The following is a 71,894-nucleotide window of genomic DNA, read 5'->3' as shown; positions in this document are numbered from 1 at the left end:
CAAGTGGGGAGCAAGAAACAGAGGGATGTTCTAGGTGGTAAGAGGAAGGATGAGAGAGAGAGGGAGAAGAATTTTCCATTTTGAATAGGCATCTTTTACTTCAGATTGATTTCTCTGTGGCTGTACTGGGTGTCTTTCAGCTGGTCAGTGTGAGGGGTGGGGAAAGGACACAGCTGTCTTCAGGCTGAGGGGAGAGACCCAGTTCCTCCTCCTAGGGCCCTCTGGGGGTCTGGCATGGTGACTTACTCTCTGCTAGAATGTGGTTCTAATTAAACTCCGGAGCTTGACAAAGAAAAAATAATTAGATAAAATGGAGAGGGCCTGAGGGTGAGGATTGGAGGATTCTGCGGGGCCCTGGGGGACAACACCATTTAAAACCACTGTGAGGGCTTCCCTGGTGGCGCAGTTGTTGAGAGTCCGCCTGCCGATGCACGGGTTCGTGTTCTGGTCCGGGAAGATCCCACATGCCGTGAAGCGGCTGGGCCCATGAGCCATGGCCGCTGAGCCTGTGCGTCCAGAGCCTGTGCTCCGCAACGGGAGAGGCCACAACGGTGAGAGGCCCGCGTACCGCAAAAAAAAAAAAAAAAAAACCACTGTGGAGCTATGTGTGGGGAGCAAGGAGGAAGAGGAAGAGTGGGGCAGTGTGTAAATGACAACAGAACCCTGAGAGCAGCCGAGTAGCTTCTTGAGAACCAGATGTGTTGCAGGAGACTCCAAAGTTTCTTAGCTTATCTCTACACCCCTATTAGGGTTCTGCCCAGAACCATCCCTGGTACCAGAACAAGGTAGGCTCTGAATGCCCACCTCATGTTAGTTCTGGTGAATCAATGGCAGGACTGTTCCCCTGCTAAGGTAAGACCCGCACAAGGACACTGGCCAAAGACCCGGTGGTCCCTGGCGAGGAAGACTGATTTGGTCAATGACAAAATGAGGTCTACCAAGAGGAGCTAGGGAGATGGTGATGGCGGAGGAGGGTAATATATGGAATTACACGTTTAGGAAAGTCTGCCTAGGGAATCCCGTCAGCTTGTCCTGTAAAGCTCAACAACCTGGAATACAAGAAGTGCCAGCTGCTCCCGGCTCTGCTTCTTTACCTGCTGCTGGTCGCCTGGAGTGACTTGTGCAAGAAGAGGCTGCCCTCAGCACATGGGTTTCAGGGCCATCAGAGAAGAGCCCACAGCTGCCCCAGGGACCTCCTTGGTCGTATATAGCCTGGCTCTCACACTCTTCAGTGACCTCGAGGACTTTATCCTTGTGTGTCTCTGTTTAGGATTTCTAGAGTCAGGATCCCTGTATGATTAACGGTAAGAGCATCCCCTCATCATTTTGTGCCTCAGATTCCTCATCTCCAAAATAGAGGGAATAAAACTTTTTACCTCAGAGTGTTGTTGAAAGGTTAAAATGAAATGTCATTAGTTAAGATGTTACTTGAATGAGTAATTAGTTTAGAACAGAAAATGGCCCATGATAAGCACTGAATAAATATTGTCAGCATTTGTTCTTTTATTTCGATGGATTCTTTTCAGAAGCTGGAGATCACAGATTGTCTAGAGATGGGCCATGGTGGAGAATTGAGGATGGGATTGGATGGGGAAGTGATATAAGCTGCAGTAAGAAAGGGAGAGTGACTGAGGAAACTGGCAATGGATCATGGTGGCAAAATGTCAGAGGTTGACCAGCCGTTTGAAATGGAGTCTAGACGAGGATAAAAGTAACTAGGAGCAGGAAAAAATGTGGCTGGGACCAAGATGGAGTAGAACACAGATTTGGCTACTATGCCAAAGGCCAAAATAATGGTGTCTCTAACATCGTATATTTCTCTTACGTAAAGATTAGGATAGATGGTGATTTAAGGCTAGGGGGGTGATTCTGTGTTGTTGGAGATACAGGCTTCTTCTATCTTCTTGGAGAGCCAGGTTTCTTCTATATTGCTGCTTGCAATTCTACCTCCTGGTCTAAGATGGCTGCTTCAGCTCCTGCCATAACTTCTACCTTCCAGCCAGTGGGAAGGGGAGAAGAGGTGATGATGGGCACATCTTTTTCCTAAAGGAATGATTTGGAAGGTGCACATATCATTTCTGCTTACATCTCACTGGCCAAGACTCAGTCATACATCCACACTGAGCTGCAAAAGAGCTGGAAATGTGGTCTTTAGCTACGTAATAATGTGCCCAGATAAATCTTGGTGATTCTATACTAAAGAAGGGAAGGGAAAATGGATATTGGGGGCAAACCAATATGCTATAGGACTAATGCATATTTTAGGAACTAAGTGGAATTTTTATTCCTGATGATTTCTGAAAATACCTGGCAAAGTTGTACCATGTTGTTTGTGACTACTATTCAAAAAGCCAAACTGTACACAGAGTTGGAAGCTGGAAACTTCCTACAGTGACCCCACAACTACCTAAGTACCAAAGCCACTTCTCACTGTTACTGACAGAAAAAGTCTTGAATTGTCCGATTCCTTTCCAGGAAAATATTTTGAAGACTAATTAAGTCAAATGACTGTTAAATAAACTTTCTTCCTCCTGACTGATTCCATCCATTACCACTGAGATTTATTAAGTAGCTTACCTTTTCTGAGAAGGGATTATTAAAGGACAGAACATGCTAAGCTTTTTAAGTTTGACAAAAATACTCACGTAGATTATTATTAGATTCTGAGATATGCTCTAAAGGTGGGGAAGGAGCTTTTTGGAATAGAGCCAAATGCTAATGCTGATTTCAACCGCTGAGCAAGGTCTCTGCCAGCATTCCAGGATCACTCCTGTGTTCTCTATCCTGCTGTCTGATACCTAAGACATAGGTTTGCATATGTTGAAATATTTTTATTTGCCGCAAGCCCTTTCTGGGGGGAGCTGGGATACAAATAAACCATTGGATGGATACCTTCCCCACTAGAAAGTGAGAGTGGGGTCAGCGCCTTTGTTTTTCCCCATTCTCTCCTGATAGGGATGTTTCATTTTTAAACAAACACATCAGAAGTATGTTATGAGGCCTTCCCTGGTGGTCCAGTGGTTAAGACTCTGCACTTCCACTGCAGGGGGCACAGGTTCCATCCCTGGTTGGGGAAGTTCCGCATGCCACGCAGTGTGGCCAAAAAATAATGAAAAAAAGTCTTATTAATTTAAAAAAAGTGTGCTATGAGAAGGGGTCGGTATTAACATCAAAGGGCATTTTTTGCCTTGCAGTTGCCCTGCTAAGAAAACTGAGAAAGGAGATAGAGAGGAGAGAAAAGGAAAGAAAGGAGAGAGGAGAGAGAGGCCCTGGGTTCTTAACCTTTTTTTGGTACCACAGACCACTTTGACAAACTAGTGAAGCCTCCAGACCTCTTCTCCAAATAGTGTTTTCAAATATATAAAATAGGGCTTCCCTGGTGGCACAGTGGTTGAGAGCCCACCTGCCGATGGACGGTACATGGGTTCGTGCCCCGGTCCAGGAAGATCCCACATGCCGCGGAGTGGCTGGGCCCGTGAGCCATGGCCGCTGGGCCTGTGCATCCAGAGCCTGTGCTCTGCAACGGGAGAGGCCACGACAGTGAGAGGCCCGCGTACTGCAAAAAAAAAAAAAAAAAAAAATATAATTATATATATATATATATATAAAATACATGGGATTACCTGGGAAACCAATTGTATTGAGATAAAGCTCTACTCATGGACTCCTTTGGAGGTCTCTGGACCCCAGATGAAAAACTCTCTTGGTTGCTTCCTATGTTTAGATTATCATCTCCCTTAAAATCACGCCCAGTTTCCAACTATTCAGGCTGCTTTAGCTGAGCGTTTGACAAACACAGTCCCTCATGTGAAATTGCTACAAAATATGCCCAAACTCTTTGTCAGGTGCATAGTCACTTGTGTTCTGAAGACAGGTACCTAGCATTTGAAGGCTGTTGCTATAAAGCTCAAATGCACAGGCATATGACTTTCTGATTCTTGCCATCCTAGCAGGTGATTTTGATTTTGTACTTCCCTAATGACTAATGATGTCAAGCAACATTCCATGTACTTATTGACCGTTTGTTTATCTTCCTTGGAGAAATGTCTATTCAGATCCTTTCCCCATTTTTTTAAAAAATAAATTTATTTATTTTTGGCTGTGTTGGGTCTTCGTTGCTGCACGTGGGTTTTCTCTAGTTGCGGTGAGCAGGGGCTACTCTTCGTTGCCGTGCGCAGGCTTCTCATTGTGGTGGCTTCTCTTGTTGCAGAGCACGGGCTGTAGGCACACGGGCTTCAGTAGTTGCAGCACGCGAGCTCTAGAGCGCAGGATCAGTAGTTGTGGCGCACGGGCTTAGTTGCCCCGCAGCATGTGGGATCTTCCCGGACCAGGGCTGGAACCCGTGTCCCCTGCATTGGCAGGCGGATTCTCAACCACTGCACCACCAGGGAAGTCCCCCCTTTCTGCATTTTTAACTTGGGTTACTTGTTGTGTTATTATTGAGCTGTAAGCATTCTTTATATATTCTGGATACAGTCCCTTTATATATATGTGATTTGCAAATATTTTTTCCTATTCTGTGGGTTGTCTTTTCACTTTTTTGATGGTGTCATTTGAAGCAGACGAGTTTTTCATTTTGATGAAGTCCAAATTATCTAATTTTTCTTTTGTTGCTGGGGCTTTTGGTGTCATATCTAAGAATCCTTTGCCAAATCCAAGGTTATAAATATTTACTCCTATGTTTTTTTTTTAAGAGCTTTATAGTTTTAGGTCTTACATACATATCTTTGGTCCACTTTGAGTTAATTTTTGTATATGGTGTGAAGTAAGGATCCAACCTCATTCTTTTGCATGTGGCTATTCACATTTCAACTATTTGAAATGTGATTATATGTCTTTCCTGTGCCAGTACCATAATGTTTGTTTACTGTTGCTTTATAGTAAGTTTTTTAATTGGTATGTATGAGTCCTACTTTATTTTCTTTTTTCTTCAAGATTTTTCTGAGTTCCTTGCAAATCCATAAGAATTTTAGAATCAGCCTGTCAAAGAAACTTTCTACAAAGAAGTAGTGTTTTAAATACCACAGACTATCACTTTTCTCACCAAATATTTGTCCATTTTTCTTTAGTAGAAATTTCTTTATTTGCTAGATGCCATTATGGTCATTTCCAGAGCCTTTAAATGTTGTTGTTGTTTTTAAAGAATTGTTACCAATTTCACTGGGGAGTGGTCCTGCAGAGCTCCCCACTCTCTCATGTCAGAAGTCAATCTCCTGAACAAAACTCCTACAACCCAGTAGCAAAGAGAAAAAACAACCGAACGTTGATGAGGCTATCAAACAACCAGAACTCTCATCCATTGCTGGTGGGAGTGTAAAATAGTACAAACACTTTGGAAAATAGTTTGGCGATTTCCTATAAAGTTAAACATTCCACTTACCCTATCACCCAGCAATTCCACTCCTACATATTTAGTGAAGAGAAATTAGAGCTTATGTCCACAAAAAGACTTGTGTAAGAAGGCTCAGAGTGGCTTTATTCATAGCAGCCTGGAAACAGCACAGATGTCCATCAGTGAAAAACATGAATAAGAAAACAGTGATATATACATTCAGTGGAATAGAAAGGAGTAAACTGCTGATACAAGCAGCGACATGGATAAATCCCCAAAACATTATGCTGAGCCAAAGAAACCGGACAAACATGAACATATACTCTATGTTCCTTTAATATGAAGTTCTAGAACAGGAACAACTAATCAATAGTGAAAGGAAGATTGAGACAGTGGTCAGGGTATCTGAGGGTTGAATAGGCTATAGAGAACTCCAAAGAATCTTCTGGGAAAAGTACTAGGCATCGAGGAGCTGTGAGTGATTCTTTCTCTCCCAAGAAATATGTTTAGCCCAATCAAACCCTGGTTTACTTACCTCAGTGACTACAATTGCCCTGAATTTGCCCTGTGGCCACTGCAGACCTACCACCTGGTGGTCACTTGGGCTTCATAGGGCAGGGTACTTCCCCGTGGGGCTATGGTTAAATGGTCCTAGGAAGGTCCTCTTCTGTCTCAGGGCTATTTCTCTTGGGACCTGGTGCCTTTTCTTAGGCCCTTAGGATGAAATCTCTACCCCTGGGAAGATGCTTTATTGGGAAGAAGGAGAAGGAGGGAATGAGAGAGAGAGGAAGAGGAGGAAAACAGTGGTGGTTGCAATGAGCTCCAGGACAATTCCTAACATGGGGGTGTTGGTGCGGGAGGATAGCTTCTTTCTCTTGAAAGTGACCATATTTCTAGTATTGGAAAGGGCCACGATGGTGTTGGATTATTACTTTAAGGGTTCTCCATAGAGAAGCCTTCAGTCATAAAGCTCTATGAAACTACTATCTCTGACTTTCAAAATGCTGTGGTTTTTCCATGACGAAAAAGCTACCTTCAAGAGATTAAGAACATGGGCTTTGGAGTAAGGTATTCAAACTTCTGTGTGACCTTGGGCAGATTACCTGGCCCCTCAGAGTCTCTGTTATCTTTCTGTAGATGGGGATTGTTGTGGGCTGAGTCGTAAGCCCCCTCCCCACCGCCCCTGAAATTCACGTGTTGGAGTCCTGACCCTAGTACATCAGAATGTGAGTATTTGGAGATAGGACCTTTAAAGAGGTAATCAAGGTAAAATGAAGTCATGTGGGTGGGCCCTAATCCAATATAACCAGTGTCCTTATAAGAAGAGGAGACTAGGACAGGAACAGGCACAAAGAGACAACTATGTGAAGACACAGGGAGAAAGCGACCATCTACAAGCCAAGGAGAGAGGGCTTACAAGAAACCAACCCTGCCAACACCTTGGTCTTGCACTTCTAGCCTCCAGAACTGTGAGAAAAATAAATAAATTTCTATTGTTTAAGCCACCCAGTCTGTGGTACTTGGGTTATGGTAGCCCTAGCAAACTAACACAGGGACCCTAACTTCTATTGATGGAATCGTTAGGAGGACGAATTGAGATAATATATGAAAAGCACTGAGCACGGTGCCTGGCACACAATGAATGCCCAGTAACAGCCTGCTTAATACTATAGTTGACCCTTGAACAACTCGGGAGTTAGGGGCACCCACCCTCCGAGCAGTGGAAAATCCACATACAACTTTACAGTCAACCTCCATATCCACAGTTCCACATCCTTGGTTTCAACCAGCCATGGATCGTGTAGGACCGTAGTATGTATTTAGTGGAAAAAATCCACGTATAAGTGGACTCAGGCAGTTCACAGCCATGTTGTTCAAGGGTCAACTGTACCTCATCTGGAAATATAAACTGCCAAACAACATGTAAAAGGGAGCTTAGCTAGTGTAAATGGACATAAGGCTGGGGAACACTGTGTGTGTGTGTGTGTGTGTGTGTGTGTGTGTGTGTGTGTCCACAGATGTATGTAGTTTGCATGTTAACAGATGGAATCTGTCAGTCACCGCATGCATCCCATGACAAAGCTTGGAGCAGAGTGTAAGCTTTCTGAGAGCAGGGCCCCTGCATGCGTAATCAGATTTCTTATAGAGCAACCTGGCCAAAGGGCCAAATCCAGCCCTCTTCTTATTTGGTTAAATTCTGTTGAAGCGCTGCTGTGCTCATTGACTCACACATTGTCTATCGCTGCTTTCACACTATGAAAAGTAGAGTTGAGTAGTTGTGACAACAGACGACAAAGATTGCACAGACCTCAAGGTCTAAAATATTTATTGTCTGGCTCTTTACACAAGCGTTTACCGACTCTGTTACAGAACCCCATGTAGTAAGGACTTAATTCTTCTTTCTCCTTCCTTTTCCTCCTTCTTGTTGTTAAAAGAGACCAACAAAAAGAAAAAAAAATATTGGTGTTGAAATGTACCTTAGCTTTATCTCATCTAACCTCTCTTTATAGTTATGAGGAAACGGCAGTTCAAAACAGGGATGTGTCGATGTCCTGAAGTTCATACAGGTCTGCCTGTTTCCTCATGTGTAAAATAGGGATATTTTGAGAACTAAGTGTGCCAATGTATATAAAGCAATTAAACTAGTGCCTAGAACACAGTTTTGCTATTATTACCATCATTGTTAATTTCTCTTCTCCTGTGAACATCTGAAACGCCATATCTTTCTTAGTTCAAATATACTTAACCCACATCCTTCCCTGCTGAGAGCTTGAGAGATGGGGGCAGAGGGGGAGTGGAACCTGGAGAAACAGAGACAAGCAACTGAAGGCCCTACTTGGCACCAAAAGCTGCTGGATGCCCCCCCTCCCCTTTATAGCGCTACCGGCCCTCATCCCCGCCCCAGCCAGCCTGTGCTAATAGAATTCAGAAGGTAATACAATCCCCAGGCTCTGAATTCCTCGGGACTCCTGGCTGGGGGCGACTGGGAGCTGGCAGGAGGCCGGGAGGCAGAGAGGGCTCTGATATAGATCAAGTACCCACAGCCCTCCCATTTCACCGGGGGCTGCCTCCTGAAGCCTGGCCTCAGCGCAGGTTTACAGATTTTCTCCAATTGGCTGCCTGGAGAGAAAGTGTTCAAGCCCAGAATCTCAGGAATGGGAGTCTAATGAGACCCAGGTGTAGAGAAAGCCTCTCTTCCCTTCCCGTTGTTCTTGATGCTTCCACCCGACCTGGGAGGAGACAAGAGTGGCCCGATCTGGGAGAGTCTTCCTCTGGGGGAAAGCTGGTGGCCAGGGTCCCTCCCGCCCTCTCCACCGGTCCTGCCCCAGGGCTGGAGCTTAGAGATGTCCTCACCCGGCCAGGAAACCTGGATACCCACAAGACTTTTGTTCCTCTTTTTCTTCCCTCCAGGAAGAACAATCAAAGTGGAAGCAACAAACAGAAGATAGTTGGGACTGAGAGGGAAGGAGGGCAGAAAACACACACAGGGCAAGAGTCACGGCCCCCTTCACATCCCCAGGCTGTGAGGAGATGTAGCACGTGCCTAGAGCTCCTTGTCTGAGGACAGAAATGTGAGGCATCCAATGGCTAGAAAAGGAATAAGAGAGCAACGTATTTACAAGAACAAAATTTGTAGCAGCGGGATGGAGCTATAAGGGGTGGTTATACCCCATTGTTGTATTACTGATTCTGCCAGGAGAGAATGGTGTGGGGACATGCAAAAAGAATTTTTTTGACTCTTTTAGGAACCAAATTCCTGTCAAAGCATGAACAATTATGGCAATAAACTGGTTGGAGGGCTTCCTGCCTTCTTCTCACTGAGATTCAGAGTCAACACTTCTGAACGCTTATCTACACCAGGTGCTGTGTAGGTGCTTCCACATCGTCCGTTCTCATTGTTTATGGTGGTTTTATTTGTAAAGTCGCTGTGAACCCTGAATTAGCAAACCATTGCTGAACCATTGCTTTTGGGGAAAATATGGGGTTAGGCTCCTGTGAGTCTCTGGTCACAACGTTTTCATCAACCAGTCAACGCACAACCTTGTTTTACGTGTTTATTTAATATATATTTTTGATTCATTAACATTGAACTCACAGCACTATAACTCACGGCTGAATGAAGTACATCTAACCCATGTATTGTCTCCATAAGGCACATCACTGCCTTCCTGTGCTTGGGAACAATAGATAGCACATCAGCACTGTGCTGGGGGGGCCATTTTAAACAGCGAAATTGCCAACAAGAAGCACAAAAATGCCGAAAACGTGGCACTAAATAAACCATAAAGTGGACACTTGTTTATAGTATGAGGGCTGAAACAAGAAGGCAGAGCGTGTCTTATTTGACCTCAGCTGGAAACGTGCATACCAGGTGACTCAAACTTTCTGCATTCTTCGTGCATGTCCAGGAATGATCCTGAATGCACAGCAAATATTGATTTCAGATTTACAAATACATTTGAGTTAGTAGGTGAATTTGCAAAAACAGAACCCCACAAATAATGAGGGCTGACTGTGCATTATCTCACTCACTTTTTCTAGCAACCTCATGTGGTGGGAATTGTTATTCCCATTTTAAAGATTGGAAAACTGAGGCTCAGAGAGGTTATGCAATTTGCACAATGTGATACAGCTAGCAAGTGATGCTTTGTATTTCTCCCACATCAAATTTAAGACATTTCACTTGGAAAAAATACTACCTCTCTGGACCACCCTGCCTCAGTCAATTCTTTATTTTGTATTTATTCACTGTACCTAAATGGACTTGCTCAGCTGTTGCTGTGAATTCATATATTCTACCTGATTTAGGAATGCTGCTGGGGATGGGGAACCATATCCTCTTTCCCCTGTCCCCATATGGAAACTTCCTGAGTATAGAAGGGTCTCTTCTTCTGTTTATTCCCCAGGAGCAAGCAGATTCTTGAAAAATCATCCCCATCCCTCTCCTGGATTCAGCTATTGCTACAAGCTCAAAGGACATGTAGTCTGGGCAGGTGTGGGAGGCCACAGGGAGGCTCTATGCTGATTCATTCAATGGATGCAACAAATATTGGTCTCCTGCTGTTTGCTTAGCTCAATGCTGAGCTCTGCTCAGGGTAACTGTGAAGACATAGGAAACACCTTAATCCTGCTCCTCTTTCAAGGAGGTTGCATGGGGTCTGGGGAGACTAAATAGGACGGACAGGTCATGGGCTGGTCAGAACCACACCAGGTGCAGGATCAAGCTTGGGGCAGTGTTTAAGGGGATCCATGAAGGCTGGAGTGGGTGTTTCTTCACAGAGAAGGAGTCTTGAACTGGGCCTCAAGTGGTGAGTGGAATGGAAGAAAGGAAGGGAGGGAGGGAGGGAGGGAGGAGTCCAGGCATCAAGAGGGTGGGACCAGGTGTAGCCTGTGAGGAAACCAATGTGGCTGGAGTCTGGGCTGCAGGTTCAGGATGGAGCTGGGCAGTAACCAAAAGCCATTCAGGGAAAAATCCATGACAGGAAGGGAGGCAACAGAGCTGTTGGCTAAGGTTTGGAGGAGGAGCTGCAGAAGGCAGCACATTCTCTCAGTTCCCTCCCGAACAACACCGTGTGGAGCCCGAGAAAAATTCATCCAGGTTTCTTTCCAGTTTCAATGGGGCTTCAACTCCTCCCAACTTCTGTGTTCCTGGGCTTGAAGAGCCAACACAGATGTCCAGACTGAAAACAGGACATGCTGTAGAGGGGATGCAATGCCCAGGCGGGGATTCTATGGTGGCCATCTTTATCACCAGAAGGCCAGAGCTATCTTTACCTCCCCAATCCATTTATTACGTTCGTTCCTCAACCAGCCCCAATCTGGCTTCCAAATAAAGCCGTTTTTATAACAGTCACCACTGACCTTCATGTCACTACATCCAGGCACATTTATTTTTGGTCCTCACCTAACTAGATATTTTTCTCCTAGAATATAACCATCATGAAGTCAGGGAATTTTGCATTTACTACTATAGTCCCAGTACCTAGAACAGGCTGGCATAGACGATCCTTGATAAATTTTGGTGAATGAATGAATGAACTGTCTTCCAATGGCTTCTGTGATGCCATACTCTCCAGTTTGCTCCTCTCTCCTTGCTTGATCCTTCTCTGTCTCCCTGGTAGACCCATCTCCTTCATCCTGCCATGTGGGATGACTCCAAGCCTCCATTCTAGGCTCTTTTCTCATCTAGATTCTCTTTCCTTGGGAGATCTCATCCATTACCTTCAATTACCATCTGTGACGGATTGTATTGCCCAAGGATAGCCACATCTATATATTTATTCCATCCCACATACTCTTCTTACAATGTAACTGACACTCTTCCACCAAAAAGTGGGGTCTGAGTTCCCTCCTCTTGACTCTGGGTTGCAGCTTATGCCTTCCTTGGCCAATAAAGTATGGTGAAAGTGACACTATATGACTTCTGATGTTAGGTCATGTAAAGGATACAGTTTCCACCTGGCTCTCTCTCTTGGGATTTTTCCTTTGGGGACCAATCCATCCAATTGTGAGGAAGCCCAGGCCACATGGAGAGGCCACATGTGGGTGTTGCATCCAACAGCTAAGCAGTTAAGCTAAGGTCTCAGCCAACGGCCAACATAAACATCAGATAATTCCAGCTCCCAGCCATTGAGTCTTCCAGCTGAGACCTCAGACATTGTAGAGCAGAGTTAAGTCATCCCCTCTGTACCCTGTCCAAAGTCCCAACAGACCCAAACCATGAGAGATAATAAATGATTGCTGTTGTTCTAAGTCACTAAGCGTCGAGGTAATTTGTTACTTGGCAATAGACAGCCACTACCCTATCTGTATGCTGATATCTCCTACATTTATATTTCCACGCCAGTCTTCTCCTTTGATCTCTAGAGCCATATTCCAAATGCCTACTCATCGTCTCCACTTGGAGGTCTCAAAAGAACTGCCATCTCACCATGTCCAAAGCTAAACTCTAATTTTCCCACAAGTCTGCTCCTTTTCCAGTGTTTTCTTTCTCAGAAATGGCTCCACCTTCCTCCCATTTTCACAATCCAGAAACTTAGAACTCAGGCTTACTCATCTGTAACCCTTTCTTCTTTCCCCTGGTCCACAACAAATTCTGTCAGTTTTCTCTCTTAAGTATCTCTCTAATCTAAGAGCCTCTCTTCATTCTCACTACCAGCCTGGTTCAAACCACCATGGCTCCTCACAGGCCTCTAGCCCTGCCATTCCCCATCTTCCCAAATCTCACCTGATTCCCTCCAATGTGTTCTTCACACTGCCATCAACGTGATCTGTGTAGAACACTTGAATGACTTTTCCATGCTCTTAAGATCAAGATTAGAATCCTTAGCATGTGCTACAAGGCCATAGGAGATCCAGCCCTTGCCTAACTTCTCAAAATCTGGGCCACCCTCTGGATCTCTGCTCTGCACTCCACTGCCATTTGCCAATTCCTGGATTGAGCTGTGGTCCACCCTTCAGAGGGATGTGTACAAGTGCCCATCCTCCCAGGAAAATCTCCTCTGTTCCCCACCTTTTACCTAATTAATTTTTATTCATTCTTCAGATCTGACTCTCTTCCATCCTCCCTGTAAGATTTTGTCATATGCTGTCACAGCTCCAGGTACTTTTAAGCCACAGCATATCTCTGTCTATAATTGCATATCATCCATGAGACTGTTTGAATGATATCTCCCCTACAAGAGCAAAAGCTTCAGGCCGGCAGTAGCCATGTCTGTTTCACCCCTAGCACAGGGAGGAGGCTTTCTGTAATAGCTGTTGCTCATGAAATGAATGACTTAAGGAGCGCTGGATCCAAGTGGATAGGTGAGTGGCAAGCTCCAGTCTTGAGGGCCAGGAGCATATCTCTCAGTTTTATGAGCCCAGTAAGCCAGAGAGGTTTTGTTATGAACTACACAGTGCACTTTCTCCTCTCTGGAAGGCACATATTTTTCTAACAAAATATAAATTGCCTTCAGGTTTCAGGCCCCAGGGGGGTGGGGGAGATGAGGAATCACAATTAATTTAAAACCAGTCATGGGACTCCCCTTGCCCAGGACTGATTTAGGAGTCGGCACGTGATACAAGGCTTGTGACACAGGAAGGGAAGTTGAGCTTTAAAAAGGGACAGGAAGATGCTCTTGGGTTAAGATGTAGCATTGGAGTCATTGTAGTCTCTTGTGGCCCTGAGAGAACACAGGCCCCATAAATGGCAGAGGCAAAGCCTACGGATGGAGAGAACCTAGCTCTTCAATTAGCAAACAGAATAACCAACCATAGAACTGCTTGTGGTACGGGACAATAAATTGTTCCTTATTGGTTTAAGCCAGAGTTTGTCAACAACATCACTACTGACATCTTGGACTACATAATCCTTCATTGTGGGCTACATAATCTTTTATCGTGGGTAGCCACCCTATACATCATAGGATATTGAGCAGCATCCCTGGCCTCTAACCACTAGATAATAATAGTAGAGATCCCCCATCCCAATTGTGAAAACCAAAAATGTCTCCAAATATTGCCAAATGTCCCCTACGGGGATCAGATCATCCCCCATTGAGAACCACTAGTGTAAGCCAACCGAACTAAACTGTTTGCTACTTGTTGTCAAAAGCATCTTAAACAAACAAACAAAAAAAAGCATCCGCTGAACTTTGTTTACTCAAAACAGACTAATCTGGGTTTTTTTAAACATCTTTATTGGAGTCTAATTGCTTTACAATGGTGTGTTAGTTTCTGCTTTATAACAAAGTGTATCAGTTATACATATATATATGTTCCCATATCTCCTCCCTCTTGTGTCTCCCTCCCTCCCACCCTCCCTATCCCGCCCCTCTAGGTGGTCACAAAGCACCGAGCTGATCTCCCTGTGCCATGCGGCTGCTTCCCACTAGCTACTGATTTTACGTTTGGTAGTGTATATATGTCCATGCCACTCTCTCACGGGAATAAAGGCACAGACCTACTAGAGAATGGACTTGAGGATATGGGGAGGGGGAAGGGTGAGCTGGGACAAAGTGACTAATCTGTTTTTATCTTTGCCCACCCACATCGTCGTCCAGCGCCAGACCTGCTCACAGATCCATTAACGTGATTACACTGTCCCACCAGTCACCTTCCATTCTAGCCTTCCTTACCTGGGCTTCACCGGAACTCTCGAAACTGACTCGCTGTTGCAGCCACATCCCCAGACATCTCTCCTTTGCCATCTCCTGACACATGCTGATGGGGATGCTCTCAGTTACAAGCTGTGGCTCTGACGCAGACCTCTGCCCCCTCTCCACACGTCAGGTGAGGTCGCTGAAAGCTTCCTTCCGACCTCCCCCTACCGAGACTCTTTCCGCGTGCCCCCATTCCTACCTCATTCATCTTATGAACCTATCCCTCCCTCCACTATTCAACACATAGTTTGCACACTTAGTAGGAGCTACAACAGACACCGGTTAGCAAATGGATAAGATGCGGAACTTGTCCTTAAAGAGCGTACAGCCTGGCTAAGAAGACAGTTTGCTAAGCCAATGAGAAGTGCTACTAATGTTGAAAGTATCTGACCTATTATGAAATAATGTATTTTCACACGCTGAGGAGCTCTCACATTTAACTAGGTATTCAAGAGGTTGCTAATGACAAACTTCATCTATACATGAAGCAGACCTGGCAGGACCACATCTGCCAGTGCGGTTAGTCCATTTCCAGTAACTCGATGAACTTGGGGGCAATAAGAAGGCCTACATTTCAACGTATTCTGTTAAGTCGGATTTTTTCTTCCCCTCCGGACTGTTCTCCAACTGGTCTGAATTAGTGAGGTCCAACTGTTTCTATTTAAAGAAAAAGGCAACAAAATCTTCAGGGTGTGCCTCCAAAAATCATGCCAGAAGACACACACACACACACACACACACACACACACACACACACACACCGCCACCACAGCCACCAACTCCATCATTCACACACTCTGCCCTAGGGACTGGGATGCACACTGACATACACTGTCAGGCAGTTGAGGAAAAAACAGAAGTTGGGCATCAGCTCAAACAGCTTGAAGCTAAAGAGATGGAAGGACGGCAGCGGGAGGGGCAGAGCAAGAGGGGGTTTGGTGAAGAAACGGTTCCAAGCACAACAGCAAAGGTCTCGCCTGAAGATTCTGGATTTCCTCTTTGGTTCTTTCAAAGAATAAGTCTCTGGTTCTATTTGGCTGGGGGACCAGCACTTGTGGGGTGTGGCCTTGGGCTCTCTCTTCCCCTTCACAGTAACTCTATTGTTCAGAAACTGCGGCCAATTTATGGAAAGAGGTGGAATGTTTATGTAACTGACTCTGCTTTAGACAAGACGTTTGAAAGGGGAAAAAAATGACAGATGGAAGGAGGCCAGTCCAAACAGGGTTTTTCTTCCTTTCTGGACACAGATGTTGGAAAATGGAGGAGAGGGAAGGAGGGAGGGAGAGAAGAAAGTCAGGGACTGAGAAGGAATGCCAAAGTCCAAGCTGGCCGGAGACGGCCAGAGTCTGTCTCTGTGGACAGGGGCAGAGCCTTGGGAGCAGAACCTCCATTTTTGGAAGCTGCTGTTTTAATTAAATAGGTCAAGCCAGTCAGAGCAGCTCCGGTGTGGGGTCTGGATCTCATTAGCCTAAAATGGGTGGGGCAGGGCTGGCCGTGAGGGAGTGGATCCCCTGATGTGTACTTGAGGGGCGGGGGCCAGGGATGAGGGAACTTCTTTACTGCTTCCCCCAAAGCTAGGCCCCCGGCAGCTGGGGCTGCCAGGAGGGCCAGACCACAGATGGAGAATGCGCTTCATTAAGCAAGGAGTCCACTCTGCAGCCTGGAGGCCCAGGCAGACTGGAAAAATCAGAATTGCTCTGAGGGGGAGCAACAGGGACAAATCTCACCCCTTCACTCAGCCCAAGTGGGTGAGGAGTTAGGAGAATGCGCCTCACGCCTGTAACTTCCCTTGAACCTTGGGAGCTAAGTTCGGACACAGAAGGCAAAGACAGTACCAGGATGAGTTGAAATATTTGTCTTCCAGATTACAGGATTCCCGTCTTTGGGAGCCCCCATCTGATAGAAGAGACAGTTCTCTGCCCTTAGAGAACCCCAGTTTCATGGGGGAAATCCAATTCCTGCATTTAGGGATCCCCGATAGACATCTCCTGACCCTGGGTTCTCCAGTCTGATAGGGAAGGCAGGACTGTAGTAGATGAAACAGGTACGAAACTCATACCAAATTAGCATGAAAACAGGCTCCACTGAATTTCATGCAAAGTGAGGACATAGCTCACCAAAGAATTATATTTACAGTGGGATGGGTTAGGGATGTTTCCAATAAAAGGGCAGTTTTGAGCAGCTGGATGGCCATGGCTTGGCAAGGACAATAGGACAACAGGCTGAGTATGAGAGTCTATGAGCTGCACATTCTTAGCTCTTAGAGAGCAGGAGTTAGAAGCCCACACCCCCAGAGGTCTCAGCTTGACTAATCCAGGGTGGTGAGGCAGGGCCTGGATCTCCAACATCTGACAGTAGGAGCATAAAGACGAATTGACGGACTGCTAAGTTTTCCCCAAGGGATTCAAACCCAGCCACTGGGATTGCTGGGTCAGGCTGCAATGATATCTCTGCCAGCACATCCAAGAGGCCAAAGACCTGTCAGGTGTCCCCCAAGAATAAAACGACCATACCATTTCTCATCAAAATGGGGACATTTGGGAGAGGGAAAGGGATGTTATTAATAATTATGCCGGCCCACAAGCATAAACCAGGACTGTTCCAGATAAACCTGGACATTTTGCTATCCTCCCTTCCTAAAATCTTTCAGGGCCTAGGTGTGTGTGCAGCTGAGGTTTTAGGCAACCAGAAAATTAGCTTCAAATATCTCCCTCAGCATCTCAATTCTATTTGAAGATTTTAGGAGAAATATGATTACTATGCTAAATAAAACATATATATATACACATATATATATACATATAGAGTACGTGTGTGTGTGTGTACTTATGAGTAGTATATGTGTGTGCTGTGGTAGACATATATACATACCTATGTCTATATAGGTAGATAGATTGAGATATATTCACATATAATACAGAATTTTCATGAATTTTCAAAAAATATTTAAATTAAAATGAGAGACCTCAAAAAACTTAATTCTTGTAGCAAACCTCTTGGGACTATGTCCCCAGCATCCCAAGGGGCACTATCATAGATATATGTTATTTGTGGTTGCTCAAATCTTTTAGACACCCTCTTGATATTTTAATAGTTCTTCAGAGCATACATCCTACTTTCCCAAGAAAAGTAACACAAAATGAAACTGCCCAGGTTTTCCAGTTTCCCTTGCTGTGAGGGGGCAGGTAAGGGCTTTAAGTTCTACCCATCAGATGCACTTTTGACTGAGAACAGAGTTACCTAAAGACAGGGATGTAGCAGGGGTCATACTTTTTTGCTGGCATCAGATTGCAGCAGGCACAGTATGGGTCGGAGCTAGCAGCTTCCTGCTCCTGACAGAGGCAGCAGCTCCCGTGGCAGCCAGGTCTGCAGTGTGGCTCTGGGAGTTGTCCTAGAAATTCAGCTGGAGTCTATTTTTTCAGTCCTCCCAATATCCTTAAAAAATCTCATTATACTTAACCAGATGGAGGAGATTCTCGCTTTTTTGTTTTGTTTTGTTTTACAAAGAAGGACTCCGATAATACAGATGATTCAGGGGCAAAGTTTGAGGAGAATTTTGCTACACAGTGCAAGGGAAGGGGCTCATCCCAGGGGAAATTTAGTCCCAGGGAATGAAGTGGGACTCTAAAACAAACCTATCTCATTTATCGAGTGCCCAGCCCTGGCCTCTTCAACCGGGGTCCACATCCACTTGCTTCCCTCTGTTCTTCCCTCCACTGTCCTGCATCTCTGGAGTTCCATTGTGTTTCCTACCTTTGTATCCTCACACTGATCCTCAGAAGTAAGGAAGGAGTCAGGGGATACCTCTCTCTATGGTTCAGGAAGGGAAAATGAGGTCCAGAGAGGGCAGAGTCGTGGCCATGGTTGTGCAGTGGCAAAGTGTAGAGCTGAGACGGCACATCCATTCTTAGTCTCTATCTTGCTTCCGAAGCCGTGATTCCCTGGATCCATGAGCAGCTAGCTCAGGCCCCTGCAGACCTCATTAGCTTGGTGAACAGTGAAAGGAGCAGCCTGACTCAGATGTCCCACCTCTGCCCTGAGGCCAAGTAATGCTGTGTACATCACTAGCCCTCTTTGAGCTTCAGTTTCCTTATCTGTTCAATGAAGGCATTGGAACAGCTCTCTAATTCTTAACCTTTTGGATGTCATAGACTTTGTTAAAAATCTGATCCTCTTTCTTCTTGTCTCTACTCCCCACCCCTAAAAATGGACATATAATATGTTCTCTAAAATTTCAAGGGGGTTGTAGACCATTTGAAGTCCAGGTTTTCAGTGAGGGGATTCAAAGTTTTAACAAGACTCCCCCAAAAAACTAAACCCCCCCAATTTTAAGAACTTTGCTCTCAGGTCTCTGTGGGCAATGATTTTGGAGAATTGGATGCTGGAAAGGCCTGTCTGCCTGTTTATCTTGGTGCTGCCCCTTGAAGGAGTCTTTTGCTTCATTGAGCCACACAGTTTTCTCACCTGTAAAACAAAGATAATAATACCGGCCCTGGCAACGTTATAGGATTGTTAGGAGAATTATACCACAATCGAGGTAAAAGGTTTTATAAGCCAAAAAGTATTTTATAATATGAGAGCTCAATTAGCCGGCTTACTTTTTCCTTTTCTAACATCTGGGGGCTGGTGGTGACATCCAGCCAGAGCTCACCAAATTCCTGGTATGAGAACTGAACCCCACTTGTGTTCTCTCACTGACAGATGGTCCTCTCCCCACTCCCAGGGCCTCACTGAGGCTGCACCACGTTCCACAGTCCAGGCCTGTGAACATCATTTCCATCAAAGCTCTCTGCTCCTTGTAACCCCCGTCTCCCTCTACTCAACATACTGATGGTGGGGACAGTCACGTGGTCACCCACCCACTTCTATTCCACAAGGTGGCAACGAGCAGTCCGGGAGGAAGGATGGACTTAATGGGTACAGTGCCATCTGTCCCAGTCCTGTGGTCCTCTCCATCACACTCCCATTTCTCATGTCTAAATTTGGGGGTCAACATATGAACCCAGGACTCATTACCCCGGGATACTCTCAGACTGGAGAGATGCAGAGACAGGCAGGGGCACCCTGATTAGAGGCTGGGACACACACTCACACACCCAGTCACACTCACCCGGGGTGGGCTGTGTCTGTCACAGGCTTGACCTGGCCTGCATGGCACCAAGGCACGACATCAAAGGAGGGGCGTGGTGGACTTGGCAGTTCCCCGGGCATGTGGCTCACCTTCCTGCCAGTATTTTCCCCGACAAGACTTTACTTGCCGCCTCTCTGGTAGCACAGAGGATTAAAGACTGCTCTGCTTCTAACAGAGGCCTTTGCCAGCCTGGGAACACTGCTGTCTGCAGCCCCTTCCCACCCCCTCCTGGGGAGTGGGGATGATGTGAGGAGAGAATGGACCAGAGCCAGGCCAGCCCAAGATGTTAACCCCCTGGTGCTGGAAGTTTTCATTGGAAATCACTGGGAGAGGCAGAGCTTTTGATGCCTTTCTCTGGTCCCATGGCCTTGAACTAGAGGGCTGGGCCTGAGGGTCTCCAAGAAGCATGAACATGGTGCCCGGACAGCAGGGAGGAGAAGGGATGTGATTGTGAGCCAGGTGGGAGCTTCATGTCTCCCTGTACAAGGGATCATGGGGATCCAGGCTTAGACCCACAGCCAGGCCTTGGCCCAAAGGGTCCAGAACTACACTGTCTGGTATGGTAGCCCCTAGACACATCTGGCTATTGAGTACTTGAAATGTATCTTGTCCTAAGTGGTATGTGTTGTATAAAATACACACCAGACTTCAAAGACTTAATATACAACAAAAAAGAATATGAAATATCTCATTCATTATTTTTATATGGATTACACGTTGAAGTGATAATGTTTTGTACATTTTGGGTTAAATAAACTATATTATTAAAATTAATGTCACTCGTTTCTTTGAAATTAAAAGATGTGGCTACTAGAAAATTTAAAATCACATACCTGGTTTGCACTATATTTCTACTGAACAGTACTGGTCCTGCAAAAGTGAAGCAAAGAGCCCATCCAGGGTGGTCAGCTTTGGAGAGAGGACCAGCAAGGAAGGGCCTGCTACGCCCTCCTCACAGGCCTCACTATGAAGTTCATCTGGGGTTAGGAGCCTCTGCAGAGCTTATCTGAGAATGGGCCAGACCTGGAACTAAAACCAGAACTCCTGGCGCCCATTCCTATGCTGGATTCCCTCAAGACAAGCCCCCATCATTCCCTTACTCTCAGGGCTGGGTTGAGGAACTTGTGGCTTGCAGTGGAGGGGATGGAGGAGATGCCCCCTGGGATGTTGCGGCCTCTGTCTAGGGGAACATACCTGCTGGACCCACTGAGGTTTCAGGGACCAAGGGAGGAGGTAGTGGTGGGGATGGTACCCATTTCTTCCTGTGGGGAGGGCTTGTCACAGCCTCTGAGCTCAGAGAAGAGAGAGACCCCTTCCAACACAGGGCATGTTCTATTATTTATTAACCCCGAGGAGGGCTGCCCACACCGGCCTTCCAGCTGGTTAATTGGATTTCATGACAACTTTTTTAAAGGGAATTTTCTGAGGAGCAGTGTTGTGTCCTGCCCCAGGGGTCCTGTGAGGTTTCCTCTATCTCCTTGAAAACACAGCCGCTGCTGTATAACACGGAGCTTTAATCATATATGTCAGGCTAGTCCCAGCCCCATCGGAAGCTGTGGTGAGGCTCACACAGCCCTTGATGCTCAGGGTTGGGAAATGAGTCCCTTTCTTGGCTGAGATGAAGAAAATATACACTGTGTCTGATATGTGGGGGACTGCTGGTTAATTTGTGTGCCACTTCTGTTTTGATTACAGCCCCTGGTAGGTGAAAGCGTGCTGCTTATCAGAATCAGAATGCCATATGTTTGCATTTCCTTCTGATGAGAAGACTCTAATAAACATAAGGTCTTGTGATAATAGTTATTATCAAGGCAGAGGCCCTATTTAAACAATTACTTGGAGAATAGGCAGCTAAACACTAGTGCCTTGTGATCTGTTCATTGTCCTTCCTCTGTGGTCAGTTCTGCCATGGTTAAGACTTCATCTAAAGGATGCTCAGGGGTGAACAGCAGGGAAGGCTCCTGCTCATTCACGGCCACTCACTGTCTCATGGCCTAAGCGACAGATAAGGAGAGGTGCAAGGTCTGCTATGCAAAATCCTCAGATGTCCCAAGCTATGTTTTCAAGCACAGGCAAGAATGCTCAGTGTTATGGTAGGATTTACTGGAGAGCTCTTTTTAACTGTTAGATCCCTGCCAGAATGTGTTCATTTACAGGAAGGGTTGCTGTCTTTCTTCTGCTGAGTTCTGACAGTAGACGCTTGTAGTAAGTATGTGCCCATAAACCACTGCCCTGTGGTCCCCAGAGAAGAGTCCTATCCCAGGGTTTTGGAGAAACCCTGGAGAGAAGAGATGAAGGGGAGGCACTGAGGCACTGAAACCCCTAGAGATGCGTCTAGCAGGAGTTCAGGTAGCCAGGGAATCCCTTTGACTGTGGGCTCTCTCTTCTTGGTGTACTTGTTCATACCCCCTGAATGGTGCGCCACATCAACAATGACAATGAGCACAGAGCTATTAGCATCATATGCCTGCACTGCGTAAAATGACTTACATGCATTATCTATTTACACATCCTAATAACTTAGTGATGTAGGTATTAACATTAGCCTCACTTACTCATGAGGAAACCAGAGCTCAGGGAAGTCAAGCCATTTACTAGACATGAGATATTTAGAGCAAGGATGTGCCCATAAATCACTTCACAAATTTATGGAAAGCCAAGATTGTAACTAAGGTCTCTGATGCAAAACCCATGTTTAATTCCGACTTTATAATTATATATATATATATATATATATATATATATATATATATATATAAAGATTCTAGCTGAAAAGCATTATAGATGGGGGGGGATATTACATTTTATAAGTCATGGACCAGCCTATAATAGCTTGGGAAGGGTTCGTACAAAATGTGGACCTTGGCTGCAAGCTAGGAAGGGTGCTCTCGCTAGAGACCAATCAGCCGGCATCTTGATCTTGGACTTCCCAGGCTTCGGAACTTCCCAACTGGCCCAGAAAGCTGTTTTCTTGGTTTTCCGCCAGCTCATCAGCCACAGGATCCAATCCGTTGCCAGCACAGGCTGTTACAACTCCAACCTGCGTCCAGAGATGGGCTTTGGACTGTGCAGGCATAAAGGATAATAGTTTAAAAAAACAAATATACCAGAGGGCAGACAGCAGAAGCAAGAAGAACTACAATCCTGCAGCCTGTGGAACAAAAACCACATTCACAGAATGAAAGATGAAAAGGCAGAGGGCTATGTACCAGATGAGGAGCAAGATAAAACCCCAGAAAAATAACTAAATGAAGTGGAGATAGGCTAACTTCCAGAAAAAGAATTCCGAATAATGATAGTGAAGATGATCCAGGACCTCGGAAAAAGAATGGAGGCAAAGATAGAGACAATGTAAGAAATGTTTAACAAAGACCTAGAAGAATTAAATAACAAACAAACAGAGATGAACAATACAATAACTCAAATGAAAACTACACTAGAAGGAATCAATAGCAGAATAACTGAGGCAGAAGAACGGATACGTGACCTGGAAGACATAATGGTGGAATTCACAGCTGCGGAACAGAATAAAGAATAAAGAATGAAAAGAAATGAAGACAGCCTAAGAGACCTCTGGGACAACATTAAATGCAACAACATTTGCATTATAGGGGTCCCAGAAGGAGAAGAGAGAGAGAAAAGACCAGAGAAAATATTTGAAGAGATTATAGTCGAAAACTTCCCTAACATGGGAAAGGAAATAGCCACCCAAGTCCAGGAAGCGCAGAGAGTCCCATACAGGATAAACCCAAGGAGAAACACGCTGAGACACATAGTAACCAAACTGACAAAATTTAAAGACAAAGAAAAATTATTGAAAGCAGCAAGGGAAAAATGACAAATAACATACAAGGGAACTATGATAAGGTTAATAGCTGATTTCTCAGCAGAAACTCTACAGGCCAGAAAGGAGTGGCATGATCTACTTAAAGTGATGAAAGGGAAGAACCTACAACCAAGATTACTCTACCACGCAAGGATCTCATTCAGATTCAATGGAGAAATCAAAAGCTTTACAGACAAGCAAAAGCCAAGCTAAATCAGCACCACCAAACCAGCTCTACAACAAATGTTAAAGGAACTTCTCTAAGTGGTAAACACAAGAGAAGAAAAGGACCTACAAAAACAAACCCAAAACAATTAAGAAAATGGTCATAGGAACATACATATCGATAATTACCTTAAACGTGAACGGATTAAATGCTCCAACCAAAAGACACAGGCTTGCTGAATGGATACAAAAATAAGACCCATATATATCCTGTCTACAAGTGTCCCACTTCAGACCTAGGGACACATACAGACTGAAAGTGAGGGGATGAAACAAGATATTCCATGCAAATGGAAATCAAAAGAAAGCTGGAATAGCAATACTCGTATCAGATAAAACAGACTTTAAAATAAAGAATGTTACAAGAGAGAAGGAAGGACACTACAGAATGATCAAGGGATCAATCCAAGAAGAAGATATAACAATTATAAATATATATGCACCCAACATAGGAGCACCTCAATACATCAGGCAACTGCCAACAGCTATAAGAGAGGAAATTGACAGTAACACAATAATAGTGGGGGACTTTAACACCTCACTTACACCAATGGACAGATCATCCAAAATGAAAATTAATAAGGAAACAGAAGTTTTAAATGACACAATAGACCAGATAGATTTAATTGATATTTATAGGACATTCCATCCAAAACAGCAGATTACACTTTCTTCTCAAGTGTGCACAAAACATTCTCCAGGATAGATCACATCTTGGGTCACAAATCAAGCCACAGTAAATTTAAGAGAATTGAAACTACATCAAGCATCTTTTCTGACCACAATACTATGAGGTTAGAAATGAATTACAGGGGAAAAAAACATAAAAAAGACAAAACACATGGAGGCTAAACAATACATTACTAAATAACCAAGAGATCACTGAAGACATCAAAGAGGAAATCAAAAAATACCTAGAGACAAATGACAATGAAAACACGATGATCCAAAACCTATGGAATGCAGCAAAAGCAGTTCTAAGAGGGAAGTTTATAGCTATACAAGCCTACCTCAAGAAACAAGAAAAATCTCAAATAAACAATCTAACCTTACACCTAAAGGAACTAGAGAAAGAAGAACAAACAAAACCTAAAGTCAGCAGGAGGAAAAAAATCATAAAGATCAGGGCAGAAATAAATGAAACAGAAACAAACAAAACAAGAGCAAAGGTCAATAAAACTAAAAGCTGGTTCTTTGAGAAGATAAACAAAATTGATAAACCATTAGCCAGACTCATCAAGAAAAAGAGGGAGAGGACTCAAATCAATAAAATTAGAAATGAAAAAGGAGAAGTTACAACAGGCACTGCAGAAATACAAAGCAACCTAAGAGACTACTACAAGCAACTCTATGTCAATAAAATGGACAACCTGGGAGAAATGGACAAATTTTTAGAAAGGTATAACCTTCCAGGACTGAACCAGGAAGAAATAGAAAATATGAACAGACCAATCACAAGTAATGAAATTGAAACTGTGATTAAAAATCTTCCAACAAACAAAAGTCCAGGACCAGATGGCTTCACAGGTGAATTCTATCAAACATTCAGAGAACAGCTAACTCCCATCCTTCTCAAACTCTTCCAAAAGACTGCAGAGGAAGGAACACTCCCAAACTCATTCTGTGAGGCCACTATCACTCTGATACCAAAACCAGACAAAGATACTACAAACAAAGAAAATTACAGACTAATATCACTGATGAATGTAGACACAAAAATCCTCAACAAAATACTAGCAAAGAGAATCCAACAACACATTAAAAGGATCATGCACCATGATCAAGTGGGATATATCCCAGGGATGCAAGGATTCTTCAATATACGTAAATCAATCAATGTGATACACCATATTAACAAATTGAAGAATAAAAACCATATGATCCCCTCAATAGATGCAGAAAAAGCTTTTGATAAAATTCAACACCCATTTATGATTAAAAAAACCTCCCAAAAGTAGACATAGAGGGAACTTACCTCAACGTAATAAAGGCCATATAGGACAAACCCACAGCAAACATCATTCTCAATGGTGAAAAACTGAAAGCATTTCCTCCAAGATCAAGAAAAAGACAAGGATGGCCACTCTCACTACTATCATTCAACAGAGTTTTGGAAGTCCTAGCCACAGCAATCAGAGAAGAAGAAGAAATAAAAGGAGTGCAAATTGGAAAAGAAGAAGTAAAACCGTCACTGTTTGCAGATGCCATGATACTATACATATACAGTCCTAAAGATGCCACCAGAAAACTACTAGAGCTAATCAATGAATTTGGTAAAGTTGCAGGATACAAAATTAATGCACAGAAATCTCTTGCATTCCTATACACTAATGATGAAAAATCTGAAAGAGAAATTAAGGAAACACTCCCATTTATCACTGCAACAAAAAGAATAAAATACCTAGGAATAAACCTACATAGGGAGACAAAAGACTTTTATGCAGAAAACTACAAGACACTGACGAAAGAAATTAAAGATGATACCAACAGATGGAGAGATATACCATGTTCTTGGATTGGAAGAATCAATATTGTGAAAATGACTCTACTACCCAAAGCAATCTACAGATTCAATGCAATCCCCATCAAATTACCAATGGCATTTTTTACGGAACTAGAACAAAAAATCTTAAAATTTGTGTGGAGACACAAAAGACACTGAATAGCAAAAGCAGTCTTGAGGGAAAAAAACGGAGCTGGAGGAATCAGACTCCCTGACTTCAGACTATACTACAAAGCTATAGTAATCAAGACAATATGGTACTGGCACAAAAACAGAAACACAGACCAATGGAACAAGATAGAAAGCCCAAAGATAAGTCCACGCACCAATGGTCAACTAATCTATGGCAAAGGAGGCAAGGATATACAGTGGAGAAAAGACACTCTCTTCAATAAGTGGTGCTGGAGAAACTGGACAGCTACATGTAAAAGAATGAAATTAGAACACTCCCTAACACCATACACAAAAATAAACTCAACATGGATTCAAGACCTAAATGTAAGACTGGACACTATAAAACTCTTAGAGGAAAACATAGGAAGAACACGCTTTGACATAAATCATGGCAAGATCTTTTTTGATCCACCTCCTAGAGTAATGGAAATAAAAACAAAAATAAACAAATGGGACCTAATGAAACTTCAAAGCTTTTGCACAGCAAAGGAAACCATAAACAAGACCAAAAGACAACCCTCAGAATGGGAGAAAATATTTGCAAACGAATCAAGGGACAAAGGATTAATCTCCAAAATAGATAAACAGCTCATGCAGCTCAATAGTAAAAAAACAAACAACCCAATCCAAAAATGGGCAGAAGACCTAAATAGATATATCTCCAAAGAAGACATATAGATGGCCAAGAGGCACATGAAAAGTTGCTCAACATCACTAATTATTAGAGAAATGCAAATCATAACTACAATAATGAGGTATAACCTCATACCAGTTAGAATGGGCATCATCAGAAAATTTAGAAACAACAAATGCTGGAGAGGGTGTGGAGAAAAGGGACCCCTCTTGCACTGTTGGTGAGAATGTAAATTGATACAGCCCCTGTGGAGAACAGTATGGAGGTTCCTTAAAAAACTAAAAATAGAATTACCATATGATCCAGCAATCCCACTACTGGGCATATACCCAGAGAAAACCAGAATTCAAAAGGACACATGCACCCCAATGTTCATTGCAGCACTATTTACAATAGCCGGGTCATGGAAGCAACCCAAATGCCCATCAACAGACGAATGGATAAAGAAGGTGTGGTACATATATACAATGGAATATTACTCAGCCTTAAAAAGGAACGAAATTGGGTCATTTGTTGAGACGTGGATGGATCTAGAGACTGTCATACAGAGTGAAGTAAGTCAGAAAGAGAAAAACAAATATCGTATATTAACACATATATTTGGAACCTAGAAAAATGGTACAGATGAACCAGTTTGTGGGGCAGAAATTGAGACACAGATGTAGGGAACAAACGTATGGACACCAAAGGGGGAAAGCAGTTGGGGGGGGATGGTGGTGTGCTGAACTGGGTGATTGGGATTGACATGTATACACTGATGTGTATAAAGTTGATGACTAATCAGGACCTGTTGTATAAAAAATAAAATAATATAAAATTTAAAAAAGATGACCTTGAATTGGCCTTGAGGGAAAGTTACTCTTTGCATAAGTGAGGACAGGGCAAGGTTATCCGAGGCTAAGGGTGAAGCAGGGGTGAGGGCTGGGCGACGGGAAGGAGCGGATCAGCAGGAGAGGATACTGAGAAGACAACAGTGGCTGGAGCAGACGCTTCCCTGCAGAGAGCAGGAGGTGGGGTTGGGCAAACAGACTGGGCTGAAGTCTGCAGGGCACTGAGAGGCCTGAGAGGTGAAGGAAACTGCTAGCCTGGTGATTTTGGACAATCAGCCATAGAATGGATGGGGAAGGAAGGAATGCCTGGAGACAGATGGGGAGCTTTTGAGAAGAGGTGAGGTCTGGGGTAAATCAGGGCTGTAATGGTAGTTCATTTCCAATTTAAAGATAATTAGAGGGAGAAAACTGGCCCATTATGGGACAGAGGGAGACGGTCAGGGGACTCTGAGGCTCCAGTTGGAGAAATGTGGACAGAGGATCCCTCCCCACAGCTGTCCCCCAGCACAATATGAGGCCACCCAAATCTGGGGTCTTCTGTGCATCCACCCGACACTCCTGTCCTGCAGGCCTGGCTTGGAGCTAGCATCTCCCTTCCCAGCTCCTCCCTGCCCCCGCTGAGACATTCCCCATTTCTCCAGCCTCTTGTTTCTCTAATTTTATGATTGTATGAAAATAAGGCTCCCAAATTGCCTTTAATTAGCTTTAATAAGACAGCTTTTTTCTAATTAAAATGATTATTAAGAAACCATGTATTGAGAATGAACGCAGTTGTTAGAACGTAGGAGAATTCTGAACTCTTAATAACAGCAGCCACCACCATCCCCTTTAGACCATCAGTTCGCCTGCCGCACTCCTTAACTCAGATGGGGTGGCACTCAGGCTAGAGGCCCAGGGTTTCAACCCTCTTCCTCTCCAGGACACCTCCAAGAGCAGCTGCTGCCTGCATTCCTAGTGCCGCTCCTTTCCTCGGCACTGGGGTTCTTACTATAGACTATGGCCCTGGTAAGTAAGCACCGGGGTTTGCCTATCGAAGAGTCTGTGCAGCTGAGCAAAGCTGGGCAGGCAGACAGAGGGCGGCGAAACTTGGAGATTTACTTCATCTCCCAGGGGCCTTGGTCTCTCAGACGGTGAGAAGCCTGAGTGGGCCCCGGTGGCCTGAGAGGGAGGCCTTTTCGGCTCTAGATCTTGGCGATGCTAAGGCGCCCGAAAACAGGCTGCGCTTGTGGAAATGCACACCTCCGGGTAGTGCGGAAGCTTGGGACTGGCAGAGCCCCGCAGCTCGTTCAGTTCGCCTCCCCTCCCTCTCCGGGAGGGCTGTGCAGGCAGCCGAGGCCAGGGACTCCTGTCACGGAACGCGTGAGGAGCCTCAAAGGCGCCCGGCGCCCGCAAGGAAGAAGCGGGCGCGGTGCAGCGAGGCGAGACCCAGGCGCTGGGCCCGAGGCGCGGAGGTGTAGCTCCCTGGTCCCCCGGTCCCCGGCTGCAGCGCTGTCTCCCTCCAGCCCCCGCCCCTCCGCCCCTGGCTGCGCAGTTGCCGACAGCTCCCGGATGGCGGCCAATGCCTTGTGCCGTCATTTTCCCTTCCCGTAGGGAGGGGGCTGGGGGCCGGAGTCTGCGGGGGGCTGTACCGAGAGCCGGGCAGAGCGGGGAAGGGGCGATCAGGTCGAAGGTGGCGCAGAAATCGGGGCTTGAGGAGAGGCCCTGGGCATTTTCTAGGGACGTCGTCTGGCCTGTGTCTGCCTTCTCGGGCCATGGGTCCTTGCAGGGACCTGGTCAGCTTGAGGTCTGCTGCGCATTAAACAGCGGTGTTTGTTTTTGTTGTTGTTTAATGTCACAGTGGAAAGAACGTGGGCTTCGAGTCCCACAGCCCTGGGCTCCAATTCGGTCGGCCGAATTACTGCTTTGTGACCTTTTGTGACACTTAACGGAGCCTTAGTTTCCCTACAGTTTTCTTCTCACGGGCAGCTCTAAGGATTATATGCAAACACTGAGATGAAGTTGCCCAGTCGGAAGCTTGAGACCCAAGCGCTAGTGCGGGAGGAACGTGCACTTGACCTCAGCCAGTGAAGGCGAAGACAAAGATTCGAGGCCCTAAACGCAGGGCTCGGAGGTCCTTGCTTCCTCGGTCGCTGGCTGGCGGGCGGGTCAGCCAGTCCTCACCTGTTCTCACCCCAGGGGCGGGTCGGAATCCGCGAGGGCGGATTAGGAGACATCGCGCTGGAGACCCCCGCAGGGGCCTGTTATTCGCGAGTTGGGGGCCGGGGGCTTTGTAAAAGCTCCCCAGGGGGTTCCACGGGGCCGCCAGAGTTAAGAACCGGTGATTCCCTTCCTCTCCAGGGAAGGAATAAATAAAGAGGCCTAGGTTGGGAGGGAGCGAAGGGAGCTAGTGGGTCCCCTCCAGTCTGCAGGTGGCCTCTTCACATGCCCACAGTCACATGCACGCCCATGCACACACTCACGCACAGTCAGAGGGACCCACAGCATCCCGACACAGGCGCGCGCGCGCGCGCACACACACACACACGCCCACTCACGTTGTCACGGGCACTCACACCCACACGCACTGATTTCTCCCGGCGAGCTCGGCGGCCGGGACGCTGACCGGCCTCGCGCTGGCGCGGTCGTCTGCAATGGGGTCCCGCCCTGCAGCTCCGAGGGTCTCCGGCCCCGCGGCCCGGGCTGCGCTGCTGATGACAGCGCGGCTTCTCCGAGCCCGGGGCTCTCCGCAGAGCCCCAGCCGGGCCGCGCGGCGCTCGCTCCGGCTCTTTGTTATGCTAATTCCCCTTCCCAGCTGGTGCCAGCTGCCTGCACAATGAGCGCCCCGAGCCCTCGCCAGTCCTCGCCAGCCAGGGAGTGGGGGCGGGGTGTGGGGTTGCTCTGCGACCTGCGCTCTGGATCCCAGCTTGGCCCAGCCTGGCGGGATGGTGAGCTGCTCCCCTCGAACGCAGCTTCCCCCCGTCCTCCCCTCCCCCACGCTAGCAGGGCCTCGCCCCTCGGGGCCTGCAGGGCATCCACTGATTCATTCCAGTCACCCCGGCTGCCTGTCTTCCAGGTGCCAGGGCTTGATGAAAAGTAAAAGGCTCCTCGGCGGCTCGAGAGCAGTGCGGATGAAAGAGAAGCAGCCGCCTCCCAGACCACACAGCTAATCCTCCCATAAACCTCGAGCAAATAAGGGGAGAGGAAGGACAGGCCAGATACAGATGTGGAGTGCAGCCTCCGGGGGTCCCCAAATTAAAACTCGTGCAGGGGAAGCACTTGGACCACCACCAAATGACACTAATTGGGTTACGGGACCATAATCTTGGCTCATATGAAAAAAAAAAGTTACAGTCACAGCTTCAAGGACTGTCTTCACAAAAAGAAGGGGGAAAGTCCGCTATTTCGTTACTCATAAACATGAGAGAGAAGAGGGTTCTCGGATCTCCTGCCTGCGTAGGACAGGCAGGCTGGCTGCTTGAAGGGGAGGACAATCTTGTGTCAGGAGGAGCGGCGCTGCGCCCGGCTGGCTCCGAATGTGTGGAGCTAATGGGCTAATGGATGGGGGGAGCCCTCTCCGGGGAGGGGGAGGGTAACTGTACTGAGACACCGCGGGGGAGCGTGGCCTATCCGGAGGAATGTATTTCAGCCAATTGGTTAGCAGCCATATGCAGAATACAATCATCTGGACGAAAACTCAGAGATTTATTCTTTAAGAAACATCCAGAAGCAGCATCTCGGTTTCACTGGGGGGAAAATAATAAAGGCATACTGGGGAAGTAAAGGAAGGAGTGACACGTGTAGAAAATTCAAGTGAAAATCTTCAGAAAGATTTTCGGTTGTTTGAATCACAAATGTCAGGGCCAGAAGAGACCAAGGCCCTTTGAGTGGAGCCTCATCATTTAACAGATGGGAAATTAAGACTCAGAGAAATTAAGGGCTTGTTGATGGTTAGACAGCTAGTGAGTGGTACAGCCAGGCAAGAACCTGCCTCCTAACTCCTAATCTAGAGCTCTCAACACACTTGGTTATATTTCTATGGTTAAGAAACAGAAGTCATTTGATCAGAAACCAGTGCAATAGACTATAGGTAAAAAGTTAGAAATTTTTAGAATGAGTTAAACCGTGTCTGCTCTATAATGAGCATAAGGATTGGAAATCAATCAATTCTTGCAAACTCCACCCCAGGGTTCTTCCTAACATTTATCTATTCATTCATCCATTGCAACACCCAGATAGACAGATGGCCCCAGGATTTCTTTATGGGTCCTTTCCGTGCAGACTAATACCTTTTCCAGAGATATCCCCCCCCCACACACACCCGCCAATGCCTCATGTCCCTTGCACATTAAGTCGTCTTGGCTAAAACCAGCTAGGTTAAGGCTAGACTGGTTAAGAATTCCAACTGAGCATGCTTACTGGTTGGAATACTACCCACTGGAAAATAAAAAATCTACTCCAAGGGACTTCCCTGGTGCGCAGTGGTTAACAATCCGCCTGGACTTCCCTGGTGGCACAGTGGTTAAGAATCCGCCTGCCAATTCAGGGACCACGGGTTCGGAGCCCTGGTCTGGGAAGATCCCACATGCCGCGGAGCAACTAAGGCCCTGTGCCACAACTACAGAGCCTGCGCTCTAGAGCCCACGAACCACAACTACTGAGCCTGCATGCCACACCTACGGAAGCCCACGCGCCTAGAGCTGGTGCTCCACAACAAAGAGAAGCCACCACAATGAGAAGACAGCACACCGCAACGAGGAGTAGCCCCCGCTCTCCGCAGCTAGAGAAATCACGCGCGCAGCAAGGAAGACCCAATACAGCCAAATAAATAAATTTATTAAAAAAAAAAAATCTCCTCCAGCTGCTGAGTTTCCAAGTAAGGGGAGAACAAGAGTCTGGAGATGGCCAGCCTGGATCTCCCTGGGCAGGTTGAGGTGTCCCCCCCACCCCATGCCCATCTCAGCTGTTCTGCTAGCTCTAATGGCAACTACTGGTGTCACTTATGAGATCCTAGAGCTCAGCTGGGTAGGAGGAGAACCTGTCCCAGAGAAGTTCTGGAACCATCACGGTGCAACACTGCATTTTCTCTCACTCTGGCACCAATCTCTCACTCTCAAACTATATGGTTCAGTTTTGTCTTCATTTCAGTCCTAGCAATCAGCAAGCATCACTACAGGTGATGTACCTCAGCTTATGGAACAATATATACTCTTGGAACATCGAGAGAGACAGAAATGTAATTTTAAAAATGAAATCCTACTTTGAAGACATCAATTGGGCTCTGAGTTTAAAGGCAACATAGAAAGAAATGAGGTCTTGAAGTAGGGGCAACCACTCCCTAGTTGAGCTGTTTCTAAACTTAGATCTTGTAAGTGGAAACTGTATCGAAGTTATTTTATAACTACTTTGAGGCCATGTCCTCAAAGTTATAATTATACAGAAAATTCTGTTTTGGCCTCCATTATCAGATATAGGGACATAAGGAATAATGCTTGGTCTGTATTTATTTACTCCATATTGTATTTTTTTCTGAGGAAAAACTAGGTCTAAGAGAATCATTCAATATAGTAATTGGATAAACTTGAACTTTGGCAAATCCTAGGGGTGAATCAGAGGTCAGTGGTTTTTAATCTTTTCATTTGTAAAGGACACCTCTTACGCCTTTCAGGTAGCCAATGTTCTGAAAGATACTATCCTCAAAATAAATTTATTTATTGGGAAAAATGCCTTCATTTTCCCAGAGTTTCTTCTCAGTTTGTGCTGTGTTAACCCAGAGCTGATTTAATTCCAGCCAAGGGTAAAGAAATCTGACAATTTCCTGCACAACTGCTTTCAGGAAATTTTATGATTTCCAATAAGCTTTTGAAATATTAAACATATCTCAGGAAAACCAATGACTACTTTCATAGTTGTCTAAGGGTCCTGGGTCCCCAGGTTTGACACCATCCCCCTATTTAATTTCAAACTTGCTGTACAAAACCCAGGAGGCCGAATAATTTCCCCAAAGAGGATCTGGTACTGTCAGCTCCAGCTTTCAGGGGGTCCAGGGACATTAGTGGAGAAGTCATGGAGGCTCACTGCTATTTCACACCCATAATGTGTGCCCAGGCAAGATCAAGCCACTTCCCCAATATTAAAGTCTTTAATCATGACAAACTGACAAGGTGGGTATGGCATGCCACCCCATTTTACAGACAAGGAAACTGAGGTGCTAGGAAGTGAAGTGGCTTGCTGGCCAAGGCCAAGTTTGCACATCTACACTGGCAGAGCTGGAATTTGCATCCAGGCAGTTTGACTCCAAGTCCCGCACTCTTAACCCTCTGCTGTATTCCAGTTTCACGAGAAACCCGCAACCATTGTGCCTGAACTGAATAGGAGATATGACCTAATGCCTATACTTAGTCACAAAGACAGTTTGGTTGGTTTATTGAAAAGCACAGCATCTAAGGACTTGAAGAACAACGAGAACCCCTCCCAGCTCCCAGAAAGGACAGACAAGCCATTTCTCTCTTCCTAAAAAAAATCAAGGAAATCCTTTAGTACCTGAAATGGTTTTTCTTGTCTTCATAAAGAGGTTTGACCAAAAAATTGCCTTCTTTCCTTTTTAATCTTTAGACTTCTCCGTAAAGAAAGTGAACACACTCCTCAGTGCACGTGGAGTGCTGGATTTCCCAGACTTCTTCCCCTCCACTCCATCAGAGATCAACTCCCCAAACTTTTGCTGAAATCCCTTGCCTTGAAGGCTGTCATTCTCCATCTTTTCCTTATTATGCACACAGGGGGTGTGTGAGTTTGAGGATGGTATAGATGCCTGAGCACTGTGCCAGATGTTTCAGAGAGATCTGCTCACTTCTTAATTGACAGAATACAAGGGATACGTCACATCTGAGCTTAGCTCATTGCAGTTGCCTCAGGAGACATCTGCAGAAAAGCACCGTGTCTAGAAGTATCCGGGTTGGGTTCATGTGTGAGCTGACCAATCAGGTGGGGTGGTGGAGGATCACACACCTGATGCCTGGACTCAGCTGCTCCCATGGAATGACGTGATTGGAGGCAACTCCTGCTGAAACCCATCCCCCCCTCCCCAAAGTTCTGCTATTTACCCACTGTCTTGGGATCTCAGCAGGAAGCAAGATCGCAACTTACGTCTCTGCAGTTCTTTTCTGGGTGTGTTCTCCCCCCAAGATATGGCATTTTATAAGATTTTATAATGTTAAATGAAAGGAACAGTTCCATTGACTGGGGTTGAGAAATACGGGAAATTTCATGAGAAACGACTAATTCATCTCCAAACATTCCATCAGTTTCATTGTGGTCAAAAGCAGGTGTTTCCAGGCTGTGAATAAGTAGTTTGCATTTTAAAAATTAACAAATTGGACCAACACCAAGGGAAAAAAATACAGCAATAGACAGCCCACCAGAGAATTGTTTACCAGAGAAGATGAAGCTCATGGTGATGGTTTGCAAACACCACCAGACTAGCTTGTGTAAATTCCCTTCGTTTAGTCATCGTTCTTCAGCCTGTCACGGATACTGAAGGGAAATGCAGAAACAGGAAATTACAGACTATTTTAAACAGCATGTTTTATTAAACTCACTTGCTGATGCACTTTATGGCAGGATGTGAGATTCAAGTGTTCATAACTTACATCTTTGCAAGTGCTTTTCCTAAGTGAGTTCTCCCAGCTAAAATATGGCAAGTACACAGGGCTGGAAATAATCTCTAAACTAGTAACTGAGTTACTCCAGGTCATGTAGCCACATCACATAAAATGGAGAAGTTTTAGCCAAGTGAAGAGAATCTACCTTGCTTATTCACTATACTATAACTAAGAAAGCACTGGAGGCATCGTGCAGTTAACTTAAAAGATCCTTAATGCATTTATTTTAAACCACAGAATCAAAGCACGACAATCTTAAAATGAAATCCTAGAAAACATAGATTGTCTCTTTTATTATTTAAATATTGATTTCATTCTTCTCTTCACAGGACATTTCTGTATCTAGTTTAAACCACCATTATTGATGCCATGTTGAATCCTTATTTTTGAATAAGGCCTAGTAAAACTGGCAGGAATGTGATTTCACTACAAATACAATGACTACAAATTTCAGGGACCGTCATAAAAGTGGATTTGAACAACTAATTATTTTCAAAAACGTTTTCTGCTCATACGTTGTTTGAGGGATATGAAAGCTTAGCTGCATTGCAAACAAATCCTCATATCCCTGTCTGATATTTATTGTGAGGCTGGCACCTCTTAACGCCCATGTCTTCTGCAAGTTGTTCTTGGCTCTCTTCTTGATACACAGAAAAGAAGTACTCAAGGGAAGCTGTAGCGCAAATTCACGTTTGGAGGGGTGGGTAGCCATGCTTCGATGGAGTTATAATCTATGAGCTCTAAAAGCAAATACCTTACATTCACTGGCTTCAGCATCTATTTAACAAAGTAGCAGGCAAAATGTTCAACATTTCCATTGTCTTAAAAGATCAGGCCGAAGATGCTTTACCCTAATTATTGATTGTTGTCAGATAGTCACTGCCACTAGGTTTAAGTTTTTCGTTAAAGTTTTCCTCCCAGGTCCCTGTCCCTACAATCCTGTGCCTAGGACACCTTCAAGGTGAACTCTAGAATAATAGGATTTTAAGAGTGGAAGCATATAATGATACCTTTGCCCTTTTAAAGGGCCTTTGCCAGGCTATCCTCTACAAATCACACACTTTAAGAGAGGAAGGACCAGAAACAGAGGTTAATGATTTGGTTACAGACATGCACCTAGATGCCTAGGGAAGTAGCAATTAAAGGCACATTTGGGGAGCTGGGCCATTTTCTTAAGTGAAGGTTTCCCCTCATTCAACTTTTAAAAGTCTGGATTTGGCCATATGAGCTTTTCCTTAAAGCAAAGAAAGCAGAGCGATAAGAAAAGGTGTTACTTCCAGCCGGAGAGACAGCAGTGTGCTGTGGAGGGCGGTCTTAGCTTTTCCCATCTCTGAGGATATAACTATAGAACCCAATCCATAGACTTAACTATGAAGGGGAGCCTTGACCACTCTGGAAGATCTAACTTAACATCTCTTGAGTAGAAATCACAAGGTAGGCACAGAGGAGGCCCTAACGCTTTCACACCAACACCAGAAACATTTTTGTTACTTGGATGGGTGTTTAGGGATTATTTTTTAGTAAAGAAAAAGTATGCTGGAAATGTCCTAGAAACAAAAACTTGATTACTAAATATTACACATTTTAATGCTGCTGGATTCAAAGGCACCCGTCATCCTGCAAAGAAGCGCTAGTGGGTTCTGTGGAAAATTAAAAAGCAAAAATATAAGTCCTTTCTTGCATATTTAAATCTCCATGATATATTACGCTCACAATAAGAATGCTACTTTTGGCAAATTAACTAGCTTCCAACTAGCTTGCCCCTTTTATCAAATGAAATATTAGCCTCTAAGAGTCACAACAATACAGAATTGCATGGAATACTACTGGCAATAACCTCTGTAGCTATTTTAACCGTTTACATATGGGCCATCTTTTGACAATTTGACATTTCATGAAGGAATCAGCTAGGATTCAGTATTTATGGCTTCACGTTATGCTATTTTTTTTCAGAAACTTTATAAAAATGAAAACCTTCAGATCCTTTACGATAAAACCTTATCGATCACAAACCACATCATTTACTGTGCTCTTGATCAACAGAAATCTAAACCTACAAACTAGGAGCATTCTGAAACACCTGTTAGATGGGCCTCTCAAAGTACACTTTAACTTTGAAAACGCCTGTGGGGCCACTGCCCATGACAGTTTCTAGACATTTTGAGTTTTTTAAAGGAGAAAGAGCAATGGAAAAGAGAAACATAGCCAACAGTCATTAAAATAAGAAAATCTGAATGAATTTTGATCATTTTAATAAATATATATCAAGAAAACTTCACTTTATTACAACAACACAATCATATACAAGCATCTATCATCTAAGTTTTCAACATCAAATGTTCATCAAATATTGAAAATAAAGGACAAAACATCACTAGACTATTCAGGCATAACACAAGAACAGGTTTTAAAAATTGGTCCTTGTGGACATTGTCCAAATGATGATCCTACTCATACACTGTATGAATGAGACCTATATTTAATATTAATAGCAATAATAAAAAAGCTTTATCTTGGAGAAACTGGGAGGACCTACTTATTTCCTCCGTTTGGCATTTGGTTCCTGTGAAGTAGTGTGTTAAGGAGGCCTAAGTCAGCCAGTAACCTTGGAAATGGGAATACAGTTTAGCAGGCGGAGTTGGCTGGTGTGGAAGGAAGGATGGTCAGAGGGGTACTCTGAACATCCTTGCCAATGCACAAAGGAAAGAAATGATTGAGAAAAATGTTGACCAAATACATAGGAGCTTTTGCCGACTGAGTCCCATTTCTCCAAAATAACTTTCCCCAAACTAAAATCTTTACATTCTTTAAGATAAAACCTTATTGGTCACCACATCATTTATCAACATTGTGCTTCGTAATCAACAGCAAAAGTCATATATAAAAAACCACATGCTTTTATAATCTAAACGAGTGAAATGATGCAAAACAGATTAAAGTATGATGCATGCCACTGGTTCATGAACTTCATTGGACAAGAAAACGAAACAAAACAACCCAAAACCCAGAAAACCCAAACCCCAGCAACAGACCGTTGCCATAGAAAAGCTCGAGCAGCCAGTGCTGGTTTCTAACAGCTCTGTCTATTGTTTCCTCCATCCCTTTCTAAAAATGCCAAATCCGAAAGCAATTGGGCATCAAAAACAAAGGAAGAATAGAGATGTTGAATCAAAAGTTGAACGCAATAGTTCGACATTAACGGTTTCCAAACAATATTGATCCACCCTGTGTTTTTTTTTTCCTGTTTGTTAAATCCCTGCTGTACTCTGATTTATCCTTAATTTTCACATTGGCAAAAATTAAGATAAAGTAAGGCACCACAGATCGCCCTGTATGATATATCTCTAAAAGCCTCATCACCCATCACAGGCAAGCAGGGATTAGCCTCTACTCATATTGTTGATTGCTGCCCCTAGACAGGTGTGCTTCGTTACGTCCTATTCCTGTTTTCATCTGTCACACAAGACTGTTGAATCCAAACACTTAACAGCACCAGGAAGCCATTTCACCTAGCTCCCTGTCTTCAGTCTTTTAGTCAGAAAAAAAATACTGTATCACAGAGAAGCAGCAGACATCCTTTGCTGGTTATATTGATTTGCTTACCAAATAACTACCTAATTAGGTGGCAAACAGGTGGAAGGTTCTTCGCTAGTGACAGGCTCCTGGAGGTCACGGAAATATCACAAGGGCACATTGTCCCCCATTCTAATCTACTGATCTTTTCTGTAAGAAAACTAAGATAAACTTTTAAGCGTCAACTGTGTTCTCGGTAACGTCACCACACTTATAAGTAGCTCGCCGATGCCTACTATACAGTTGTTTTATGCAATCTGCTCTCCAGGCATGAAAATGACATGGCATGTTCATGGCATAATTGTATCAGTTGTACAAAACTCTAAAATCCATTCAAAATACAATTTATGAGAGCTAACTGATCATGCTGTGCGTGCGTCAAAGGTTCGGGGAGAAGACGGCTCATATCTTACTTCCTTTGCTGCAGCACAGTTTGTTACTTGGTGAAGGCTCCTTTTTCCTTAAGGACTTTTTCCACGACTCACTTACATTGCTCTTTTCATTATATCCAGTCTCAAAATAATCATAAAATTGGCCTTTGCACTCAAAAGCAAGGTCATTTCCCACAGGTTCATGGCTTAGGGAGCCACCATCCCTGTTGGTATCATCATTTGCTTTCTCGTTTAATCTGGCCTTTTCCTGGACACCAAGTGACCTCACGTTAGTAACAAAGATTTCATTGGCAGGTATCTGGCCATCCCCCTTGTAAATAGGTGCACTGCCTACATCAAAATCCACCTGGTGGGAACAGCTCGGTAAAGGCAGAGGGGGAGAGGAAGAGGAAGATGAGGAGGAGGAAGAGGCAGTGGTGGAGGCATTTCCGACATTAGCATTGACAGAAAGGGGTAAATTTAGGTAGTGACCACCACATTCTTGGTACAAGCAGCAGGCATGAAACTTTTCACACTCCTCTTTGGCCATCCGAGGTCGTTTCCGGTAAGGACAGTCTTGAGCCATAAACCACTCCTGGGCAGAGGTGCCATTGAAAGAGCAGGCAGGAAAGCACCAGTTATTCTGCATGATAATTTCTCCATGGATCCTTTTCATCAAATTGTTTATAAGGACAGATCTTCGGAGGTACACTTCAGGATCATCGATAAACTTTAGCTTTTCTAAGGACATATAAAGGATGTGGGCTCGTTCCTCAAAGATTGAGATGGTCTAAAAATCAAAAAAGGAAGAGAAAGCTTAGGAAATGGTCTATATTAAAATATCATCACAGCACATTTCTCTTTTGGCAGTTTCTGAGTCTGGGAGTCTGGGATCTTGTTTCCCCAGGTTCATTTAGAGATGCTGTCCCAGGGGCTGCTAATGTCTCCCCTTCCCAGCAGACTCACTGGTGATGTCGAGCACTGGGGAATCCAGCCACAATGCAGAACTCGGCAGGGACAGGTCAGGATGTCTGCTCTTTAATGGCTCGGTGAGGGGGATGCCGAAATGCACAAAACTAATCTATGCTGTTAGAAGTCAGGAGAGGGGGTTCTTTGGAGGGCAGAGAGGTAGTGACTGAAAGGGGACACAGGAAATGTTCTGGGTTGCTGGTTATGTTGTTTCCTTATCTGGATGTTAGTTATACGACTATTTCACACTTTGTGAAATTCATCAAGCTGGACTCTTATGACACTTGGGTCTTTATGTGACACATATATATTATATGTCAATAAATGCTTTTTAGAGTATGCCAACATGCAGGTCATCATAAGTATACTTCAGACCCTGGCCCAGCCGTCAAGGGGCATGAGATCTGGCTGTCAGATCTCATGGCTCTCTCTGGCTGTTTTTCTGGGTTTCATTCTTGCAATTATCTTTGCTTGATAGAGGCACAAAAATAATGAATGAGGCTCAAACCCTAAAAGGAACTGTTGGTTGAAGGGCCAAAGTAGGCTTTTTCTGGTGTTGGGCAGGAGGAAAGATGCAGAGAGGGAATCAGACGACTCACTCCTGAGCTGTGTGATACCATCACTGTGTGATCATTGCTACAAACCCAGTGGCAATTTGGAAAACTGCTATAAGCCACAACACAGAAATCAAAAAGGACTTAAAATGCTTGTGTCCCGGGGACTAGCTCTTCCAGGTCATAAAAAAAAAAAAAGCCAACCTGAGGAGCTGTGAATTAAGCCAGCCCAAGCTGACCTAACGGAGGAACTACAAATGCAGGGGAAAGCCCAGCACCTGCCAGTGCATGCTGATGACTTTTTATGAGCAGAGTCAAAGCAACATCTAAAGGGTGGGAGTGGGGGAGAGGGAGTAACAAGTGAGGAAGATGATTCAAAAATTAAAATTCTTCTCTGAGTTTCAAAAAACTCTGGTCTGGGTTATCCTCTCCTCGATTAAACCAGCAGATTGTTTTTGAAGGAAGGTAGCCATAAGGAAAAGGAACTGGTATTTCAAAAGCTTAGATAGCCAGTTTCGTACTTCTGTGCACTTTCCCAATCCTGTTATTTTCTTCTTATACATGCAGAAAAGTTAGCTTTGGTCTTTTCCTGGGAATGAATTATATATTTTAACAAATGAAACATGTGTAATGAATGCACCATGAAGGACGTTTCTTACTTTCATGCACACGTTCAAAGGATGGTGAGTCCCCCGCTGAGAGGTGAGGAAAAGCCCTGGGTGACCACCCCCATGTAGGCACATACGTGTGGCATTGGCCATGGTAGCTGGAGCTCAGATACGGGGAACAGGTCAGGAAAGAACAGGTGCATTTCTGCACACGTGAAAGCACCAGTCACCATGACCCTTAATGCAACTTGAGAAAATGAAATCATTAGTAAAAAAGACATTCTTCAGATTATATAATTTTGTTATTTCTGGGCAGAGGAGCTCTTGCTGGCTCTTTCTTCAAATACTTGTGAAAAATAACACAGGACCCAAAAAAGTGACAACGATTAATATGGCTCTGCTGAGAAGTGGCTCATTTTCATTGCTTGGGTGGAACAATTTAATTTCTCAAAATGGATCAAGCAACTGTTACTAGGTATCTTAAACTCTTAATAAAAATAATGACTATTAAAAAAAACATACTTTATGGCTACAGCTGCTGAGTGGTGGGTGAAAATCCTCTTCTTCCACATACTTCCTCTTAAAGTATGTGATCTTGGATGTTGTTATAGGATTTGAAATTCCCCTGTAATGTGATCCTGTGGTAATAAATCAGATACGACAAATGACATGCGGTTTGCCAGAGGTTCTCCAAACAAAATACTTTCCTTGCCTTGCCTTTTAGAAGATAACTTGGCTACGTATTTGTCTGTACATGTGGTGATTAAAAATAAACATTAGTCTTAATAGTTGCTATCATACGGAATCCTGTGACCCAGGCTAGGCAAGGATTTCTAGACAATTATAGACGAAAATGACATATTTCAGCACTTACTAAATACTCAGAATCTTAACTCTATCACAGGCAAACAGCAACATTCATAAAGGGGAGTAGTGTAATAACTCTGAAATCATATTAGTATTTATTCCAATTATTTAATTAAACCCATGGTAATATAACACCACTGTTCAAATGTATATATCTTTAACTGTAAGCACTAATAACCAAATAACATTTAAATATTACTGGCTCTCAGTAAGTAAGCAAATTATTATCAGCACACTGGAGTCATAATATTCCTTCTTTTAAAATATAAAATTTAAAATTTTTAAATTTAAACTTAAAGGTAACAAAAGTCCTTTTTGCTCTCAAAAATGTAACATATCAACCATGAATAAAAATAGGGTCTAATTTTTAAAGAGCAAGCTTTTAATCCTTTTTAGCAAATCTGACTTCAACAAGTACTCATTTTACATTTTAGGTTTTTGGTTTTTTTCCAATCACTACTACTACACAAAAATCCAAAGGAACTCACCTTAAAGTATAAGAATAAAGAATCAGGGAGAGCATATTTTTTTCTGGGCTTAAAATTTTTTTTTTTCCTATAATACCAAAGCCAATTGCACGCTTAATAAAAAGAAGAGCCACATAGCTGCTGGCCCAAAGTGCAGATCCCTTTATGTCTCATGGGATAAAGATTTCATTGTCAAGCCCACCAGGGCTTGTGTAGCTCTCAGAGAACCATACAGTTCCAGAAGGTAGAAAACTGAAACTCAAACTGAAGTTTCAAGATCTGGTTTGGTTCTCTTAAAAATACAGATGCCTGACTTTTCCCCGAAGCAGCAGCACATGGAAACTCAGGTTTGAATGCAATTAACATCACTCCTGGTCCTTTCCCTGGAGCCTTGGGCTCACTTATGAGCGGTACGCAGGCAGCCTGGGACGTCCCTGGAGCACGAGCTCTCTCAGCTCAGAAGGGCACCCCAGACACCACCGTTGCCCATCAGTCTGGCCGCAGAGGGCAGCAGGGGAAGGTCAAGGGCAGTACCTGCCAGTGGGGGACCAGCTCCCCGGTCTCCCTGCAGAGGAGCCTGTGCTGGCCCTGGGGGGCTTGGGCCTCCGTAGCTGTCAGCCTCCCATAGTGTCTGGTACCCGGCAATTTCAGCAGCTCCTTCCGAGACAATGGGCTCGCAGAATCTATTCATGGACAGAACCAGAGTCATCTCTGACAGCCTCAGATCTGAAAAAAAAAGAAAACAGCCCTAATCAAGAGCAAGCCAGGGGATGGCCTTGGCTCCTTCTTCGTTTGCTTTGGGAAACTTTTACGTCTCAGTCCTCCCCTTTGCCCTGAAACATTTTATTATTTTTTCGAAGAAAACCTCAGCAAACTCTCTTGCTGCTATTAGCGCAGCCTCTGTGCTGAGCAATCTGCATTTCATGGGCGGATCTTTAAAAACCCCATTTCTTATTGTTCTCAGATTCCCCTCAGCCCTCTTCCAGACAGCTGCTTTGCCTCCTAAACACATTTTCCTCCTGACCTTCCCGCAGAAAATGTACCGCTAAGAGGCAAGGCCAAAACCCTTGCCGCTGTCTTTCTATTAATAAGGCAAAATCAATTTTCTAGTCAATCCCCTGAGAGTCTCCTTTGATGAAATCCGCTAATCAATCAAAAGAAAAGGAAGGAGGAGACAGAAATCTTCCCCGGAATCCCTACTGATGCTCTCAGGTTCAGTCTGTTCCGCTGCCCGCTGCCCCCTCTTCCTCTGTTTCTGCAGGGCCAGTTCCTCTACAGCATTCTGGGGCTCTCTCCACTTTCTTCTCCCAAAGCGAAGCAGACAGAGACACACTTGGTAGTTGTTTCCACCAGCCCTGATTGGCCTGAACTGGATCTGCCTCCAGTCAAAACACTGAGAGATGAAGACAGAAAATTGGCTCCAGTTTCCAGCCATGAGTTGCAGTCCCACAGGAGCCAAGCACAACATCAACGGAGCAGGAGGAATATTAAACAGGAGCCAGGGCTTCAGGGCCAGAGGCAGCGGACAACTCTACACCGCAAAGCCCAGAGGCAAGGCAGAAACTTTCCAAGAGGCAAAACACCACTGCGCTTCTGTCCAGTTCACGCCCTTCCCTAGGGTCTGCGGGGAAACTGGGAGGCTCTCTACTCTTGGGATGCGCCCTGGGCTCCTCAGCACCTTGGGTGGTGGGGGCCTTTCCCTGGGGGCTCAGTGTCTTCACCTGGTCCTAAGTAGGGCTCAAGGTGGTGTCCAGAGTGAGTGCAAAGGAGAAGAGTATCTAAAGCCAGAAGACCTCGGGGCCATAGATCAGTGGTGACTGCAGAGCGGCCTCAGTGCCTTATTATCCACCAATTCCTTTACGAGACCCAAACCTCCACTATCTCACTTTGCCGTTTAAAGAACTGTCACAAAGAGTGATGACAGGCCTGCTTTCTTGAAGATTGATTGTCTTTCAAATAGACGCTAAGGGTCTAGTTCTTGCTTTCTTCTCCAAATTATACAGCTTGTAATGTTTGGGGGAAAGAGTGAATGTACTATTGTCTCGTGGGAGACTATTATTACCTACATGTTATAACAAGGGTCCACTTCCAGGTAAAAGGAGGAAAGGCACAAGGGGAAGGGCTTCATTAAGTAACAATGGCCTTCTGGCTAACAGAGCAGCTCTTGGCAGCAATGACTCCATCACCCAGACTCCTCTCTGAGACCTGAAATTCTGTCCCAACCTCACTGAAGAAGTAAGTCAGGCCTTCTGACATACAGGGGAGGTGTCCAGGTCAGTGGCTGGAATTAGGACCCAGCTGATTTGGGCTGCTAAATTACCTACCCCCTTTCTTTTAAAATGCCCTCCAAAGAGGCAGCAGCAAGGACTTATTAGAAAACCTTATTTCAAGAGAATAAAAAAGGTTCAATTAATTCTCTAAAAAGAAATGGTCGGACATGCCATTTATTCTGTTCTTTGAGTCATCAATCAAGAAATTTAGACCACACTGATTTCACAAACTATCACCCCTCAAACTCGACATCCAAACCAAGTATTTATTTCCTGGAAGACTCTTATGAAATGGTCCAATTTCTTAACTTATCTAAGAGACAACTGTATCAGGAAGTGCTATTGCCAGGAGCACATGAATTATATAGCTTTTTCTCAGAGTCGGTAGCCCCTGTCTCATTGACTGCCACAGTATTTTCTCGTTTGAAATTTACACTCACTTTGTGCTAGATTCTGGGAATAAGATCCAAGCTTTTCGCCTACGTGGAAATTTTATTACATATAAACCAAAGCACGTTGACAAATCCATATTGCATAAGACAGAGAAGCATTTGCAGGCCCCTAGCAGCAATTACCTTTGTTTAAAAGGACATTATATGGGTCCTGTGCTATTTTATGTTAGTAAGAGTTTGTTTATATTTTAATGACTTATCCTTGTAGCTTTTTGGTTGTTAAGGATTTCAGCGTTTCTATTTGTTAGTATTGTTTCCCGCATGAAATTCTACTCATGCATTTGAACTTGAAACATGGCATAATAGTTTGTATCTTGGCTGTTTCTTTCCTTTTATGATATCTAGTTTCAGTAAGTTTTTCTTTTCTTGAATGGGAAACTTTTACACACAAAATCCTAAACTGGAGAGGTGAGTTCCAAGAGTGATTTATGTAAGTCCGAATAAAAAAATAAATGAGTTGGGATTATTTGGGAGCAGGGAGGAGATTTTGCAATTGAATCTTCCTAGTCTATCCAGAACTTACACTGGGATGTTAGGAAATTAAGAAGGCAAGTTTAACGTTCATGAAATACTGGAGTATGGGGCACGAAGCCATGATTCTTTTTATTTGTATTATATGTACAGATCCAAACTGTCATTTTTTCTCAGTACAATGAGATTTACATTATAATTCTGCTACTGAGTTCAGAAGTTGAAATTCACAAATTTGTGTGCTGTTAATACTAGACTCACAAAGATGTACATATAGAGTAAATTTTGTTTTTTTTTTAACATCATTGGTGAGTGAATTCAAAAGAACGGTGTTAAAGTGTGTTTTGTCTACACAAGTGTTTAAAAAAAATAAAAACTAGAAAGGTCCTAACCTTTTATCCTCAGGCTCCTGCATGTCTGTTTCGTCAGCCAAGGGAATGTAGCAGAATGACACCTCAAGCATTCCCAGAAGGCCAAGGGCTAAAGTGTCAAGTTTTTCCAGCAAATGTTCACAGTAAAGTTACCAGGCATTTCTATACAACTTGGTTTTTCCAGATGAGTTGGGCTTCTTCTTTCCTTGGAGCCATGATGATGCTAATAGAAGTAGCACACATAACAGGGTAGCTGCAGATTCAGTGATGCCTTCCATCCAACAGGCGATCCTGGTCACTCTTTGCCAACCCCTCCCCTTCATCCATCATTAGAAAACATTTTATTAAGAGCATTATAGAAGTTAGAGGTCTGATTCCAATACTGAAATGCAAGAAAGTAAAGGGCTGGTATTTTCGATACACCTTTGACACTGCCGGTCTTAGCTGTCCTGCCCAGGTGTAATCAAGTCCTTGACCTGACACTGTTCCTAACAAGACCTCAACAGCTTGTCCAGCTCGTGGTAGTGGTGGGGGTGGAAGGGGCTGGGTGGGTGGAGTGAAATCCTTCAACCCTTCTAAATAGAGAGATACTACTTTTCTACGAGTCCCAGCAGTACACCTGTCTGCCCTGGGAAATACATTTCCTCAGCTGCAGCTCTGAAAGGCCAAAATCTTTAGGTCGGGTTCTGGGGCTGGAATGCGGCTGCTGAGCAGGAGGGAGACGAGGGGGTGCCCGGGTGCCCGAGCCCGGGAGCCAGGTCTCCCCATCCCAGGCCTAAGACTGGGGTCCGAGGTCTAGAGACCCACCCCCTGCAGGCGGGCAGCAGATACCACGTCCGAGTTCCCACACTGACACACCCTCGCGTGTCGGTGCCGCAGCCCAAGCCCCTCTCCGGGGAAGCGGGCAGAGCCCTGCAGGCCGCTGACCGAAGGAGAAAGTAAACAACATCCCAAGTGTCTGGGAACAAAGGCAAGTTGTCTTTCCACGGTGCTGGAGCCGTGCGCCTCTCCTGAAGAATAAGAGCTATGATTATTCTTCCTTTTCTTCTTCTTCTTTTTTTTTTTTTTAAACCAAGTTTCCTTCTAAGGGCAATAAACACCAAAGGTAGGATTCCAAGGAAATGACTCACGGCGGTTGGCAGGGCTCTAGAGAGGCTGGCCCCGGCCCGCGCTCCAGCCCGCAGCAGATGCCTGCCCGGCCCTCCCCCCTTCGCCGGCCAAACCCACTCGGAGCCCGCGCCTGCGGGATCGCCCTGCGCATCCGTTGGAGCCGGGCGGCCAGGACTCTGCCCGTGCCTCCCGCAGGCGCCCGCCGTGTCCGCGCCACCCTCGGCCGCGGAGCCGCCTCTCCCCCCGCCTCTGCGGTCCCGGCCGGGCACTCCGGAAAGTTGCTAGGGCAGTGGAGGCGGGAGGGGAGGCAGGGAGGAGAGAGGCGGAGGCGTGGACCAGGCGGGCAGCAGCCGAGCCCGCCGGGGAGGTGAGCTGAGGACAGAGGAGCCGCCGCCGCCCGCAGCGCGGCTCGGCTGCCTGGGAGGAGAGTGCGGGGGCGGAGGTGGCGGGGGGGACAGAAGGTGTCAGCTCCTGCAGCTATTCCTTTTTCTTGCAAACGCGCGCTCCTGACATCCACCATCCCTCCCTCCCCACCTGCCAAGCGCCGCGGCGTCCAGACCTGGTGGCATCCCTCCTACTGACCCCCGTCCCCCAGGACAAGGGAACAGGCGGCCACCGAGGACCCTGGGGTCTCACTAGAGCTGTGGTCCCCACCCGCCCCTAGACTCGCCTCGGTGCGCGCGGGCTGCAGCGCGAGCAGCCCTAGAGGCGGCGGTGGTTCCCGCCCGGGTAAAGGCTCCGCGGCGCTCGCCAGCGCCGGGAAAAAAGCCCGCGCCGCCTCCGCGCCCAGCAGCGCCCCGGCGCCCCAGCCGCCCCGGGTCCCGCTTCGGCCGGTGCGCGTCCACTCGGTAACCCCGGAGCAGCCCCGGGGCCGGAAGGGCGCGCGGGAGCCAGTCAGCCCCAGAAGACGCCCGAGGGGACCGGCTGTCGCGCTCCACCCGGCCCGGCCTCTCCGTCCCCGCCGCCCGCGCCCAGCCCGGCTCTTACCGCGGGGTCAGCCGGAAGGCGGCGGCCGCGGCTCTCGAGCTGCTCCTGGCCCTCTCCGGGCTCGGCGCCAGCCCGGCCGCCGGTACACACTCGCGCGGGTCCCGGCCCAGCGGCCCGGTCGGCGGTGGCCGCTGGAGCGCGGCGGGCGAGGGTCCCGGCAGGTCCCGCCGCCGCGACTGGGGTGCTGCGCCGCCGTCGCTGCAGACGGTTATGGTAATGAGCGGCTCTGTCTAGCGAGGAGCGTGTGAAACCCGTCAATCCTGTTTGCCATTTCCCCGTGGATTTCCGAGGAGAGGTTCTGCAGGATGCCCCCAGGGTGAGAAAAGGAACATGACAAGCGCGCCCGCTCTCCTTCCCTCCCTCCCTCTGCTCCCGCCGCCGCCGCCGCCGCCGCCGCCGCCGCTCTTCAGGCAGCACACGGGGCGCCTTCCCCTCACCCCAGCCCGCCCCCTGCCTTCTTCCCTCCTTCCCGCCCTCCCTCCTTCTCTCCTCCCCTCCACTCCCCTCCCCTCCCGGTGCCCGGGGACACGCGGGCCCAGCTCCAGCCCGCAGCCCAGACCCCACGCGCTCCCGGGCTCCCGCCCCAGCCCTGGGGGCTCGGCTCCAGCCGAATAATGTATTCACTCTGAAACCTTCTGAGATGTCTTCTCTTTTTTTATTTGGTTTACTTTTTTGTTGTGCGTGCGTGTGATTTAAAAGAGAAAGAAAGAAAGAAATCTGTGCCTTTCCCACCCTTTGCAAAAGACTTTCTTCTCCTTTGCCACAGCAAACGGAGATGAGAAACAGATGTCTTTGCAGGACCAAGCAGTTATTCTCCCCTCGCCACCCGCCCCCGCCCCTCTGGAGCTGTATATGTATAAAAAAGCAACCTTGGTCAGACTGCAACTTGAATTGGTAACTCCTTCTGGGTGGGGAGCCTCAAGGGAAAGCCTCCAGGAAATAAAAAAGTAATAAAGGAGGCTGTCCTTGGTCAAAAGAATTTAATTTAAGCCCCAGAATCACATTATTTTGCAAATAGTAATTTCCCCCTATATTGGACTCAACTGGAGTTTGTGTTTTGAAACATTAATTCATAACTTCTGTCTAGGGACCCCTCCATAGTCGAGATGGGTCATTTCAGGCGTAATGAACAAAGAGGCTTGGAAGGCATAGACCTAATAAAATGGGGGGGGGGAAGGCACCTGCACAAAAGTGTTACAAAGACTGTAATGTTTGTTTACTGCTACTATGCCAGATGTGCTAAATATAACACTTCTTTAAAACAGAGATCCTCCGACTGTGAAAAACCAAACCTCTTGCTGCCTGGCTCCCTAGGAATCAAGAGGAGGCACAGACTGAAAATCAGGGAGAAAAGGAACAAGATCAAGGATGAGGACTAGCATCTGCAAATTGAACCCTATCTAATTTGCATGTTTATTTCTTAGAATTGTAATTAAATTTGTGTAATAAATGTTTTCCATTTCATTTGTACGCTTAAAATTTGGGTGACTGACATGCAGTTAAGTGAATTTCTTTTTTTTAAAGCAAATGTAGTTTATTCAATAAGGCAGCAAACAAATATTAAACATAATTAGAACTAATCTGCTTTGAAGGTATTTTTGCTGAACTTTGTACATTAAAGACTCTCAGAGGTTTTAAGGGTATTAGGAAGCTGAGAGAAGGCAATTATGCTGAAAACAGACTAACTCAACAGACTTCCAGGAGCACTATTTCATTTTTTCCAAAAGGCATTTCAGGGTTGCATGCCTAGGATTGGGAATTGGGCATCCATCTTGGCTTTATTCTGAACCAGATTAAATTGCATTGGCTCATGCACGATATATAGGCCATTATGATGATAATTTAAGAATTGTAAAGATTCTACCCAGGTTATGGATAGAATGTAATTTTCATTTAGGTGGGGCGAGGAAAGGCACAAGGGCATTTAAAGCAGTGCAAGTACTTGAAAATCTAAGTGTCTAAAACTGGTTAGTGCCTAACTCAAATAAAGAACTAAATGTGAGGGCTTGGAGGCATGGCTTATTATTGTTTTTATCTGCCTGTATTAAAGTTTTATAGCATTTAAAGGACTATGGGGAAATCCCCACATACCCTTAGCTGTGTCAAAATACATAAAACCAAAAGGAGCAAATTAAGCATAAAATTGAGAAAAACATGAGACTTAAGTATCAGCATGGGTTGCATTGGCATCTTTGGAGCCTTGGCTCTGAGAAATGAGCCTTCTGGGAAACTGGCATTGCCCTTGGGTGGGGAGGACTCTTGGCTTTAATGTTATGAGAAAATGACATCATAACAGAAGTATGAAATCATTCTACTTCACAGCACCCTTGTGGTTCTGAGTAAGAACTTGACCCTGTCCTGTTCAGATATGTTAGGTTAGCATGTTTTACCGAAAGCTTTCCCTGGCCTACTTTTAATCTCAAGCTTAATGTTTGCAGAAATTCAGGGCCCGACTGTTGACAACATGAACTAATGTCTACAGGCAGAGGAGGCAGTCAAATGTCCGTGGAATGAGAAACATCATTTAAAAATTTCAAGTGAGTAAGTGGTGGCTATGGCACAAGGAAAGGACTCACTCACTATACATCAATAATGAAATATTTGGAATGAATGAATGTAATTTATGAGCTGCAATATTCAACCTGAGAGCTCTGACGTCATCATTCCTGGATGTGTGTGCGTGTGTGTTTGAAGTTCCAAGACAAAAGTTTGATTATGAAACTTAAAATATCTTGAGCTGCAAATTCACTGAAGACCATGATTGTTTTTCTTCAGTGAACAAAGAGAGTGCCAGACTTAAAACTGCTGAAACCCATTTCTCAAAACCTTGTTATCATTTGAAAGGGGGATTTCTCAAGTAAAATTTGACGTATTCAGATTACTGTGGACACAGTGCCCATTTGGGTTATAAAAAGTCGGAATTACTGGCATTTTTTAAAAAGTGCAACCTTTTTTAACAACAAAAAGAGATATCTAATATTAAATCTCTCCAATTCCTCTTCTCTTATTCTCAAACCTTCTCTAATCAGGCTTTCTTATCCCATCACTCCATTGAAACTGTTATTGTCAATGACACCAGTGACCTCTGGGTTGCTAAATCCAAAGGGGTTTTCTTGGTTCTCATCTTTCTTGACCTGTAAGCAGCATTTGACCAGGATGATCACTCTCTCTTCCTTGAAAACTTATATCCTGTTTCCAGGACAACATACACACCTGGTTTGCCTCCCACCCTACTGGTTCTTCCTTCTCAGTCTCCTTTACTGATTCTCTGTGACCTCTGAAAGCTATAGTGCCTCAAGCCCAGTCATTGAACCTTGTCTCTTCCTTTTAACCACTCTCTTGTGGAAATCACTCAGTCTCATAGCTTCAAATACTGTGTATATTCTGATGACTCCCAAATTTAGATCTCCAGTCGAGATTTTTCTCTTGATCTCCAGACTCCACTTAGATGCTTAATAGACATCAGAGGATTTACAGATCAAATTCCGGATTGTCTCTGTTCCCCCTTCCTTAATATTCTCCACTCCAGTTAATAAACCACACTATAGCTTTGGAGTCACCCTTGACTCTTTTTTTCCTTTACACCCTACATCTAATACATCCAAAAATCCTTAAGGCTCTACCTTTAACGTTTTTCTAGACTCTGATCACTTCTCATTATCTCTGCTGCCACCACCCTGGTCCAAGTCACCATCATCACTCTTGCCCGGGATATTGCAGTAGCCTCCTCCTTGCTTCAGTCTCTGGTCCTTTCTACATTCAGTCTCAACCCAATAGCCAATGATGTCAGTTTTTGCTCAGACTCTTCCTAACGCTCTCCATTTCACTCAGTGTAAAAACCACATCCTTACAATGGCCTACAGAGGCTGCAAGTCTCCCTTTACTTCTCTGACCTCACTCTGTCTCCAGCTACTTTGGCTCCAGTGTGTCAGGCCTGTGCTTACCTCCAGTTCTTTCTGTTCCTCCAGTATGTCGGGCCTGTGCTTACTTCAGGACATTTGCAGTGGCTATTCCCTCTGTCTGAATGCTCTTTCCCCAGATAGATGCACAGATCAACGCTCCACCTCTTCCAAGTCTTTGCTCACATACCACCTTCCTAACAAAGCCTGACCACTCCGCTCAAAATTCTAACACTTAATCTCCATATCTTATTTTATTTTTATCCAGAGGATTTATCACCTTCTAGTAAGTTCTATATTTTATATATTTATTCTATTTATCACTTATTCCTTCTCACTAAAAAGGTCCTTGAGGGCAGGGATTTTTGTCTTTTTTATTCACCCCTATATCTCCAGCACCTAACACAGTGCTTGGCATACTGAAAGCGCTCAATAATTATGTACTGATTAACTGAGCAATTAACGGACAGTTTCACATATGTACAGAAACCCAAACAAGGCTAAAATAGAGCTACTTTAGTCTAGTGTATGTAGTGTGGTGAAACACGCAGTTCATTTAATCACCTACTCATTTGCCTGTTCCAGAATTCTCTGACCCAGTGCTCTTATCTGCCCTGCAGCATTCCAGGACCTGAAGACACTCCCAAGATCCCCAAGCACCCAAACTGTTTCATGCTGTCCTGCCTTCACTGAAAGTCCCCAGTACCATGTTTTCATCCAGGTGGGTGCTCGTGCTCTGGACCAGCCCTCCTTTCCGCCAACGCAGATTTCCATCCATTGCCAAGATGCTTGTCCTAAGCCATAGTCTTCAGGTTACAAAGTATGTAAAGTTGCTCTCCAGAACCCTGTAAAGTCACTTCTTGGCAAAGCCACCCTTTCAGAAGCCAGGAACTCCTCTACTGTCTTTTTCATCCTCCATCAAAACTTGCTAAGAAACCTTCAATAATTATGTGCATTTTATATGCGAGCATTGAGCTAGGAACTGCAGGTGAGGTAGAAATGAATAAGACACTGTTCCTAGACTTAGGGAGTTGTCAGTATAGTGAATAGCATAAGACAGGCATAAAAATAATGATACTATTTAGTAATTCAGGGAGTAGTAGCTGCCATGGGAGTTCAATGGTGGGACAGATCACATCCAGCAGTGGGGAACTCCAGAAGGACTTATTGAAGAAAGCAAAATTTGAAGTTGACCTTGAAGGATAGGCTCTTAATGGGTGGAAATGGAAAATGGATGAAAGTATTTCAAGTGGAGGAAACCATTTGAGGCACATAGGTTGGAAAGCTAAAGCCATCTTCAGACAACAGTGAGTATTCCAGTTTTACTAGAGGGGTTAAAAAAAAGCATGTGAAAGTGGAAGGTAGATGAGGCCATAAGTTAATAAACATTGAAAACCAAGATGAGTTTGATTTTAATTTAATGGGCAATGGGGAGGAATAAAGGGTTTTGAATTGGAGAATGACACAATCAAAGCCCAGCTTTAGGAAGAGTAGTGTACAGTGCAGAGTGGTGTTTCAGCAGCCCAGGTGAAGGGAAATGGGGGTCTGTGTTACAGTGGGGGTCCCTGGAGATGAGGAAGCAGACAGGTACGAGATGTTGCAGTGTTGGAATCTTTAGGATATTATCATTGATTGGTTGTGGGGAAGGGACGAGTGAAAGATGACTCTGAGGTTTCTGCTTGAGTTACCGTGTGGTTAAGTGAACCCACAACAAATGAGAAGAGGCAAGTTTGAAGGGAATAGAATGTGTTGCCTCTGCTTATGTCGCGTATGAGATGTTCGCGGAACAGACAGATGGAGATGTCCAACAGACAGACATCTGACTATTCTGGTCTAGCTGAGGATAGAATTTGAGAGCAAATTATAAAAATTTAGGATGATTTCAATAACTATGGAGGTGGAAGTCTTAGGACATGATGAGGTAATTGAAGACATTACAGAGAGTTTAAGAGTGAAAGGCTTGGGTCAGCACCTTAAAGAATCTGATAATATTCAGAGGTTAAAATAATGTTTTGGCCTAATGTGTGACCTCTTTCAGGGTTATTTGTATTTAATGGCGGACTAAGACCCTTTTGGCTTAAATTTAAAAGAAGAAATTTGGGATGGGTTGGTGGATGGGGGGTAGCAGCATTCTTTCCTGACTATCCTGACATCACAACACAGAAGTGGTTACATGCTGCGCTTCCTCGTGTGACTGAGTCTACTGATTTGCCATCACAGGTGGAAAGGGATTTGATATTTCATCAAAGAATCTTGAGAAAATCCCTGAAAAGATGTAAATCATTGATAACAAGCTTGGAGTGTTTTCTCTCAGGGGTATTTGTATTTTAATAGGAGTCTCCTAAATACCACACAAATTTTAATCAAAGTAATTAATAATGACATGATTTCAGATATAACACAAGCCAATAAATATTATTTCTGAATGGAAATCACACAACGTATATGATCCCTTGTTCAGCGTACTCTTTGGGGGCACCTATATTAGTGACTAGGTAGGAATGGTTTACAGTAAGTGTACCAATTATTTGTAAAGAGATGTTCTTCCAACATACTTGGTAATTTTTGCCATTTAAAAATTTCTATTAAAACACTTTTAATGCTGTTAATCTTGTATTAGCTACAAGAGTGTGGCGCTTGGGTGTACATCACCCTTACTATTCAACCCAAGTCTTCAGGGAAAAGATGGATCCACGTGAGGCATGAAAGTTGGGTGGGACCTGGATAACCAGAGATGGGGAGGGAGGAACCCCCCAAGAGGATTAAGGGCAAGTGCTTACATGGTGTGATCCAGGGATGAGGGACTGGATGGATAGAAGCCAACTCTAAGGTTTAAATCTTCATATTTGGAAAGATGGCAGTGCTGTTGTCGGAAGGAAGAATTATGTGAGCAAGAAATGGTCAAAGCGTGTGTGTGTGTGTGTGTGTGTGTGTGTGTGTGTGTGTGTGTATTGGGGGTGGGGTGGGTTTAAAGTTTTTACAATATGAACTTTTTACAGTATTCATTTAGTAAATAAATAAATGAAAAGTGGTGATATGAATACTTTATGGGTATATCACCTTTTTCTGTTAAACTATTTTCCTTTTTTTTCTTCCAAGGAGATCTCCCCACCCATATTCCTTTCCTTCCTTTGGGATCAAGGGCCTGTACAGTTTTTTCTTGACCAAAAACTTAAACACACGTGTTCACCTGTGCCAGAGCACTAGTCCAGAAGTCTGAGTTACTGAATAAAGAGGTGCGGTGTTTCATCTAAATCCTGAAGACAGATTTTGGCGAGGCCAGGGAGAGGCTAGGCAGGGTTGCAGGAGGGGATGCAGAGCTGGCCAGCAGAGTGGACCCCAGTTAATCTTAAGCCTGAATAGAAATCTCACCACATAAACAAGGGTAGGATCCAAAATTCACAATTTTGTCATCCTTTTAAAAAAAGACATAAACCAAGGGGAATGAGACCCCAAAAGGGGGCAGTCTGTGGAGAAACTGTAGCTACTTGCAATTTGATTTCAAAATCCCTTTCCTACTTTATTTACAGATAAGTACATTGTTGTAAAACAGATAAGCTAAACATTTTATGAGGCTTAATATCAGAAGAGCAGGTTATGTTTATGATACTATGTCATCATATCAAGAAGCATTTATTAAGTCACTAATAATTGCATTGGCACATAGAGAATTAATACAACATGGTTCTTTCAGGGGCTTGAGGAGTTGGCGGTATTTTCTCGGACTCGCCTTTTGTCTTATATATGTGTAATTTCTAGAGGTCTTTTCATCTTGGTGCATAGCTATTCTATTTTTTTTGTTGTTGCAGTTTTTAAAAGATTAAAGCCTCAGAGAAGAGTTTTGGTAGCTGGCGAAGGCAAGGATGTAATCTGATTAAGTAAAATTTTAAGCTATATAAAATTATAGAGATTTAAGTGTGACCCTAATTAAATTTATTAAGTATTACCCAATTTGTTTTAAGTGGTATGCTGTCTCTTTACTGAACGAATCAATACTGGGTTTAAGTGAAATATGTGTGCTTTTCACAAGCATGTTTGATTTCCACAGGTCAAACATTCTATAACAGAGACTAGGAGAAGGAAATCAGTATTGCGAAGGCATAAAGCTCTAATTAGGGTGAAAATGTAAGGGAAATATGTGGTTATCATTCTGCCCGTCTGTAGGCATTAGCTTGATTTCGATCTACTTCATATAATGTCCATGTACACAATGCCAATAGAGTAAACCAACTGTATCAATAACTAGTGTCAGGAAAGGGGAATAAGGAATCATGTTTCACCAGGGGGATAGTTGAAGACAAATTTGTCTTTGAGCATTTCGTTTTGTATTCCTAGTTTCTGAGTGATATAAAATGCATAGGCATATCAAAGTTCATAACAAAAACTGTTTATGCCACCAGGAAGATGTATTTATTTTCAGTAACGTAAAGGGAAAAGCATACAATTGAGGTGGAGAGAGAGACAGAGACAGAGACAGAGAGACAGAGAGACCTGCAGCAGATATCACCTGAGTGGGAAATTACACATCCTGCACGCACGCGCCCGCTCTGCACACACATGCACAGAATTCATCTCTGACAATTTAATTGTTTAATGGTAGGACTAACAAGGAATCCTTTCTAAAGTAATGGCATATAAAGGCTTCCTAGTGAAGTTAATATTCCTGCTGCATTTGATGGGTGTTTCCCATTTGTGCAGTTCTGCCCTAACAGACTCCTGGCGTTTGATGGGGGGGAATCAGGAAGGGTGGTGTGTCTGTGCTCAGTTGCAGAATCTGGAGAATGCCTTAGCCTGTGACCTTAGCCTCGAAAGCAATAAATCCGAGGCCGTGATTGGCACCAGAGCAATCGCTCCCATCAGTTATAATGTCTTGGCTTGCAGTCTGAGGATCTGGTCTTCGTGGACTGTAGGCTGGGTGTTTTGAGCACAGGGCCCTTGCTTCTTATACAGTTATCTGTTTTCTCTTAGCTCACTAGAACCAGGATTTGGCAGCCATTTGTGCTGAGTTTCAGGACGCCGGTTTGACCAGTCTTCCAGATAATGAAATGCATGATGTCTCAGATGCTAGGGTTTGAATCGTCATCCTGAGCCGCAGTCTCTTCTCCTCATATTTCCTTATGGTTCAGCCTGGCTCATTTCGGCGCTTTAATTGGATCCCTGGGTGGCCTTCCTGTTACAGCAGTGTACACAGCCACAGATGCTCTGCGAGAAGAATAACTGTGTCTCAAGAAGCATAAAGTTCTCAAAGCAGACCCTAAAATGTTCTCATTCTGTAGTTTGAATTCTTAAATCAATACATTTTACATTTATTACTCTGGTTATCTAACTTTGAAAAAAATGTTTTGTTGCCTGCACCAGAGAAACCCGGTGGTGGTGGTGGAGATAGAGTTTGACCACAATAGAGAAGCCGGTTTGTTGTGGAGCGGCGGTTGCCCTTTGGTTGTGGCCTGGGTCCCAGGCTGCCTGCTTCTCTCCCCGAAGGTCTGTGTCTTTCAGTCTAGGAAAAAGCTTAGTAGGCAGAGTTGAAAATGACAGACTATTTTAAACACACGCTTTATATCCCACAGTTCTGGTTCTTACTTCTATTATCATTACTTATTCATAGACTTTTATTCCCAAATATCATTACCCTTTACAGTAATAGGATCAGCAAAGCGACCACTTAAAACAAAATAAACACACACAGGAATCCGAGGCACAGAAACATTTCCCCCCTCCTCTCCAGCTTTCTGCCTCTCTCTGACTACCTGGGGGAGAAGCAGTTCTTACCAGGCACTAAGAAGCTCTGCTGCTTCAGAAATACCAGTGTAATGGGGGCTTGGCAGTGGGAAATGATATGAGGCCTCCAGCAGTCTAAGGGAGCAGCAGAGAGGTAATGAAATCTGAAGAAAAAAAAAGGGGGGAGAAAGAAAGGAGTGGAGGAAGGTGGAAACCAGGAAGAAAACTAAGAAGAATATACAGTGTGCATCCCTTAAACTCAATTTCAGCAGAGGAAAATCCTCCTAAAACAGATCCCGTTTAATTTAGAGCGACTCTAAAGTGGGATCACTTACTTATTCCTTGTATAGTAAGAATAGGCACAGTATACTGAGGGCCTACTACATGCTCAATGCTTTCTGTATGTTATTTGATTTGTACAGCTGTTAATAGCGGGTGTGATTATCTCCATCTTACAGTTAAGGAAACTGAGGTTTAGAAAGGTCAAGTGACTTGTCTAAAGTTGTATGCCTCAATCTGGTGGGCCCAGAGCATAAATTTAGGTTTTATGAGTCTAAAACTGCTCACTAGAGTTTTTTCATCCTGACTCCCACTATGTTATATTGCATTCTATTTTATTCAGTCATTTGTCTCTCCACTCATATATTTATTTACATATATACCAACTTGTTCCAGGAAAGATTTAAGATGGTGTAAAGGCCTTGGAGCTACACACATATCTAGGCAGCTTGCACATGGTGAGGACATTCTACTTATTTGTTGATTGAGCTGTAGAACATCAACTGTCAAGAGTTCAGAATTCTCTCACTGTGGAGTTCCCTTCCTTTTTTATCTTTAAAAGTAGGCCAGCCAGAAACCCATCTGTGCAGGATGGCTTGGGCCCAGAAACTGAGCTAACTAATCTCCCCAAATCTCCTCTACGTCTATGCTTCTATAAAGGACTAGATTAACATGCTGTATGGGAACTATTTTTTTTCTTTAGTAATTAATTACAGAGATGTAAAAATTGAGTTGTTAGGAGGAAAAAAGAGTAACTTTACCATGATGTAACCTGACAAAAACTACTTCAACCAGGTGATCAAGGTCAACATTAAAAGTGATAAATCACGCTGATAGTATGTACCCTTGATATGATGTGATAAAAATGAAATTTTATCTCTGTAGTCTTATGCCCCCAAACTCATCGCTACCGTCCAATCATGAAAAAATATCAGACAAATCCCAACTGAGGGATTCTAAAACTGCCTCACCAGTATTCCTTGAAACTGTCAAGGTCATCAAACACGAGGAAAGTCTAAAAAACTATCACAGTCAAGCGGAGCCTAAGGAGCCAGGATGACTAAATGTAGTGTGCTGTCCTGGATCAGGAAAGGACATTAAGTGGACACTAAAGAAATCTGATTAAATGATGGACTTCAGTTAATTGTAATGTATCCGTGTGAGTTCATTCATTGTAATAATGTACCACACTAACGTAAGTGTCAATAATAGGGGAAACTAAGTGCAGGAACTCTTTGTACTATCTTCTCATTTTTTGGTAAATCTGTAACTTCTAAAAAACAAAATCTATAAGAATACTTTCACACACACACGCACGTGAATTGACCAAGATTTTTGGGAGAAGAAATGGTATGGGTAGAAGTAGAATATATGTCCCTGTCCTGAAAGCCTAACCCAATAATCAGGATGCGTGTTTCTTGGATTTTTATGACTGGCTTTTTAAAAAAAATTTATTTATTTTATTTTTGGCTGCGTTGGGTCTTCATTGCTGCATGTGGGCTTTCTCTAGTTATGGCAGGCGGGGGCTACTCTTCGTTGTGGTGCGCGGGCTTCTCATTGCAGTGGCTTCTCTTGTGGTGGAGCACAGGCTCTAGGCACGCAGACTCAGTAGTTGTGGCTCATGGGCTCTAGGGTGCAGGATCAGTAGTTGTAGCGCACGGGCTTAGTTGCTCCGCAGCATGTGGGATCTTCCTGGACCAGGGATCGAACCTGTGTCCCCTGCATTGGCAGGCAGATTCTTAACCCCTGCACCACCAGGGAAGCCCTATGACTGGCTTTTGAATAACTGAAGATAGGATCAAGCTGCTAAGGAAGGTCCACTCAGTTCCTGGTTCAATCCTTCTTGAATGAATAAATGCCACTGCCACATACACTTCATGAAGGAGCTTTTCTGGCTCTAGGATGCATATAGCTTAGCTTGGGTTCCAGACCTTCCAATGATGGTACCCTGCACCCCGGTCCAACATGTAGCCACTCCAAGGTCTCTGTCTCATTCTTCACAACCCAGCAAGAGTGGTTGAACCACTCCAGAAACCGGTCAAATAACTATTTCCATTCAAAACTCTAATACCACATCCTGTTTGGCTTACTATTTATTGGGGACATCCAAGGTCTCATATGTAGCAGTGCCAGTTAAATTGTCACCAGTAGGAATCACAACCTTTTGCATATCACGGTACAGTTGTTGCAGATATATCAATTTCAATATCTTTGAAATTGTGGTAGTTATTAGGTTTGCTACTGTATATTGATATTTAATGCATTAATAAAGAGCCCGTGTATCACCGTATCAAACATTTTAAAATATTTTTATTTTTGATAATTGTATTTTAATATAATTGGTTTCCTTTGTAATCATATGGTGATTCTAAAATGCAATTAAAAACACTTTTCTGCGAAGGGGTCCAAAGGCTTCTGCAAATTCCCTAAGAGGCTCATGGCACAAAAAGATTAACACTTGATGTAATGGAATAAACACTCATGAGTCCTAACCTGCGTAGTCTCCATCAAGTCCTTTGACCTCTAGGTTCCTCATTTTTCTGACCGGTTCCCACCTTGGGGGAAAAATTGAGCAGGTGAAATATTTTTAACAAATAGGGAGATGCTTGTAAATTGCGAACCCATGTACATATAAGGAATCATTGTTATTATTGTTATGTATGTTTGGCCATTAGATAAAAATGACTTTTTATTGAGGTTTTAAATGCAGTTCATTGCTAGGAATACTTCTCACCCAATGATTTAGGCCATGCTTACATGAGTAAAGTGAAATGGAAAATTGATTCAATTCTCTGGATAATAATTCATACTAATAGTTTCCTACATTTGCCTGCAACATCCGAATAATCAAAGAAAATGTGATTTTAACTTGAATTATCAGCATAGCTATATCACAATCCTCAACTCTTCTTTGAATGTGTAGACTCAAGTGCCAGAATTGAAGTTCTTAATTCTAAGAGGAATAGAATCTTTTCAGGCCTTTATTCTAGAGATACTCCAGTTGTGCGCGTTGAGATAGACCGTGTGTTCTAAAGACATAAGTGGTTGACTGTGCACTGAAACACGTATATATCATTAATTAGAAATTTCTTCTGTGGTAGGCAACATTTTCAATTCCATTTGTTTTCACAGATCCCTAAACCACTTGAACTTCTGTGTAATGCATATGTCTCAGGACAGTGTTGTCCAGTTAGACCCACAGTATTTTGCCGTCAGAGAATATTTTAAATGGAAAGGCAGGCTTACTCCTGCCTTACAGTGTATAGATATTAAGCATTCTACACACAACTATGTGCATTCATCTTCTAAGAAAACTTACAAATGAAATGTAAACTGACAGGAATTGGATTAGGTAGAAAATCAAATAAAGAATGCAACTGGAAAGTCTTAATGATCTGATACCTTCCACCCCTGATGTAAAAATAAATGCATTTGTTCAGTTTAAAGAAATCAGTAATTACATTTTCTTTCTCTGCTATCTCACCCCCCTCCCCAGCTTCTCATACACAACTATACGAATGTAACTCTAAAAAGGAATCTAATTCGGTTGGTGATGCATATGTGTTGTGAAGATATGCTATACCTATATTGACTCTTTGGAAAAGATTTGCAACAGAAAGAAAATCATCTGGGAATTAGACCTTCACTTAATAGAGAAAGCATATTACATACCGTGTTAGTTTGCCAGGGTGGCCATAATGAAGTAACACCAATTGCGTGGCTTAAGCAATTGAAATTTAATTTCTTACAGTTCTAGAGGCTAGAAGTCTAGATCAAGGTGTTGGCAGGGTTCGTTCCTTCTGAGGACTGTGAGGGAGAATCTGTTCCATACTAAGCCCTTAGCTTCTGGCGGTTGGCTGGCAATCGTTAGCATTCCTTGGCTTTTAGAAGCATCATCAAGGTCTCTGCCTTCATCCTGACAAGGCATTCTCACTATGTGTGTGTCTCTATGTCCAAATGTCCTCTTTTAATAAGGACACCAGTTATGTTGGATTAGGGCCCACTCTAATGACCTCACCTTCACCAATTATATCTGGAATGACCATATTTTCAAATAAGGCCACATTCTGAGATACTGGGGGTTAGGACTTCAACCTATGAATGCTGGTGGGGGGGGACACAATTCAACCCATAACATATAATGGAGTGTTCAATATATATCTGACACACTGAACTGAAGCATAATATACTTGTGAAGAGCTAGAGGGGCATGTACTTGGGAGGAGACACCTCTCAAAACCCCTGATGTTAGTGTAACCATGTATATATCTTAGCAGCCAAAGTAATTCAAATCTCTATCCTTCCTTAAAGTAACTTCTAGCGGCTGTTCTTAATTTTAATTCTGAAGTATCTGTAACACCAAAGAATGAACACATGGAAATTTTTCCAGAAATGTATTTGAATGTTCCACCATCCTCCATAACATACGAATGTTTTCTAATACATACAAAGAAGATTTCCATGAGTTCCACCTGGGTAATCTTGACTCTCTACTGTAAAGATGGGTCATGCTTACACTGTAGTTTCTCATTCTCTCAGGAACATATTGGTTTTGACTATCATACAATTTGAGGAGGGTGTCCTTACTGCCTAAGGACTTTATGTTCCTGAGTATATGTCCAAAGCAGTGAGATAGACCCTGGGTAAGTCTTTGGTTGAAATAATTTGAAAGAATGTGTTTAACCCAGACTTAAGTTCCAAATCAAACTTAAGGAAGAACTTTCCCTTTACTACTTATTTTTCCCCCAATTTCTATTGAGGATACTTATATACATCGTTTAAAATGTCAAAATTCTGTAAGTCTTATAACTAAAATTGACAATCCCTATCCCACCTGTCCCCATCCCAAATTATTGCTACCCAGAAACAACCCCTGCTAACACTTTCAGGTCTTTCTTTTGGTATTTACCTTCATATTTCTGAATAGCATTTTTATAATGTTTCTTCCTCGTGTTTTTCATTTTGATTATCATTTATCATTGATTTCTCTGTAAGAAGGGGCTTTAATACTCTCGTATCTCTTTTTATTCTTCCCTCTGCTCACTTCATCTTCCTACTACATGAGTTGGCCAAAAAGTTCGTTCGGGCTTTTCCGTAAGATGTTACAGAAAAACCCAAACAAACTTTTTGGCCAACCCAATAGTTATATCGTGATTTTTGGTTAGTTGAATATTTGTTTAGATTTTTAGGACTATGTAAATACTTTGCACAACTAGCCACGTAGTGAACCTTCTTTGTAAAATAGTTTTTTTTTTCCCTCTTGTATTAATAATTGTCAGGGTTGGGTTTCTTTCTTTCTTTCTTTCTTTCTTCCTTCCTTCTTTCCTTCCTTCCTTCCTTCCTTCCTTCCTTCCTTCCTTCCTTCCTTCCTTTCTTTCTCTCTTTTGCTTAGTTTTTGATATATCTATCATTAATTCACCTCCAAACTCACTGCCAGAGCATAAATTCCTTTCAATAGTTCATCAGTAGTTCAAACCTTTTTTTCTTTTCTTTTCTTTCCTTTCCTTTCCTTCCTTCCTCCTCTTTACACCCCCCTCCCTCAAGCGCTCCCCCGACTCTTCTCTCTCTCTCACACACACAACACACACACGCGTGCGTGTGCACACACGCACACACACACGCACACACACACTTTCTGTCTTGATGCATCCCTCCTGGAGCCCTGTATCTTCCTGCTCCAATCAGAGATCCTGATTGCTCCCTAGGCTGCTGCCTTTAGCTGTCATTCTGGGTCTTTCATTATCATCCTTCTGGGATTCCCTTTACCTCATTCCTGTGATCAATCCCCTATCTCTTGTTTCTTGGATTTCATATATTCTTCTTTCCTAATTTACTTTCTTTTGGGGGATCACATTTTTAGTAGCTTCCTGAGAAAAGGCACTTGGGAGGTAAATATTCTGAGACGTTGTGTGCCAGTTATCAATTACTGCCTCTCGGCTCCATTGTCCTTCTTTATGGAAGTAGAGGTGGACCTTGTGAACATGTCTCCTTTTCCAGCAGTGTTAGGTTCGGTCAATAACCAGGTTCTGGAAGGACATTGCAAGGCATGGCAGAGGAAAGGGCTTCTCCTTCTAGGTCCCACGTGCAGCTGCCAACAGGTGTGCAGGGAACTCAGTGGTTCTTGCCCTCCAACAGGTTTCTCCACTCACCTCCAGTGAGTTCCTCGAGTTCTCCAACAAGTGACTTCTAGTGAGCCACCTCCCGCTTGCTCCAGTGGGTGGCCTCCTGCACACTGGCTGCAGTTCACCCCACCCCAGTGGGCAGCTTCCTGTGGACCAGCTGTGGCCCACGGTACCCTAGTGAACATCTCCACCAACTAATGGGTCTCAGCAGCGCCCTCTATGATGAGGTCTGAATCTCAGCCTTAGGGAGAGGAGGCTCTTCTGAGTTTATTCCTTCCTTGGTTTGGGGTACTCTGCCTCAGCCCTAGAAGAAGTAACTGCTGCCTACACCTGGTACTCCTGTATGCTTTAGGGTTCTTTTTCAAGGGATCTATTTTTCTTTTTTATAAAATTGAAGTATAGTTGATTTACAGTGTTGTTAGTTTCAGGTGTACAGCACAGTGATTCAGTTTTATATATATATATATATATATATATATATATATATATATATTATTTTTCCAATTCTTTTCCCATATAGGTTATTACAAAATATTGAGTATAGTTCCCTGTGCTATACAGTTGGTCCTTGTTGGTTATTTATTTTACATATAGCAATGTATATATGTTAATCCCAAACTCCTAATTTATCCCTCCTCCCCTAGGGTTCTTTCTTTTCTTTTCTTTTTTGTGTATTTTTACCACATTTATTAGTTAAGCATCTTCTACTAATTAATAATTCTTCATAATAAATTTTCCTTGTTCCAGTCAGAATACCCACTTGGCACATCTAAAAATGTCTTTATCCTCTTATTTGATTACTTGGTTAGGTAGAGAATTCTGGGTTGAAAATAATTTTCCTTAGAATTTTGAATACTGTTACATTTTTCTACTTTCCATTGTTTTTATGAAGAAGTTTGATGCTCTTCAGCTTCCTGATCTCTTGTATAGGATAGTTTGAAAAATCTGTGGAAGCTTTTAGGATCTTATCTTTATTACCAGGGTTCTGAAATTTTATGACATATCATGGCATGGTAGGGTGTAGGGCATAATCCGAAAACTCATGTCATTGAGTTCTAGGACATTCTCTTGGATTATTTCTATAATAACACCCTCCTCTTCATTTTCTCTACTCATTCTTTCCAGAATACCTATTACATGGATTATTGGTTAGTCCAGACTGGTCCTCTAATTTTCTCTCTCTTATTCCACCTCTGCCTTTTTTTTCGTTCTGTGAGAGTAATTCAGCTCTATCTCACAATCTGTCTTTGCTATTGTGTGTCTTACTTAAGGACTGAGGCACTAAGAAACTGTATTCAAGCCCTTGCGTGGGTGGTGGTGATGCTTCTGGAATGGTGATCTTCATCACAGGGTGACTAGGGTGGACAGTGTCATAAGGATGCTCTGCAGTCAGTATCTGTGAGTCTCTCGGGTTGGTCAATTTTCCCAGAGAAGAATCTTTCCATTTTCTGCTTGTGGGTATCAACCTGAATGCCAGCATTCTTGGGCATCAGATTAAAGAAAGGCAATGAGATTCTCACCTTTCATATGCAGACTTTCATTACCAGCAGTGTATCCCTGTCTTTGGCTTCCTGATGTCCTATGTCCTGAGCCACCTGGTGCAGCTCCTTCAGAGATTAAACCAGTCTTCTACTGGGATGTTGAAAAGGTAGTCACTATGTGAGGTAAAAGAAGGGATTTGAGAGCTTTATTTCCTACACAGATTTACCCTGTCCTGTTTTTAGCCCCACCTGACTTTGAGGTATATGATACCCATAATTTCTGAGCCTTTTTGAGGTTCTGTGGAGTTCGTTGTTTTGATTCTGTGTAACCCTACTTTGTCTCGCTGCTGGTTTAAATTTCAGCATTCTTTTATCTAATAAGTCATTTACCACTCATCTATTTACTTTCCAAATTCTAACATGTTATGCTGTCATATCCTTTCTCTTTCTCATGGCCTTTCTTGGTTTATGTCTTTTAGGAAATCTATTTCATGTCGTGAGGTTCTGGAAGGAAGTGGAGGTAAATATATGTGCTTAATTTGTCATGTATGATCAGAAGTCTCTTTTTCTTCTTAAAGCTCCATTCTAGGACTTCCCTTGTGGCACAGTGGTTAAAAATCCGCCTGCCAATGCAGGGGACATGGGTTCGAGCCCTGGCCCGAGAAGATCCTACATGCCACAGAGCAACTAAGCCTGTGCACTGCAACTACTGACCCTGCACTCTAGAGCCCATTAGCCACAACTACTGAAACCCACATGCCTAGAGCCCGTAGTCCGCAACAAGAGAAGCCACTGCAATGAGAAGTCCACGCCACAACTAAAGACCGCACGCAGCAACAAAACCCAATGCAGCCAAACATAAATAAATAAAATAAATAAATTTATTTTTAAAAAAGCTTCATTCTAAGAGATATGGAATAGGAAAAAAGTTCTCCCATTAGGCCTCTGGGTTGACCTAGATGAAAAGGCCACATTTTCTAAATGCAAAGCTTACTACTGGGAAAACAGAAAATTTGAATCAGGATATCCTACATGAATATAGACCTTTCAGACCGCAAGCATCAACATTTCCAGCATATTAGAAATTTACTAAATTAATAGATTAAAAAATACATTCAAGATTAATAGATTAAAAATATAATCAAGATGGCCAAAATTAAAAGCAGTCTATACATTCCACGATAACATGCTTCTTGATATGAATGGACTGGATAATCTATCCCAAATCTCAAAAGATAATTGGAAGCAGAAAGTTATGCCCTTCATGTATCTAAATTGGTTTGCAACCTAAATTATTTATAAAAGAGAAAATTAACTAATTTCTTTCTTTCTTAATATTCTCCATGTTTAGAGATTTTCTATCTATTGTCACTTCTCTAAAATTTCAGAGAAAGAGAGAAAGGGGTTTGGTAGAGATGAGCAGAGGGGAACAGGTTACAAGCTGTAGTAGGTGACCACTTGGACCTTTATATTCATTCATCAGCAAATTTATACTCATCACCCACCAGAAATGTGTGAAAACAATGTATGAAAATGTCTGCTTCTCCTCACTCTCACCGATAATCTAAAATAATTTAAAATTCCTTGATTCTTTGTATTTAAAATGTTTTCTTTCTCTGTACATTAGTAATGGATATAATAATTTTGAAGAATTTAAACCAATGTAGTCTTAGATTTCTTTTAAAAATGTGAAGCTCACTGGATGATGTCTTTACTCACTGAATCAGTATTTCATTGTTTTAGAGAGAGGGCAGATACCAGCTAGAAAAACAAAGTTATTGTTCAGTTCTGACTGCCATTTTTTTTTTTTTTTTTTTTGCATCTGAATAAGAGAAAAGTCTTAAAAGCCAGGCTTGGTTTACAGAGAAAATGTCAAGCCTTCCCTTTACTTACCAAAACCAAAGCTCAAAGATCTGAACATAAAGTTCTGCATAAGAGAACTTGGAATATGAAATAAAGCAACACCTCCTTGCCTGGAGAGGAAGTGGATGGCATTTCCAGCTGAAGGATGGAGTGGGTGGAAGGAGGAAGATTCAGAAGGCGCAAGATTAGGGTGGAGAAACCAGGAGATTCCTGAGAAAGGATCCAGCAACCATACTCCTGTGCTAAAGGGTGAGGGTGTGCATGTGAGATCAGAGAAACTTCCGATGGATTGAGGGAGACTCTGGTAATATCTAAGCTTGCACTTTATGCTATGAAGGATAAGGCTTAATCTATTCCCACTTGAGAATAAATAAGGAACACCATCTGCAAATAAGTGACACCTTGCAACTTGGTCTTCTATTCACAAACTGCTATTTTAATAATAATAATGATAATAGGTAATTATAAAAGCTCTTTTTATGGGTTGGACACTGTGCTAAGTATGCTACATGGATTATCTCACTGTTGTTTCACAGTAGTCCTAAAAGAGACACTATTTCACTGAGGGGGCAGTGGAGTTTAAAGATAAGTACGTTGCCCACGATGACTTGTCAGTAAGTGGTGGAAACAGGATAGGGACCAAGCTCTAGCTCTCCAAGCTCTGAATCCCTCTGCAGTGCAGCCTCTCTCCTGTGCCCCTCCTCTTCCCTTCCACCCTCCCAAAAAGCCTTTCTGCTCTCCTCAACCTCTCCCCAAACAAAAGAGGCTAAGCTCTATAACTAACCACCCATATTAGTTCAGAGTTTGACTAACTGCAGTGTACTTGAGACTCATTCACACTAAACTGTTACCTCAAACAGACACTTAGTTATTTTTTAACTTTATTGAGGTATCTTCTACATATTGTAAAACTCACTCATTGTAAGTGTCCAATTCAGCAATTTTTAGTAAGCTTACTGAGCTGTGCAACCATCCCTATAATCCAGTTTTAGAATATTTTCTTCACCCCCTCTTATGTCCATTTACAGTATACCCCTGTAGTCACCCTCAACCCCAGACAACCACTAATCTACTTTCTGTCTCTATAGATTTGCCTTTTCAAGACATTTCATATAAATGAAAGCATACAGTATGTGGCCTTCTGTGTTTAGCTTCTTTTACTTAGCATAGCATTTTTGAGATGCTGTAGTAGGCACCAACTCATTCTCTTTTTATCACGGAATAGTATTCCATTCTGTGGATATACTACATTTTGCTTCTGTGTTCGCCAGACCTTCACTGGACATTTGGGTTGTTTCCAATTTGGGGCTATTATGAATAATGCTGCTGTGAGCACTTGCATGCTGGTCTTTGTGCAGACGTATGTTTCCATGTCCCTTGAGTAGGTATCTAGGAGTAGAATTGCTGGGTCATATGGTAAGTTTATGGTTAACTTTTTAAGAAACAGCTAGTTGCATTTTAAGCCTCATCTCTGAATGTGAATTTCAAGTCTTTTCCCTCATTTAAAGGAATTTCAACCATCAGTAAGCAATGGGAACTCTGACTTCATTCTCTCTCTTTTAAAAGTAATTTTAGGGGCTTCCCTGGTGGCGCAGTGGTTGAGAGTCTGCCTGCCAATGCAGGGGACACGGGTTCGTGCCGCAGTCCGGGAAGATCCCACATGCCGCGGAGCGGCTGGGCCCGTGAGCCATGGCCGCTGAGCCTGCGCGTCCGGAGCCTGTGCTCCACAACGGGAGAGGCCACAACAGTGAGAGGCCCGTGTACCGCAAAAAAAAAAATAATAATAATTTTAAAAACACATTTATTTATTTATTTTTGGCTGCATTAGGTCTTCATTGCTGTGCGCGGGCCTTCTCCAGCTGTGGTGAGCAGGGGCCACTCTTTGCCGCGATGCATGGGCTTCTCATCATGGTGGCTTCTCTTGTTGCAGAGCACGGGCTCTAAGCATGCGGGTCTCAGTAGTCATATGTGGGCCCAGCAGCTGTGGCTTAGGGTCTCTAGAGTGCAGGCTCAGTAGTTCTGGTGCACGGGCCCCGTTGCTCTGCAGCATCTAGGATCTTCCCAGACCAGGGCACGAACCCGTGTTCCCTGCATTGGCAGGCGGATTCTTAACCACTGTGCCACCAGGGAAGTCCCTGACTTCATTCTTCTTTTTTTTTTTTTTTTTAAGGTTTTCAAAATAATGTTTATTTCTTAAAAGTTAACATGTGCATAATAGGAAACCAAAGAACACAAGAAGCCTGACTTCATTCTTTAAGGATGCTTTGCAGAGTGCCCCGGGCCCTCACTGAAGACAGCCGTGACAGCCGTGGCTCCCTGTGCCACACAGCTCCTCCCTACTTGGGGTCAACTGTTGAAGGCTCCTGAGGTCAAGCCCGGTTGTCATGAGGACCGCAGAGGACTCCTGCAAGGGCTGGTGCTCTACAGGAGATCCACCAGGAAGTCTTTTCCTTCTAGACAAACTGGCAGTCTACAGACTGAATTCAGCCTACAGATATGTATTGTTGGCCTACACAAATTTTTAAAAATTAGAGTGTTTATAGATTGGTCATACATTCTCCACTTTACCTGCATTTCTTATCACTTCCCCTTGACTTAACACAAGAACAAAGTTGGAGGACTCACACTATCTGATTTCAAGACCCGCCATCAAGCCGCAGTAGTCAAGACTCTGGTATTTGGTGAAAGAATGGACATACGGATAAATGGAACCGAATAGAGAGTCCAGAAATAGACCCGCTTTCTGCAGTCAATTGATATTTGACAGAGATACCAAGGCAACTTAATACAGAAAAGACAGTCTTTTTAAGAAACAGCGCTAGAAATTCGACACCCATATGCAAAAAAAACCCCACAAAAACTAAACAAAACAAAACTAAATACCTCTGCTCTTCAAAAACACTGTTAAGAGAATGAAAAGAAAGTCACAGATTGGGATAAAATATTTGCAAAACACTTACCTCCTAAAGGACTGATAACCACATTACAAACATAAAGAACTTTAAAAAACAATAATAAAAAAACCAAACAACCCAATGTGAAAATAGGCGAAGTGTTTAAACATATACCACACCAAAGAAGATATACAGATGGCAAATAAGTACATGAAAAGATGCTCAACACTACCGGTCATTAGGGAAATGCAAATTCACATCACAGTGTGTTACCGTTACACATCTAATAGGTGTGTAACATAGGTAATGGCTAACATTAAAAACCAAAATAAAAACTTCTTTTGATAACAAATGCTGACAAGGATGCAAAGCACCTTGACCTTTCGTACATTGCTAGTGGGAATGAGAAATGTTAACAAGCTTTGTGGACAACAGTTTGGCATTTAATAAACTGTTAATAAAGTTAAGCATATACTTCCTGTAAAATTCAGAAGTCCCACTCCAAGGTACTTATCCAAGAGACATAGAAACTTATGTTCACACACACAAAATTGTATATGAATGCTTATAGCTGTTTTATTCGTAATCGCCCCAAACTGGGAACAAACCAAATGCTCGTCCACTGGTACATGGGTACGGAAACTGGTACACCCACACTGTGGAAGAGTATTCAGCCATTAAAAGGAACCGACGGCAGATAAACATGACAACTTGAGTGAATCTTAAATGCATTATGCTAAGTGAAGGAAACCAGCCTCAAAAGGTTTAACACTGTACAAGTCCATTTATGTGAAGTTCTTAAAAAGGCAAAACACAGAAAAAAGATTAGTGCACTGGTGGGTTGAACTTGGGGGAAGAGGTTGAATAGAAAGAAGCATGAGGGAACTTCTGGGGAGAGGGAGATGCTCTGTATCTTGGGTGTGGTGGTGGTGATGGACTGTGAATGTTTGTCAAAACTCACAGGACTGTACACTGTACACTAAACATGACGAATTCTACTGCATGTAAATTATTCCCCAATGAACCTGAACGCAATATAGGACTACTTTCAACTTTAGCATTTATAAGATAGTAACCTAATGGTTCCAGGTAACCTTACCATATGGAGAAAGTCTCTCTCTTTTTTGGATTAA

The 71,894-nt window shown here is 43.8% G+C and overlaps 2 protein-coding genes across 3 annotated transcripts; one reads left to right on the top strand and one right to left on the bottom strand.

Moving 5' to 3' along the window:
• Positions 1-38,674: 38,674 nt before the first annotated feature.
• Positions 38,675-48,669, bottom strand: SERTAD4 (SERTA domain containing 4). 2 transcript variants are annotated; one of them, XM_029230040.1, is made up of 4 exons: positions 48,506-48,669; positions 43,379-43,570; positions 42,033-42,148; positions 38,675-40,169 (listed from the first exon to the last, which is right to left on the bottom strand). In XM_029230040.1, exons 2-4 carry the CDS (start codon positions 43,551-43,553, stop codon positions 39,411-39,413), a joined length of 1,050 nt encoding a protein of 349 aa, XP_029085873.1. In that variant the 5' UTR covers positions 43,554-43,570; positions 48,506-48,669; the 3' UTR covers positions 38,675-39,410. The 2 variants fall into 2 exon arrangements, with proteins under 2 accessions (XP_029085873.1, XP_029085872.1); XM_029230039.1 differs by lacking the exon at positions 48,506-48,669 and adding an exon at positions 44,057-44,312 and having other exon boundaries at positions 39,390-40,169.
• On the top strand, positions 47,450-49,838 carry LOC114899374 (formin-like protein 5). Its single transcript, XM_029230041.1, has 2 exons — positions 47,450-47,885; positions 49,771-49,838. The coding sequence occupies exons 1-2, from the start codon at positions 47,530-47,532 to the stop codon at positions 49,817-49,819; spliced, it is 405 nt and encodes a 134-aa protein (XP_029085874.1). The 5' UTR covers positions 47,450-47,529; the 3' UTR covers positions 49,820-49,838.
• Positions 49,839-71,894: the final 22,056 nt, after the last annotated feature.

The sequence above is a fragment of the Monodon monoceros genome, unplaced genomic scaffold, assembly GCF_005190385.1.
Source record: "Monodon monoceros isolate NGI ecotype Baffin Bay Population unplaced genomic scaffold, NGI_Narwhal_1 Super_Scaffold_18, whole genome shotgun sequence".
NCBI classification, from domain to species: Eukaryota; Metazoa; Chordata; class Mammalia; order Artiodactyla; family Monodontidae; genus Monodon; species Monodon monoceros.
Note: the sequence above shows the minus strand (reverse complement) of the source record. Positions and strands in the feature narration are given on the sequence as shown.

Bases quoted from the DNA above. Each gene is read 5' to 3' on its own strand.
- SERTAD4 (XM_029230039.1), bottom strand. From the start codon at position 44,312: ATGTTGTGCTTGGCTCCTGTGGGACTGCAACTCATGGCTGGAAACTGG. The intron at 43,571-44,056 runs CTGAGAGCATCA...TTTTTTTTTCAG, and splicing joins GGCAGCGGAACAGACTGAAC to ATCTGAGGCTGTCAGAGATG. The intron at 40,170-42,032 runs GTATGTTTTTTT...TTTGATTTTTAG, and splicing joins TCAGCAGCTGTAGCCATAAA to ACCATCTCAATCTTTGAGGA.
- LOC114899374 (XM_029230041.1), top strand. From the start codon at position 47,530: ATGACTCACGGCGGTTGGCAGGGCTCTAGAGAGGCTGGCCCCGGCCCG. The intron at 47,886-49,770 runs GTGAGCTGAGGA...TCTTTAAAACAG, and splicing joins CAGCCGAGCCCGCCGGGGAG to AGATCCTCCGACTGTGAAAA.